This window comes from Triticum urartu, chromosome 2 (genome assembly GCF_003073215.2).
Source record: "Triticum urartu cultivar G1812 chromosome 2, Tu2.1, whole genome shotgun sequence".
In the NCBI taxonomy this organism is placed as follows: domain Eukaryota; kingdom Viridiplantae; phylum Streptophyta; class Magnoliopsida; order Poales; family Poaceae; genus Triticum; species Triticum urartu.
In genome coordinates, this window is record NC_053023.1 from 644,351,646 (window position 1) to 644,422,822 (window position 71,177).

Consider the following 71,177-nt stretch of genomic DNA (forward strand, 5'->3'; position numbering starts at 1 on the left):
GAGAAATGTGTCTTCATAGGATATCCAAAGGAAACTATTGGATACACCTTCTATCACAGATCCGAAGGCAAGACTTTTGTTGCTAAATTCGGAAACTTTCTTGAGAAGGAGTTTCTCTCGAAAGAAGTGAGTGGGAGGAAAGTAGAACTTGACGAGGTAACTGTACCTGCTCCCTTGTTGGAAAGTAGTACATCACAGAAAACTGTTTCTGTGACACCTACACCAATAAGTGAGGAAGTTAATGATAATGATCATGAAACTACAGAAAAAGATACTACTGAACCTCGTAGATCAACCAGAGTAAGATCCGCACCAGAGTGGTACGGTAATCCTGTTCTGGAAGTCATGCTACTAGATCATGATGAACCTACGAACTATGAAGAAGCGATGGTGAGCCCAGATTCCGCAAAATGGCTTGAAGCCATGAAATCTGAGATGGGATCCATGTATGAGAACAAAGTATGGACTTTGGTTGACTTGCCCGATGATCGGCAAGCAATTGAGAATAAATGGATTTTTAAGAAGAAGACTGACGCTGATGGTAATGTTACTGTCTACAAAGCTCGACTTGTCGCAAAAGGTTTTCGACAAGTTCAAGGGATTGACTACGATGAGACCTTCTCACCCGTAGCGACGCTTAAGTCCGTCCGAATCATATTAGCGATTGCCGCATTTTATGATTATGAAATTTGGCAGATAGATGTCAAAACTGCATTCCTGAATGGATTTCTGGAAGAAGAGTTGTATATGATGCAACCGGAAGGTTTTGTCGATCCAAAGGGAGCTAACAAAGTGTGCAAGCTCCAGCGATCCATTTATGGACTGGTGCAAGCCTCTCGGAGTTGGAATAAACGCTTTGATAGTGTGATCAAAGCATTTGGTTTTATACAGACTTTCGGAGAAGCCTGTATTTACAAGAAAGTGAGTGGGAGCTCTGTAGCATTTCTAATATTATATGTGGATGACATATTGCTGATTGGAAATGATATAGAATTTCTGGATAGCATAAAGGGATACTTGAATAAAAGTTTTTCAATGAAAGACCTCGGTGAAGCTGCTTACATATTAGGCATTAAGATCTATAGAGATAGATCAAGACGCTTAATTGGACTTTCACAAAGCACATACCTTGACAAGATTTTGAAGAAATTCAAAATGGATCAAGCAAAGAAAGGATTCTTGCCTGTGTTACAAGGTGTGAAGTTGAGTAAGACTCAATGCCCGACCACTGCAGAAGATAGAGAGAATATGAAAGATGTTCCCTATGCATCAGCCATAGGATCTATCATGTATGCAATGCTGTGTACCAGGCCTGATGTGTGCCTTGCTATAAGTTTAGCAGGGAGGTACCAAAGTAATCCAGGAGTGGATCACTGGACAACGGTCAAGAACATCCTGAAATACCTAAAAAGGACTAAGGATATGTTTCTCGTATATGGAGGTGACAAAGAGCTCACCGTAAAAGGTTACGTTGATGCAAGCTTTGACACTGATCCGGACGATTCTAAATCGCAAACCGGATACGTGTTTACATTAAACGGTGGAGCTGTCAGTTGGTGCAGTTCTAAACAAAGCGTCGTAGCGGGATCTACATGTGAAGCAGAGTACATAGCTGCTTCGGAAGCAGCGAACGAAGGAGTCTGGATGAAGGAGTTCATATCCGATCTAGGTGTCATACCTAGTGAATCGGGTCCAATGAAAATCTTTTGTGACAATACTGGTGCAATTGCCTTGGCAAAGGAATCCAGATTTCACAAAAGGACCAAACACATCAAGAGACGCTTCAATTCCATCCGGGATCTAGTCCAGGTGGGAGACATAGAGATTTGCAAGATACATACGGATCTGAATGTTGCAGACCCGTTGACTAAGCCTCTTCCACGAGCAAAACATGATCAGCACCAAGGCTCCATGGGTGTTAGAATCATTACAGTGTAATCTAGATTATTGACTCTAGTGCAAGTGGGAGACTGAAGGAAATATGCCCTAGAGGCAATAATAAAGTTATTACTTATTTCCTTATGATCATGATAAATGTTTATTATTCATGCTAGAATTGTAATAACCGGAAACATAATACATGTGTGAATACATAGACAAACAAAGTGTCACTAGTATGCCTCTACTTGACTAGCTCGTTAATCAAAGATGGTTATGTTTCCTAACCATGAACAATGAGTTGTTATTTGATTAACGAGGTCACATCATTAGTTGAATGATCTGATTGACATGACCCATTCCATTAGCTTAGCACCCGATCGTTTAGTATGTTGCTATTGCTTTTCTTCATAACTTATACATGTTCCTATGACTATGAGATTATGCAACTCCTGTTTGCCGGAGGAACACTTTGGGTGCTACCAAACGTCACAACGTAACTGGGTGATTATAAAGGAGCATTACAGGTGTCTCCAAAGGTAGATGTTGGGTTGGCGTATTTCGATATTAGGATTTGTCACTCCGATTGTCGGAGAGGTATCTCTGGGCCCTCTCGGTAATACACATCACATAAGCCTTGCAAGCATTACAACTAATATGTTAGTTGTGAGATGATGTATTACGGAATGAGTAAAGAAACTTGCCGGTAACGAGATTGAACTAGGTATTGGATACCGACGATCGAATCTCGGGCAAGTAACATACCGATGACAAAGGGAACAACGTATGTTGTTATGCGGTCTGACCGATAAAGATCTTCGTAGAATATGTAGGAGCCAATATGGGCATCCAGGTCCCGCTATTGGTTATTGACCGGAGACATGTCTCGGTCATGTCTACATTGTTCTCGAACCCGTAGGGTCCGCACGCTTAAGGTTACGATGACAGTTATATTATGAGTTTATGCATTTTGATGTACCGAAGGTTGTTCGGAGTCCCGGATGTGATCACGGACATGACAAGGAGTCTCGAAATGGTCGAGACGTAAAGATAGATATATTGGAAGCCTATGTTTGGACATCGGAAGTGTTCCGGGTGAAATCGGGATTTTACCGGAGTACCGGGAGGGTTACCGGAACCCCCCAGGAGCTATATGGGCCATAGTGGGCCTTAGTGGAAAAGAGAAGGGGCTGCCCTAGATGGGCTGCGCGCCTCCCCCCTTCCCCTAGTCCTATTAGGACTAGGAGAGGTGGCCGGCCCCCTCCTCCTCTTTTCCCCCTCCGCGAATCCTATTCCAACTAGGATTGGGGGGGAATCCTACTCCCAGAGGGAGTAGGACTCTCCTGGCGCGCCACACCTTGGCCGGCCAGCCTCCCCCCCTCTAGTCCTTTATACACTGAGGCAGAGGCACCCTAGAACAACACAAGTTGATCCACGTGATCTATTCCTTAGCCGTGTGCGGTGCCCCCAGCCACCATATTCCTCGATAATACTGTAGCGGAGTTTAGGCGAAGCCCTGCTGCTATAGTGCATCAAAATCGTCACCACGCCGTCGTGCTGACGGAACTCTTCCCCGACACTTTGCTGGATCGGAGTCCGGGGATCGTCATCGAGCTGAACGTGTGCTCGAACTCGGAGGTGCCGTAGTTTCGTGCTTGATCGGTTGGATCGTGAAGACGTACGACTACTTCCTCTACGTTGTGCGATCGCTTCCGCAGTCGGTCTGCGTTGGTACGTAGACAACACTCTCCCCTCTCGTTGCTATGCATCACATGATCTTGCGTGTGCGTAGGAAATTTTTTGAAATTACTACGTTCCCCAACAGATTCCTCGCAGGGAACGGATCCTAAGGGATACTAACTACACGCGCTCCTGCAAAAGATGCCATCATCAACAGTGGGCCGTCAAGCGCCGGCGCCAACCCCATCCAGATCAGAGGTGGCGACAGCCAGACGAGCCCGCCCTGCTCTAGGAGCGGCGCCGGTTCGGGGGCTCGTAGCTGTCGTCACTCGTCTCCGGAGTCACGAAGATCTCGCCGGAGTCGCTGGATCCTCCAGCGCCCCCGTCGCCTGCAGAGCCGCCAAGGGAGCGGTCGACGGGCCTAGCCCTCACCATGGCGAGGTCCTGGCCACCTCTCTCGGGGCAACACTCCAGCCGGCGCCCGTTCGCGTCGAAGACCTTGAAGAACATCACCGAAGCGCCATCATACTCCAAGTGGACCGCAAAGACGCCCCTTACCCTGCAAACCCGAGCGATCTCTCTCCAGCCACGAGTCATGTAGACCTCGCCCGGGGCAATGACCGCGACCTCTGCCTCGGACGCGAGGGTGCTGCAGCCGGCGTGCTACAGCCAGAGCTCCAGGGGCTCCCCCGGCGGGATGATGGAGGCGAAGAAGGGAGGCAGGCGGATCAAGACTGGAGAGGAATGGCGACGTGGAGCACGAACTCTTGGGAGGAGCCCTCGGCGTGGACCCCAGGAGGAACAACCCACACCTTCGTGACCCGTCGGCGCCGACGACGGCGCTGACCACGGGGATCAGCATCGGCCCCTTCGAGGCCCTTGACATGGGCATACAAGGGAAGCGGGAACCCCGGCGGAGGCCGCTCGCACCGAGGCCTCAACACCACCTCACGGTCCTCCTCGTCCCGGCCGCGAGGGGCGAGCCGTTTCTTTGGCGGGAGCGGGTCTGGTCCCTCTCGAGGGGCCTTCCCCTTCTCCGCTGCAGAGAACCGGCGAATCAGAGCCATCGCGGCAAGACGGAGCAAGGATCGGGAAGAAGGAGAAGCAAGGAGGGATGGACTGGAAGGGCACGCGCAGTTCCGTACTTATAGCCGGCGGAGGCCAGCCGCCGGCCTCCACGATCGCAGGTAATCATGACACGATTTGCACGCAGGGAGTTGTCCAACTTGCGCGATCACCAAGGTGTCGTGGGGAAGTGGAGACGCCCACGTCCAATCAACCGCCACGCGGCGCCCAAGGCCGCAGGCTGTTAGGGCCCGCAGCGCTTCGCCCTTGCCCTTTCGCCTCTCGGCACGGCCAAGTCCGGGCGCGCCTTGGGCCCGGGGGCTACTGTCGGCGTTTTGGGAACGGGGGTCCCTAGACTTGCCTGCCTGCGGCCTGCGGCGTGGCTCAAAAGGGGGCCCAGCATGGCCCATCTTCATCAACACAAGACTCAAGACCCTCGCGGGGCAGACGACACGGAGCTTCCTTAGGCGCGGCCTCGTTAGGCTGGCTCACGAGGAGGTGGAGAGATCAAGGCGGGGTACCTCGCGAGGTGTCCGTGATGCAAGCCATGACGATCAAAGGCGCCAGGCGGGTGCCAGCCCGCGCAACGTCCTCCTTTCCTCTTTGGTGCAAAGGGAGCAAGCGCAGCTGCAGAGTACCGAGGCATCAGGAAAAGGTTGCCATTTCGGTGCAACGAGACCAAGACCAGGAGGACTACGAGACGGAGGTCACCGTGGAGCCCAAGACGGCGTCATCACCAGAGCTTTGCGCAGGCGAAGACTACTTTTGTCAGGATAGCTGATACTTGATGTCCCCCTTCAAATTAGCCCGCCATTGTTGGCTCCCTTCCCGCTCGATATTTGGGAAGAGGACCAGGGCCTCTATAAATAGGACCAGCCGCTCACATAGCAGGGGAGATGAATAATCGGGGAAAAAGGGGGATCAACAATAGAGAAAGGAGGCAGTAGGCAGTGAGTGAGTGAGAGAGAGAGAAAGGTGGCTGAACTCCTCCCGGTAGTTCATTGCCCCAGCCAAGAACAGACCCTCGCGAGGCTGTTCCTCCCTGTACTATTCATCATCATCAGCCCCGAGAGGCAATCCACCCACCACACACTGGAGTAGGGTATTACACCACAACGGTGGCCTGAACCAGTATAAACCTTGTGTCTCTTGTGCAGTTCTTTCAGTAGTCTAGATCTTTGCGAGACGGAGTGGTAGGAGGCGTAATCTCCGTGCGCACCCCGGTGTTCGAACCTTAAGGGTCTGCCGGAACCCGAAATCCGACATATTCGAATAGGTATAATATCTTTGCAGAGGGTGTACTCTTTACCCACGAGTAACGGATTCCTTTAGTCCATCGAAACTAATTCCATCTACGGTCTTTTAGTCGAAAACACGCCTGACTTGCACACACCAGCTTAACTTTACTCGTGTCTGGAATCACCCACGACACCTATTAAGCAAAACTCTAAGTGGGGAGGCTACAACCTCGCGTAGCATGGGATCAAATTTCTATCGCGCGCTCTAAGGGGTGCCCCCCTCTCGGTCCCAACCGGAAACACCCATGCCCCCGGACCAGGTGGCATGCTTACCGGATGCAGCCGGTATCTTCCACCATGGCCTCTCTGTATGGTGTGTGCTAGACAGGGGTTGACAACTTACTGAACTGTACCCTACCTACGGCAGGGACAAGTGGCAGCACGAAACAAGTATGGGGGTTACTGGAACAAGACTCGATCTACGACCGACTTAGGAGGCTTAAGTATTTCCTGCATGATTAGTATAACAAATATGTTTCAATCCAATAGACAGTATCACTACTCATCATACCTCATCTTGCCATACCGGACACAACCGTCCCGACAGGGAACCAGAGATAAGCTCGTGTCTACCCAAGACAGAGACTTTCTCGGCTTCCTTCCGGTAGGCAAAAAAGGCATGTGAGTATGATTACTATCGCAAACATATCAAGCTCCAATAATATGAGATCACCAATATGCACCCATGAGTATGATCATATCCTCACAAAGAAAATAACGGATACTCCGCGTCACAGTGGTGTTGTAACTGTATCAAACACCACACGATAATATTATGCCAGGGTTCAAAATGCTTGCCTTCAACATGTGGAGAGGTGAGGTGCTCTCCAAAACTTTTGAAAGTTTTCTTCTCTCTCCAACAAATCCTATTTTAAATAAATTTGAATTAACACATACTATAAAAACAGTACAAAAAAGTTGTTTGAAATTTTTTGAAATAAATATGAAAATAAACTAGGCAATATTTGGGAAACAACAAAAAAAGAATCAAGTCATTTGGATTTATATTTAAAAATTTATAGCCAATCAAAGTTTAGTCAAATTCTGTTTTTAAAATAAAACAGAAAAAGGAAAATGCTTCGATGCAGAATACGTTTTCGGGGTAGGGGATACGTACTCGATACTTTACGCTTTCACTATCCAGCGTGGACGGGCGCGTGGGTTACTGACAGTGGGTCCACAGGGCCCACCGGTCAGGTTTGACGAGTCATCTCTCCCTCCTCTTCCTTTGCCCGAGCGGAGGTGGGACTCCAGCGATCGACGCCGGCGAACGACGGCTTCTCGAGGGCATCCGAGGGCAGGGATGGACCTGCCAGACCGGGGCGGTCCTCCCGGTGGTCGTTGGGTCGTCGGGGGTGGAAGGAGTCGCCGGCGGCGAGCTCCGTGGCGGAGGAGGCTTCGGGTGGTTTGGGGTTTTGCTCTACGGTGGTTCTGGGTCGCGTTTGAGGGGCTGGGCAGCTTCGCAAGACCAAGAGAGTCGGGTGGTGGCATTGGATGGGCGGGGAGGGCTCTCGTTGTGGTGAATGGGGTCGGACGGTGGCGGCGGCCGAATCGGCCGGAGACGAGGGAGAAGGCTTCCCGTCGTCGATGGCTGGCCATGGGGGGCCCTGGAGGAGTGGCTTGAGGTTGCCTGAGGGCTCGGTTGAGCTCGGGGGTCCTTTTATAGGCGGCCAGGGTCGGCTCCGCGGCTGCCGTGGATAAGCTTGGCGGCGAACCGCTGTTCTGTTGCTGCAGGGGACGTGGCGGCGACGAGCGCTTGCAGACGAGCTTGTGGATAAGCTCGAACTACTCCAGAGTGCAGCTGGCGCACGCGTGTGGCTCGGGCGGCGCCGTCCGGGGCAGGAGCCCACTGTGGCCAGTCGCTAGCCGCCGTGGCCGACCTGACGGCGGCGTTGTAGGGTGCCAGGGGCGGCTCTGCGGTGAGGGAGGGGGCGGGCGTGCTGGCTGCGAGTGGGGAGAGGCCAGAGCGGGCGCGGGGAGGCGGCCGTGCGACGCGGCGGCTCGGGCGCCCGCACGTGCAAAACGCGCGCTCTGGGCGCGCCTAGAGCATGCACAAGACGTGCTCGACAGAATGCCAGGGCTTGCTAGAGGATTAGGGCGAGGCTGGGGATTAGCAGGCCTGGGTTAGGGTTAGCTAGGAGCTTAGTGGACATGTTAGTTTGTCCAGAGGTGCAAGGTCACAGTGCAAAGACAAAAATCATGTCAAAGTTGTCCATGCACTCAAGGTGTTTGCCAGAATGCCAATGGCATCTAGGCAACTCTTGGGGTGGCCCAAATTTCCAGATTGGGGTCTCTTTAGATGATACAGAGGGTGGTGAGGTTAGTTTGCCAAAAGCTCAAACTTGTTAGTCTAAGTTTTGCAAAACTCCAGTTCTGGACAGAAGGAAAAGGGCATAATTTCATGAACCAAAAGTGCTCTAATGAGTCTGACCTCCTGGACTTAAGGGTTTGGTATGGTTTACTACAAGCAGGAGAAAGCTCATGGTCACTAGAGCAAAATTTAATAGGGATGCAGTACAAATCACCAAGCTGGACCAGAATGAAAAAGAGGTTGATTCACTCAAATCTTTCAAAGAACATCAATGGGTTTTTGCATAAAGTTGAATAATATACTCCTATGAACATCCAAAAAATTTGGTGGAAGTTTTAAAGAAATATTTAATTAGGTTGTAGTGCAAAATTGCCCACTGGACCAGATTTGAAAACTTGGTGTAGAGCTCAAAATCTCCAATGAACAGAAGATATTTTTGCATAAAAGTGATTTAAAAACATCACATGACACCTCCAAATTTTGGTTGGAATTTTAAATAAATTTATCAAATGGTTGTAGTTCAAATAGAGCTCCAAAATTAATGAAAATTCACCTTAGGGAATAAAGCTCAGAGAAAAAATAAGTATGCAAATAAATTCCACTGATAATAGAAATGTTTTTCTTGAAAGGGCAAACAAGTCCAATAATATATTTGGAAAGTTTTTCCACTTGAGGTAAAAACTCCATAATAATAAGGTAAAAAAAAGGACCTGAAACCAAAAGAACATCCAGAAAATAAAAGTTTAAATTTCCTGTCAAAATTTTAATTAATGAAATAAGGTTAAAATTTTGGGGTGTCACAACACTACCCCCCTTAAGAAATAATCTCGTCCTCGAGATTTGCTAAAAGTTGTTTTGAAAATACTACTCTTACCATTTAAAAAATAACCATTTTACTTATGCAATAAAAGTGCGGTTACCGAGAGAGGGCAATAAGTGGTGTAAAACCACAGTGGGGAACACTGGCGCTGCATGGAAAAATCCATGGTTAGGTGAAAACGAGGGATTTCTACGTTGGGATACAGTAAATTTGGAATAAATTCTAAATTTTAAAAATACGCTGGTCGTACCCGAGGGCACAGTGCTCTCACTGGCTGACAGGTGGACCCGGGGTCCACTGTCAGTCTCTTCTTCTTCCTCCGGTTCTCTCTTCTTCCTCTCTCCCGCGCGCTTTCCCGCGCTTTCTCCACCGGCGACGTTTAGCGCGTAGGGCATCTAGGCCATACCTGCGGTAGTGCGCGGTGTGCTAGCTGCCGGTGCAGCGTGCACTCACCTCGCGGGCCAGCGTGCTGTCGGCACTGCTTGCGGATTCGCCTCCGAACACCGGCGATCGGGCGACGAGCGGCGCTGGTGGACTTCGCCCACCGTACACCGATCTCGGGCTATAAAATGGCCGAGGTGCTTCTCTCTTCTTCCTCACACCTGGCTTTGCTTCTCCTTCTCCATTTCCGTTTACAGAAGCTCGAGACGAGGCTCTAATGGCGGGGGCGGTGCCGGACTGGTACGTGATCCTGGTGTGCGGAGGGATGGCGGCATTGCTGGGGCTCTCCGTGCTCCTGTGTGCGATGATCCTCGATGATCGTCGTGATGCTGCCGCTCGAGTGTTGGCTCTCCGCGGTGGCGGTGATCACGAGGAGTAGGTGTGGTGTCGGGTGCTAACTGTTGTCGGTATGCTGGGTAACTTGCACCCGGATGATCACCCACTAATCTCTCCTTCAGAGACTGTGGTGTTTTAGGGAGATGGTTAGCCAGATGCAACGCGGTTACGTGGTGTTGTGAGAAGTGTATGTGTTCGAGTGGTTGTGGTTGTGAGCCTGCTGCCGTGGTGCTGCGTGAATAAAAATCCATGTTGTGAGGAGATATATGTTGTAGCAACTTAGGGAAAAGAAATCTCACTCCAGGATTTTTCGCAAGAGAAAATTAGTTAATCAAAATTTACAGCAGCCAAAAACTACTCACCACAATTGCAACAAAATTTTATCTCATCGCACAAGATTTAGAATAACACGCATGAGTTACAACACTTAGCTAAATGCGAGAATAAAAGAACATAGCAGTGACGTCTAGAATGAAAACGGCAACTGGACGGGGTCCTGAGAAAACGTCTCTGGTACTGGGGCGCACTCTTCTTCTATCGGGGGAAGCGGATTGATCAGTCGATGAACGCGTCTCTCCTGGTCGGGCCTCAGTGGCCTGCCGATGGCGATCTGAGGATTTAAATTAGCGAGGCTTTGGAGATAACCCATCACTCGCTGGGTCAAACACTCTTGAGCGATGACATACTGGACAAGGTTGGCCAGCACTGGGTCTCTCTCAATTCGTCCACCGGGAAAAGATGTCACTTCCCCAGGTGCTGCACGGCTCGGAAAATAGTAATACCCTCGTTCGCTGGCATAGGGTACCGTGAATCGAAGGCGAACAAGCGCTTCGTGTGCAGCCGCTTCTATGGCCATCTGCGGAGTCGGCATAGATTTCCCCAGGAAGGAGACTTCCGTTGGGTCTTGGTATGAGTTTACGGGAGGGATGTGCACTACTGCCCAATATTTCGAGGTGGATGAGGTGATCCTTGACTTGAGCAGCTCGTACTGGGGTGGCTGGGTAGAACCCATGGTACTGCAGGTAAAGTCCCACAATATTTTAACAAAGCTACTCGGGGTTGCATCTGGGGTTCTCAGATAAATGCTAGGGCTCGGCATGGCAAGAAATGGTTGTGAGGGTTGCGCACAAGATGAGGGGTACTCGGCAAGGTCACAAGGTGGCCTTTTATATAGTGACTGGGCTGGGTTATTCACCGCGGTGAGGGGCACTAGCTTACTGGTTCTACTCTCATGGGGGTCGGGGTCAAAGCCACAGATACACACATCTCACAAAAGTGACGTGTTACTGTGGGTGCCGTTGGGGTTGGTTTTGGTAGCTACGCCCGGAATTAAAAATGTAACCATACATCAATATAGCTACTATTTAAATTAGGGGCGCACATGCAGATAACATTGCGGTAATACAAGATCACACAACTACAGGTTGTGGACATACTGAGACTCGGTACTACTCGAGTGACTCAGTCCACCTCGTTTATATCTAAGCGGCGTGCCTTGTGGCTGTCGAGGCTTCTCCATTGGCCTCACCGTCGGGGTTAGCTGGAGGGGGTTGAGGAACTGCAGGGTTAGGGTAGTGATGATCACCATCGTGGGGATTGTTGGCCACAATCCCATTGGAGTGTGTTCCCAAAAGGCGACGAAGCACTTCTGGGGTCATCAAAGCACCTTGGTTGATGGCTGGGGCTGACCTCAAGGTCTCGATCGGTTGTCCGAACAGCACGACTGGATTATCGGCGTCGGGTTCATCTTCTCTTCTTGCTGGGGGTCGGCGGATCAGTTCTCCATGAGTTGCGATCAGATCTAGGGTGATTTGATCGAACAGTCCCTCTAGTGCACTTACATAGCGCACCAGATGCAATAATGCAGGATCCGTCTCGTGATCTCCGTTGGCAACTTGGGGTGGTCTACCATACCCGTCACGGCTGGGGTAGTAGTAGAAGGAGCGACAGTTAACTCTGGGCGACAAGTGCCGGAGTTGAACTATAGCCTCTCGAGCAGCTAGTTGGATGGCTTGTGGCTCAAAGGAAGTTGTCCTTCCGGTGAACCTGTAGGGGCGTTCTGGCGATAGACCCCTACCATAGACGTGCACAGTGGCCCAAAATTGACGTCTCTCGCCGCTCATGGACCCTTGGTACATAACATATCTCCTCCTTTGTAACCGACCTTGTATAACCCTAACCCCCTCCGGTGTCTATATAAACCGGAGGGTTTTAGTCCGTAGGACAACATACAATCATACCATAGGCTAGCTTTTAGGGTTTAGCCTCTCCGATCTCGTGGTAGATCAACTCTTGTAATACTCATATCATCAAGAATAAATCAAGCAGGACGTAGGGTTTTACCTCCATCAAGAGGGCCCGAACCTGGGTAAAATATCGTGTCCCCTGCCTCTTGTTACCATCCGCCTTAGACGCACAGTTCGGGACCCCCTACCCAAGATCCGCCGGTTTTGACACCGACACCCTTCTTTACATAGAAGGGAGCCTCTAACGAGATTCTTCTTGATAGCGGGGACATGCTGCACGTTCTTCAGTTGCACGATCTTTCCCTAAGTAAACTTCAGATCTACCGTGCCAACACCATGAACAGAAGCATGCGAGCCGTTCCCCATCAGGACGGAACAATCTCGTGTGACCTGGTAAGAAGAAAACAAAGACACATCGGCACACACATGAATATTGGCCCAGTGTCAACCCACCAATCTGTGGACTGACAAACTGAAAGTACGGTAAACATATTACCATACCATGATGCCGCATCATTGTTGCTCAGAATCACATTGACAGACTTTGCGTCCTGTCCTGGCTTCTTATACTTGTTTGGGCACTTGTTTGCCCAATGTTCCTTTGAACCACAAGTGAAGCATCCATCTCTCTTCTTATCTTTCTTCTTACCTTTCTTTTTGAAGGTAGTATTCTACTGGACAGAGTTCTTTCCCTTGAACTTGTGGAAATTCTTCTGCACCACATTGGCGCTAGAAGAACCCTCTTCCCCTTTCACGTGTGAGTCCTTTGCTCTCGAGTTCTGCTCAACACTTAGATGACCGATGACATCCTCAACAGAGAATTCACGTCTCAAGTGCTTGAGAGAAGTACCAAAGTTCCTCCATCCAGGAGGGAGTTTTGCAATAATGCAACCCGCGACAAACTTTACCGATAACTCACACTTCAGGAGCTCCAACTCCTTAGCGATGCATTGTATCTCATGGGCCTGGTCCAATACAGAACGATTATCAACCATTTTGTAATCATGGAACTGCTCCATAGCATATAACTCGCTTCCAGCATCGGTTGCGCCGAACTTAGCTTCGAGCGCATCCCACAGATTCTTGGCAACACACATATGGAGATATGCGTCGACTAGTTTGTCTCCGATCACAGTAAGAACGGCTCCCACAAAGATGGTGGTTGCCTCCCTAAACGGCTAGCACATGAACAAGCAAATAAGGGATGAACGAGTCATACCATTCGATTGGCCAGGCCAACGCAGCGGCGGCAGCAGCAGCCTCGGCATCAGCCAAGGCCTTCTTATTGGCGACTTCCTCGTCAGCCATGGAGTCAATGTAACGCTCCCCAAAAACCTTATTGCCAGCGCCTTCTTATATCGTTAATTCACAATTAATTAACCATTCGTAAGCGGCAAAAAAAGATTCGGCTCGGCTCATTCCCGCAACCCGCGACACGCGCGCTGACGAGGCGAGACAAGGTGAGCCGGGCGGTGGGGGAGGAGGAGCGCGCGTGTACAGCTCCTATTTCCAAGCTCCCAATAACAAGTGGTAGAGCAATCTTTATAAAAAGGTCTCACTCTTTTTACTGTAGCACTACGGGACTAAACTTTCCACACTTTTCACCACTTGCCGTACACATGCATGGGCCTAAGAGATTAATTAGGGAATATTGTCTTATATGCACCTAAGTCCATGCATAATCCATCAATGTACCCCTCTTCTCACGGTCTGGATGGTGGAAGCCCGCAGTTGCGGTTTGATAGAAGGATTAGCATGCTTGGCGTTTGGCGAAAGCAACTAATTACTTTGTTTCACAATTTTTTCCCTTCATTTTCTCTTTCAAATGCTCATTTGGCGGAAGCAAGCAGGCTGGGTACTAGTAGTTCATTTGTGCTGGTGGAAGCTAGTTCAAATGCTTAAGCAAACTACTAGTTCGTGCTTCAGTTGACTAAAGCTAGTTCAAATGTTGAGCTAGTGCACATACCAAGAGCATCCGGATTAAACAACTGATCGCCAGCCGTCTGCTGTGCCCGGTTCCCCTTTGCGACTTGAATGCTCATCTGGACAACAGTTGACTGAGAATTAAAACGGGAGGTTCCCCAAGGTCGCAACCCTGCTCCTCTGTGCTCACGTAATTGCTCCGTATTTCTCAAACATCATTCAGTTCACCTACCCTTTACTTTTGTAAACCGGCATCATCTCGTGTCGCGACTTTGCCGATAATTTCCCGTTGGCACCATTCACACACGAGACTCCACCCACAGATGCGAATCATGTGGCCGCTCGCTTTCAGTGGCACAGTACGTATTTGGATGAGAGAAGACCGGCGACACGCTCCCAGTTTACTTAACACCGGAGTATGCGAAAACTGCTGGACTAAAAGGATAGCAGCCAACACGTTTCGTCGAGGGCCTAGTTAATTAAAGGAAAGGAAAAAAATTCAGGCGAAGAACAGTAGAATAAACTGGAAGGACCTGGCCAGAGTAGACCTGGAGCCCTGCGGATGGACGACGCGATCGACGCGGCAGACGAACGCACGACCGAAACAGCCACCGCCGGAACCGACCCACGGCGCGTAACTCACGTGCGATCCGCTCGCAGATCACAGTCGTGGGAGCGGGCGTCGGATGTGCTGTCGTACCTTTTCTTCGTGTACAAGTCACTGCTGGGCCCGTTCCAGCGGCTGCGCGCTGCTGCGCGCTCGTGCAATCGTGCTGGATCTGCTCTTGTACTCTCCTTGATGTGTTGTGTTGGTCCGATTTTTCGCATTTTTTAGAAAAGACTTCTAATCTATTCATCTTTAATCACGGCAGTACAACGAACACCAAAATAAAAATTACATCTAGATACGTAGACCACCTAGCGACGATTACAAGCACTGAAGCAAGCCGAAGATGCGCCGCCGTCATCACCCCTTCATCGCCGGAGTCGGGCACAATTTGTTGTAGTAGACAGTCGGGAAATCGTCGTGCTAAGGCCCCATAGGATCAGCACACCAGAACAACAACCGCCGCCGATGAAGAATAACATAGGTTGGAAGGATTCAACCCGAAGACACACGAACGTAGACGAACAACGACGAGATCCGAGCAAATCCACCAAAAATAGATCCGCCGGAGACACACCTCCACACGCCCACCAACGATGCTAGATGCACCGCCGGAACGGGGGCTAGGCGGGAAGACTTTTATTCCATCTTCAGGGAGCCGCCGCCGTCTCGCCTTCCTGAATAGGACACAAACCCTAACAAGACAGGAAAAAAAGATTGAAAACGAAGCCCTCCCGCCGGCCCTTGACAGGATCCACTGCGCCCCCATGACCCTAGGGCCACCGAAGACGAGGCGAACATGCGGCGATGCTGGAGAGAGGCAGAAACCCTAGCTTTCTTTCTTGAAGGAGGAGGAGCTTTTGATTTTTTGTATTTTTCGCACTTTTTGTCAAGGCGAAGCTAGAGTAACTTTCGGCGGCCTTGTACTTGGACCGAATACACATGCCAGTACCATGGTTTGTTTGGATTCATAGGTTAGAGTTAGTTTGGGTTAGATTGGACTCAACTAACCCAAAATATATCCAAACAGACTAACCCATCCAAAAAATCTAACCCACCCAAAAGGTGCTTATTTGAGTTAGTTCTTCTCGGGACCATTAAAAACATTTTTTTTCTCTTGCTCTCGCCGCAACAGATCCCTCCCCACTTCCTCTTCCTTCCTCCCTCTCGCACCGTCTGTGAAGGCACCTCGCCATATCCGTGCTCCATCTAACTCTGCAATCCAAACACCTCTTTGGTTAGAGTTAGTTCAGGGTTAGAATCTAACTCTAATCTCTAACTGAGTTAGAGTATCCAAAACAGGGCCTATGTAGTACCTTCAATTATTGTCTACATTTCCTTAATACTAGTATATATAATCCAGATGCATCGTCTGGATTATTTTTCTTTTGGCATGGCATCGATTGGTGTTTTTTAGCTTAACCGGTGTTTTCTTAATTGCGCATCAAATGGTGTTTATGATCAAGTGATTAGTCACTGGCTTGTTCCAACTGGCGCTCTCTTCAGTCGCCGCCAACATGGGCCCAGCTGGTAACCTCGCTTCCCTTCCTTGACGGGCCGAAGCCCAAACCCGGAGCTGAAAAGTAAGCTGGACGTCTAGCTGCTACTCTCCCCCAGCCGCAACCCGTGAAGCGGCCGCGTCTCCTTCTCCCATCCCCTTTCTCTTCGTCAGTTCATCCATCCCACCCCACCCCGGATCTCGTCACGCATCGCCGCTGATCCCACCTCCCTCCTCGCAGCCACTCCCCCGGCCGCCTCTCAGTTAGATCTACGCGCGTCCCCGCCCACATTGCGCGCCGCCGTTTACTCCGATCTCCTCCCCACCACCACCGCCACCAGTCTCCGCTTCGCTGTCCCACTATCGTTGACCGATTCCGCTCGCATTTTTATTCGGAAGGCTTTCCTCGGATGCGGTGTTGATGAAGTGAGCCCTCGCAATGGCCGAGGACGCCCACGAGATGCGCGATTCCTCGCAGCCGCCTCCGGAGCAGGGCCCGTCCGTTCCGCTCGCCGGCGAGGCGGGTGCCGAGGCGGCGCCGTCGAGCCCGGGGACGAGCGCGGCCACGCCAGCGTCGCCGCCGGCGCCTCGGGAGCAGGGCTCCGTGCAGCAGTTCGCCGCGGTTTCGCTCAGCGAGGAGGTGGGCGTCGAGGAGGTGGTGTCGAGTCAGGAGACGAGCACGGGCACGTCGGCGCCGCTCCCGACGCCCCGACAGCAGGGCTCTGAGGCGGAGCAGTTCGCGGCGGTTCCGCTCACGGAGGAGGTGGTTGCGGAGGAGGGGGTGTTGAGTCAGGAGACGACCACTGAAACGCCGGCGCCTCCCTCGGTGCCTCAGGAGCAAGGCTCAGTGCAGACGTTCGCCGCGGTTTCGCTCACCGATGAGGTGGGTGTTGAGAAGGGGACGTCAACTCCGAAGTTGAGCACGGGCACGCCGGAGCCTTTGCCGGTGCCTCAGGAGCAGGGCTCTGTGCAGCAGTTCGCCGCGGTTTCGCTCAGCGAGGAGGTGGGTGTTGAGAAGGGGACGTCAACTCCGAAGATGAGCACGGGCACGCCGGAGCCTTCGCCGGTGCCTCAGGAGCAGGGCTCCGTGCAGCAGTTCGCCGTGGTTTCGCTCAGCGAGGAGGTGGGTGTTGAGAAGGGGACGTCAACTCCGAAGATGAGCACGGGCACGCCCACGATGCCGCCGGATCCTTCGCCACCGCTGAGGAGTAGGCATCGGCCTCCGGGAGTGCCAGCTGACGCGCCGCAGGAGGTGGTGCGGGCTGTGGATGCGGCGGTCATGGGCAATCGTGGGGGCAGGGTGGACTGCCTCCTCGAGATGGTCTCTGAGGGGCAGGGCGAGTTACCGCACTCTGTCGTCGATGTTCTGCTCGGAACCATGGGCGGCGTGGATGGTCTCGATGAGGTTAGGGACACCACTGGCACTGGCACTTCCCCGAGCATCATGTCCAACTCGGGCGCCGCCATCACTGCAGCGGAGCTCCTGCCTCACCTCCCCTGCAGCGAGGAGCCTTCACCACGCACTCGTATGGCCGTGGGCCTGCACGCCGCGCTAAGGGCCTGCACCCGCAACCGTGCCATGTGCTCTTCGTCAGGCCTCCTAGCTGTACTCCTTGAGTCTGCAGAGAAGCTGTTCGTTGGAACAGGCGGGGGTAGTACTAGTAGCTGGGACGGGACACCACTGCTTCAGTGCATTCAGCTCTTGGGTGGCCACTCGCTTAGTGTTAAGGACCTCCATTCCTGGCTTGGCTTGGTTAAGAAGGTGCTCGGAACAAGCTGGGCCACGCGACTGATGCTGGCACTTGAGAAAGCTATGGGTAGCGAGGAAGCAAGAGGTCCTGCTGCAACGTTTGAGTTTGATGGGGAGAGCTCTGGTCTGCTTGGTCCTGGAGATAGCAGGTGGCCCTTCTCGAGTGGCTATGGATTTGCTACTTGGATTTATATAGAATCATTCTCGGACACACTTAGCACAGCAACAGCTGCTGCTGCCATTGCTGCTGCTGCAGCGGCAACATCTGGAAAATCATCAGCAATGTCAGCAGCTGCAGCGGCCAGTGCCCTTGCAGGAGAAGGTACAACACACATGCCACGGCTTTTCAGCTTTCTCTCTTCGGATAACCAGGGTGTGGAGGCTTACTTCCATGGCCAATTCTTGGTGGTGGAGAGTGGGGGCGGGAAGGGTAAGAAGGCTTCTCTGCACTTCACTTATGCGTTCAAGCCTCGGCGCTGGTACTTTGTTGGGCTAGAGCACACAAACAAGCATGGTTTGCTTGGGAAGGGAGACAGTGAATTGAGGTTGTATGTGGATGGTAGTCTGCATGAGAGCCGTGCTTTTGATTTCCCGCGCATATCGAAACCACTGGCATTTTGCTGCATTGGGACAAATCCACCACCAACTATTGCAGGCCTGCAGAGGCGTCGACGGCAATGCCCATTGTTTGCCGAAATGGGCCCCATCTACATCTTCCGGGAGCCAATAGGGCCAGACAGAATGAGTCGGCTGGCACTCCGGGGAGGAGATATACTTCCCACTTTTGGAAATGGTGCAGGTTTTCCATGGAAGGCAACGAACGACCATATTAAGAACATGGCAGAAGAGAGCTTTGCACTGAACCATGAGATTGGGGGCTGCTTGCACCTTCTTTATCACCCTAGTCTTCTCAGTGGCCGTTTTTGTCCAGATGCTTCCCCTTCTGGTTCAGCAGGTTCTTTCTATTTCTTCTTTTTACATTAATGTTACTACGATCGTTTTCTTTTATAAGCAGTACATTCTATGTTTATGGAGAATTAAATTTTGATTTAATTTACCCAAGTTGAATAGCTATGCAGTCTTGCAGGTAGAGAAACACTTTGTAACTTAGAAACTGATGCCTAAATTTTTGCTAAATCTCAGTTACATTTTTAGGCCTTCGGATCAAGATCCAACTATTGTCATTTCGCTTCACCCCATTTACAACGTAAAGACTGAAATTGCAGTTAAGTTTGATTAAAATTGCACATTTTCAACACTGCATTTTTTGGTTAAATGATGTGCAATTTTAGATGACTGAGATTTACAGAAGTTAGTCAACTGAGAATCAGCTAAACCATTTTTTTTCTTGGGCAAAACATAGTACTATTACGTTTTTAAGCCATATAAAGAGGTGGCGTCAATCATCCGCACAAGGGATAGTTACTATTTTAACCCTTCAATTTTGGATGGGTCTTTCTCTGGACCTTTTAAAAGGAAAAAACTACAGGGGAGGCCCTTTTGAATGTCCTATCGTGGTCCAGCAACTTTCTCATTCTGGCCCTATAATAAAATTCTTTTGAAAGTTTTGTACGATCACAAATTGTAGCCTAGAAATTGTAGGATCCAAAATAGGCCTTTCCAAGAAGACAACAGAAGATGCATCATACTGGAAAAAACAAGGGAAAAGATTAGAGAATTGCCATCAGCAAGGCATTCACTCTTACACAGAAATCAATATTTTAGTCATGAGTCAGTTCTTTAATCTATTTTTTTATATGATCCATAAAAACAGATTGGGTTCCACTATCAACTGATAATGGAACAAAAACAAGAGAAAACATCCATGTGCAAACTTCAAAGCTATTCAAATAGGTTCAAAGAGGCCTAAACAACCGTGGCCACTGCCACATGCAGTAAAAGGGACGCAAAAGTATAAAGTGACAAGCTACAAAAGGACACATCAACATCACATTATCTTGAGTCATCTAAATATTTGCTACCAGTAATTGACAAATCACTGAGTCAGGATCACATTGTCTTGAGTCATCTATACCATTTTCAGTGTGCAGAGCTATTTGATAATCCTTCTCCACTATATTGTATTTGTCATTGAAATTTGAATGTTGAATTTTTCAGTTACTTCTGAATTTGATAATCCTTCTCCACTATGTGTGTGTGTGTGTGTGTGTGTGTGTGTGTGTGTGTGTGATTTTATTGATACTTTCTTCTGTTAAATTGCAGGAACTCATCGAAGGCCTGCAGAGGTTCTTGGGTTGGTTCATGTTTCACCTTGTGTGCGGCCTGCGGAATCTTTGTGGGCCTTAGCTTATGGTGGTCCAATGGCTTTACTTCCATTAACTGTGAGCAGTGTGCAGATGGATACTCTTGAGCCTGCACTTGGTGAATTGTCGTTGTCACTTGCCACTGCGTCCCTTTCTGCTCCAATCTTCAGGATTATTTCCCTGGCCATTCAACATCCTGGCAATAATGAAGAATTATGCCGTACATGTGCACCTGAGCTTTTGTCACGCGTTTTACATTATCTGTTGCAAGCATCTTCAAAGCTGGGAAGTGGAGAAGAAGAGGGAGTGACTAATGAGGAGCTAGTCGCTGCAATTGTATCTTTGTGCCAATCTCAAAGAAACAATCATGAGCTTAAAGTGCAGCTTTTCAGGACTTTGCTGTTGGACTTGAAGATGTGGAGTTCATGCAACTACGGTTTACAGAAGAAGCTTCTGTCCTCACTTGCAGACATGGTATTTACTGAGTCTATTTGCATGCGAGATGCAAATGCGTTGCAAATGCTTCTTGATGGCTGCAGAAGGTGTTACTGGGCGATTCGGGAACCAGATTCAATCGATAACTTACCACTTACTGGAACAAAGAGATCCTTGGGTGAAGTGAATGCTCTGATTGATGAGCTTTTGGTTGTTATTGAACTTCTGCTAGGAGCAGTATCTTCCGCGTCTGCTTCGGATGATGTTTGCTCTTTGATTGGATTTATTGTTGACTGCCCACAACCTAATCAGGTGAATGGCACCTACCATTGCAAGTACATTGACTGTATGCTCTTAAAGATTGTATGTGGTTGCACAATATTGTTCTTTTGTGATATGTTATATACTACCTCCTTCCTAATATGTAGGTCCTTTCAGCATTTTTTCCATCCAAATATTTTTAAGTTTGATCATCTATAAGAGAAAAAGTACTAGCATCCAAAACGTCAAGTTGATATTACTGAATCTATAATGAATTATAATTCCATGATGTATATTGATTTATTTTGGATAGGAGGACGTATTCTCTTATGAAAGTGTAAAAAAGTATGTGTACGATCGCCTAATGTGGCTCGCTTAATCGACAATCTAGTATGAAGCTGTTTCTTATGATCTTATGAAATGTACTCGTTGGCAGGTAGCAAGGTTGCTTCACCTCATCTATAGGCTAATTGTGCAGCCTAACATTTCTAGAGCCAACATGTTTGCTCAGTCATTTATATCTAGTGGTGGTGTGGAAGCACTTCTCGTTCTTCTACAGCGAGAAGCTAAAGCTGGCAATAACCATATTTTGGACAATAGTGCAAATTTAAGTGAATGTTATGTAGTGAGTAATGAGGGTTCTGACGCAAAAGCTACGACCGGTGAAGGATATTACCAGGATGATGAAAGTCAGTTAGCTGAACAGCATGAATCCATTGTTCATGAAGACACTGAACAGGAAGCTGCAAAAACAAATGGTGCTTCTTTTAAGATGTTGGGAGCAAAAATAGGAAGAAAGATTTCTAACTCTGAGAATCAGCTTGTAAAGAATTTGGGTGGCATTAACTTCTCAATTACTGCTGATAATGTCCGGAATAATGTATACAATGTTGACAAAGGTGATGGAATCGTTGTTGGAATCATTCGCATTCTGGGTGCTCTAGTTGCATCAGGACACCTAAAATTTGCCTCGAGTCCTTCAAATCCAAATTTACCCGATGGTCTTCTGACGACAGTTCATGACGAAGGAAATACTATGTCAGAAGACAGAGTATCACTGTTACTTTTTGCGTTACAGAAAGCATTCCAAGCAGCCCCAAGGAGGCTTATGACTGCAAATGTCTATATGGCTTTAATTTCTGCTGCGGTACGTTGATTACAATTTCAGTTGCCCTTATTTACGCAAATGCCCCCCCCCCCCCCCCCCCCCCCCCCCCCCCCCCCCCCCCCCCCCCCCCCCTCCCCCGGGACACACACCTACAGTCGAAAGTTTCTGCCCTTTGATGTTGTTGTCTTGAATGCAGATTAATGTTTCTTCAGCTGATGAAAATCTGAACCTATATGATTGTGGCCACCGTTTCGAACACATTCAACTTTTGCTAGTGCTGCTCCGCGCGCTTCCGTATGCACCAAGGTCGTTCCAAGCTCGTGCTATACAGGTGCGTTTTATTATTGTGCATGGTTCCATTTGTCGTGTCAAACCTACTTTGTCTGCTTTGTGCTAGTTTTGAACTGCCATTGATTTCCCTCATCTTAACAGAACCCAGCTGCCCATACAGGCAAGGGAAAACTTGCCCACTGAGGAGAGTCGATTGATTCTATCATGTGGGCAAGGCCGTTGCTAAGGCTAAAATTATATCATGTTGTGTCCACAAAATAGTTTGAAATAAATGCTGCATACTCTTACAACAATTTTACCTTTGTGTTAAATAGACCCTCATAATTCTGAATTCATCTTATGCTTTCAACTTTTCAAGACAAAATAACCAAACACCTAGCTTTGCTAACCTTTCTTTCCTGAGCTATTGCTTATGTGAGCTAGTTTTTCCTCGCCTTGGAAAGCAAGGTGGCATGGGATCCAATCATGCCCTCAGGTTTTGGAGTTGTAACTTTGGTATTTTTCAGCTTCATTTATGCAAACCATTCTCAGTCAAACCACATGCATACTTAGCAGTGGTCAAGGTCATCAGTAAAAGTCAGCGGAGAACTCAAAAGAGCAATCTACAGATATCTGTGTTATTTGTGTAGTGTAGGTGCGCATTGATGATGTCATGTCGCCAAATACTTGCACGTCTGCAACTCCGCCTGCTTATATTTCATGATCTCTGTTAATTTTGTTTGCTCTATTCCATTGTTGATTTTTTTTTGTAACCTTGTTTGCCAGCTTACCTGCTTATTTTCTTAGGGTCTCAAAATTTCCTTCTGTATCATTTCAGGATATTCTGTTTTTGGCTTGCAGTCATCCTGAGAATAGAACCACAATGACCACAATTGCAGAATGGCCAGAATGGATTTTAGAGGTTTTGATTTATATTCATGAGGTAAGTATCACAAGCTTTTGACATTATTTCATGTTCTAATTAAAATCATATAGAATGCACTAGTTTCATCGACTACATTTTGTACTGTTTTCTACCCATAGCTCTAATTCAGATGTTTACAATTATAGAAGGGTAGTAAAAAATATGTCGATGGTGTAAGCATTGGTGAGATTGAAGACCTTGTACATAATTTCCTGATTATCATGCTGGAGCATTCAATGCGACAAAAAGATGGGTGGAGGGTAAGATAACTTCTTTTCCAGATCAATTTACTCAGAAACGCTTTTGCTTTTGGGTCGTGCAACCTTCTTTCTGGGTTTCGTTGGGTTGATTGTATCACTACCGGCTCCGCCTTGTAACTTGAAAGATTTTGCTATTGCTGTGACAACATAGGATGTGGAGGCTACAATTCATTGCGCAGAGTGGCTTTCAATGGTTGGAGGATCTAGCACTGGAGACCAACGGTTGAGGTACTCTCTCTCTCTCTCTCTGCATGTATATGTGTACGTCCGTAAAGCTGAACTACAATCTCGGTACCTGTTCTTCTTAGGCGCGAACAGTCATTACCAATTTTCAGAAGGAGATTATTAGGTGACCTGCTTGATTTCTCTGCCAGGGAGCTTCAAGTTCAGGTAAATGCTCTTTTCTCGACAAGATTTTCTTGCATTCTTATGCATGTCCAAGCTGTTGTTTCTTACATTCTTTGCTGTTACTACTTGCTTTAGTTGATTTCTCTTTGTCATGTGATGTAGCTTGTTTGGTCCTGGCCCATTTTAAGCCCTCTTTGTATCACCCAAAAGAATAGAAAAAACACAGTAAAGGCAGGAACAGAAAAAGTGCATTGATACCACATAAATAGAAATTTCGTACTTCCTCTGATCCATATTAATTGACGCTGCTTTAGTACAACTTCAGCGTCAATTACTATGGATCGGAGGGAGTAGCATTTTCTTCTGGTTTAAAGGGTTTTTATAGGAAACGATTCTGGGTAGAACACCACAATTGATACCTTGGCATTTCCACAACCCCATTTGAACACGCAAGCGACACTTTGCACCTAGATGTAGCACTACTAGGCCTGGGCGTTCGGTAGAAACCGAAAATTCGGTTAGTAAAACAGGAAACCGAAAATAGCAAGCAAAAACAGCTAACCGACATCTCGGTTAACCGAAAATTCGGTACGGTATTCGGTTTTATACCGAAATCCATGCTTTTAGTATTCGTGCTGTGCGTGCAGCCGCGGCACCCTCTTATAGGCGAAAATACCTGCCACATCTCCTCAAGCGGGCGAGGTGGGACTAAAGGAGCCAAATACCTGTTGTTCTCCTGCCGCACGCGCAACACCCGCACGTGAGCTGGGGTTGGGCCTTGCATCCTTGTAGCCTTGTAGGCCATCCATCCTTGCATGCACTTTGTCAGGGAGGCCCACGTTTTTCCTTTGTTTATTCATGCACGATGCGGTTGCTCGCTTAAAGCTTAAGCGATCGTGGGCGCAGCCTAATAAAAAAAGAAACGATCGTGGCGCGTGACTCTCTGTGTCGTTGGCTGCGCCTGCTTTTACATTTGTTCGGTCTTTCTTCGGTTAACCAGATTGAAAACCAAACCCACCGAAGTCTATTCGGTTAGTAGACAAGAAAACCGAATATTTCTGTGACAGTAGAAAAAACTGTAAATCCGGTTTATTCGGTTTCGGCTTCGGTTCGGTCTTTGGTTCATCGGTTTTTATGCCCACCCCTAAGCACTACAACGCCAAGAACATTGCACTGTTATTTATGATGTTACTGGGACTGCATATATCCAACTCTATTTGTTTTTTCTTTTGAACTTGAACAATAACTACCATGCTACTAATGTTACCTTGGACTTGAGCAATATCCAACTCCACTTTTTACTTTATACTTTTATCTCTATTCGTAATGTGCCTTCCTTTTGCGTGCCCTACAACAGACTGAAGTAATTGCAGCAGCTGCTGCTGGTGTTGCTGCCGAGGGCTTGTCTCCTGAAGAAGCAAAAGTGCAAGCAGAAAATGCTGCTCACCTCTCAGTAGCACTAGCAGAAAATGCAATAGTTATCCTCATGCTTGTAGAAGATCATCTGAGGACACAAGGCCAGCATTTTTGTGTGTCCCGTGTACTCAATAGTGTTTTTTCTTCTGCCTCCATTGCTTCGTCTGCTCCCAATCGGACAAATTCATTGAGCAGAGCTGGTAGTGAGCATATGGATACTGGACTCTCAAGGCGGTCATCTTTGTCCAGTGATGCTGGTGGCCTTCCACTAGATGTAAGAAGTGCAGACTGCAGACATTTATATTCAAGTCAGTTATTGGCATTATTCTGATCAAATGGATATTTATTTCTAAAGGGATTAAAATTTGAGTACTTTTACATTTACCTTTATACGCAATATGAATAGATATGTTTCCTTCAAGATGATGTGTCATGTTGTTGGAAAATCATGATATTAACCTGGATTTAGACTTTTAGATTGATTTCATACTTTACCCATGTTCCTGGAACCCTAGCATATCATTTACTAGACTTATATAGTACTCCCTCTGTAACTTAATATAAGACGTTTTCTGATACTGTCATAGACTCCAAAACATCTTATAAAAAGTTAGTGGTAGTAGCTATTGAACTCCTCATGGCTAGGATATGTAGCAAAAGTTTTTTTTTCAACCTAGTCAGCTTGCCCACCTTGTCCTGCATTGGCATTTAATTGCATGGGGAATGCTAGGATATTTCTCATTACAGGTACCGATCATGTTTGATCTACTGCAAATTGCATGTAGAATAGAGTGTAAGTTTTTTGTTAACAGATTATAGATAGGAAGGCACATTCCACTTTAATAGAGGTGTTCTACAAGAAAGTTTCTTGTAGTCTGTCTATTATTGTGCACAAGCACTCACACGTGGCAGCATGGAATACCTGTGAAGTTGATAAGCACTACTGGAAATTAGGTTCCCTTTTTAAGATTTACCATCAATTTTGGTATTTTTTCTGGTTACCTAATGAACCTGCATGTAATTCAGTGTTCCTTTATGGCTTATGTATAATTTTAGATATTGCAGACAGATTGGCAGATAGTTTTTAAAATTTATTCATATGAATGCTGCATTTATTCTTGATTCTGTGTGACCAAAGCAGGTGCTTACTTCTATGGCTGATGCAAACGGACAAATTTCTGCTGCCGTGATGGAACGCCTTACAGCAGCAGCAGCAGCTGAGCCATATGAATCTGTCAAGCATGCCTTTGTGTCTTATGGGAGCTGCATTGCAGATCTTGCAGAAAGCTGGAAATACAGAAGCCGCTTATGGTATGGTGTAGGCGTTCCATCCAAATCTGATTTATTTGGTGGTGGTGGAAGTGATTTAGAATCTTGGAGATCTGTTTTAGAGAAGGACTCAAATGGGAATTGGGTTGAGCTTCCACTTGTGAAGAAATCACTCGAAGTGCTGCAGGCACTCTTGTTAGATGATTCTGGACTTGGCGGCGGTCTTGGTATTGGAGGGGGGTCTGGCCCTGGTATGGGGGTTATGGCTGCACTTTATCAATTGCTAGATAGTGATCAGCCATTTCTTTGCATGCTCAGAATGACTCTTGTTTCGATGAGGGAGGATGACAATGGTGAAGGTGATGCTCTTTTGAAGAACACTAGTATAAAGGACGTCATATCAGAAGGAAGCCTGGTGCCATTTGATGGCAACAGTCACTCATCTACAAGGAAACCCCGGCCTGCACTTCTTTGGAGGTACATACTATGCACCATCAAGTATCAATTATCAAAATGGAATATGTACTTTTTCAACTGCAGGAAAAAAAGATATACAAACTATACTTTCCCATTGAACTACCAGAATCCATTTCGAGAGGAAAAACGTTAACAAAACTCAAAGTTCACTTGATACCTTTTAACTGAAAACTTTAGGAGAAAATCCATTTAGCATAGCAGAGTCCTGTGCTAAGAATCTCTGATAGGAGCTGAACATTTGTATATAAAATGCGTTGGAATAGTCTTTCATGTTGAAAGAAATCTTCTTCATACTGTTTTGCCATTATGTAATAATATCCAGAACTTTGATGGAAGGACAGTTGCCTTAATATATATTACATAGGTGGTCAGCCTGTCTATTCTGGGCTACTGTTATGTCAATTTTGATTTTACTAACTCTTATAACTGTACAGTGTGCTTGGCCCAATCTTGAATATGCCTATTACTGAGTCGAAGAGGCAGAGGGTGTTGGTTGCTTCTTCTATTCTCTATTCAGAGGTGAGTTTGTTACTTTGCCTTGCATACAAGCATGCCACGCCCTAATAGTCAATTTCATTCCACGCTCTATTCTTTGCCTACGATTCTAATGCCAAAGAATAATCTGTCTGTGCGAATTTGTAAAGCTACTGTGATTTATTAATCATTGTGCGATAACTTAGTACATAAATGTTCATCACGTTACACTTTCTGTAACTTCTTATTTATTAGAGATAGTAATCTGGACAGTAAAAATATCATATATGTTCATGCTATCTTGCTCGTGATGCAGGTATGGCATGCTATTGGCAGGGACAGAAGCCCCCTAAGGAAACAGTACATTGAGCTGATTTTACCACCATTTATAGCCATCCTGAGAAGGTGGCGGCCACTTTTGGCTGGTGTTCATGAGCTAACTTCTTATGATGGTCGGAATCCACTCATTGCTGATGATCGTGCTCTGGCAGCAGATGCACTACCCATCGAGGTACTAACTGGTTATTTGTATCCCGTCAATGAAGTTACATAGTGTTAATGCTGAATTCTGCATCAGTGGTATATTGCACTAGCAAAATATGGTGATATGTGTTATGCTTGTTTTACTCGTACCCTCTCTCTTTAAACTGGGAAACAGCAAGTCCACGGAATATCTTGTTATTTTGCTTACCTTAGTCCATAAATGGAAGGTTGGATGGGTCCAATCACCCATAGACTCACCATAAGCTGATAATCTTAAAATAGTCTAACATGATTTATCTAGCTTCTCCTAATCTGGTAATATGATTCACACCTGTTGACACTCGCCCTACTTTCTGATCCATCTTATATTAGTCTCTCAGTGTAGCTATTATCTGCTTGACTTTTTCCCCTTACGTATTTGGCAATTGGTTAGCATTTTTGTTGTGGACACTTTGATATCTAACTAACCTGAGCTCATGCGACTAAATATTCAAATGTGCTTCGTGCCATTTATCATATGCTCATAATTTGTCACAAACTTTGATGAAAAAATGCTGTTGTGTCTTGGCTAGTTTAAAGCTAACTATCAGATGTCGCCAGGCTGCTCTTTCAATGATATCGCCTGGCTGGGCTGCTGCTTTTGCCTCACCCCCAGTTGCAATGGCATTAGCCATGATGGCTGCTGGTGCCTCCGGAACCGAAACAGTAACACCTCGAAGGAATACCTTGAGTAGGCATGACACTTCTTTGCCAGAGCGTAAAGCAGCAGCAAGATTACAGACCTTCTCAAGTTTCCAGAAGCCTGTTGAAACAATGCACAACAAGCCTGGGTCCATCCCAAAGGACAAAGCAGGAGCTAAAGCTGCGGCATTAGCTGCTACACGTGACCTCGAGCGGACTGCTAAGATTGGTTCAGGAAGGGGTCTTAGTGCTGTAGCAATGGCAACATCAGGACAGAGGAGAAGTGCAAGTGATATCGACCGTGCAAAGAGGTGGAATACATCTGAAGCTATGAGTGCTGCTTGGATGGAGTGCCTGCAATCAGCTGATTCTAAACCTGTTTCAGGAAGAGAATTTTCAACCCTTTCATACAAATATGTTGCAATTCTTGTTTCTGGTTTTGCCTTTGCACGGAACTTACAGCGAGTTGAGGTAAATCCACTTGGAATATTTTCATTTCCGATGCTTAGAATTTACTCCCTCCGTTCCTAAATATAAGTCTTTGGAGAGATTCCACTATGGACCACATATGGAGCAAAATGAGTGAATCTATACTCTAAAATGCATCTAGATACATCCGTATGTGGTCCATAGTGAAATCTCTACAAAGACTTATATTTAGGAACGGAGGGAGTATCATACATCCTATAAATTTTTGTTCATGATGCAGATGGAGAGGCAAACACAAGTTGATGTGCTGAATCGGCATCATGCATCAACTGGAGTTCGAGCATGGCGGCATCTTCTTCACTGCCTGACAGAGATGGGAAGACTATATGGACCTTTTGAAGAACCCCTGTGTACTCCTGATCGGGTATGTACAATATAGCTAGTTTATTTATTTTATCTCTGTTTTCGTGCCCAGCTTCTTTATCAAGACACACACTTTGTTGACCGGTACATCTGGGAGTAGTTGAGTTCTTCTCATGTAAGATTCTTCACATCTGCATGAAAAGAAGCACCGTGTCAAAAGAGAGAAAAAAGCTCTAGGACAAATCCTGATATATCTTTTCACTCCTGCATTTTGCAGATTTTCTGGAAATTAGATTTTACTGAAGGTTCTTCAAGAATGAGAAGATTTATGAAAAGGAACTATAAGGGATCTGATCATTTGGGTGCAGCTGCTGATTATGATGATCGGAAGCTTCTTAGTGCTGATGTGCAATCAAATGAATGCAACCCCAAGGGTGCAGATTCTTCATTAACAGACACCATTCCATCAACTGCGTCGGTGGTAATTGCTGAGGCCATGTCAGTGGATGACAGAAATGAGGACATTGAGCAGTTAGAATCCGACACTACTCACAACAGTGCTGATCAACTTCAGTCCTCGTCAGCAGATCAACAATCGATGAAAAAATCAGTAGATTCAAGAAGTTCTGGTATTTCTGCCGATCGCAATTTGGTTCGATCCACAGTTGTTGCACCTGGATATGTGCCAACTGAAGCTGATGAGAGAATTATAATTGAACTTCCATCATTGATGGTGCGACCATTGAAAGTTGTGCGTGGAATCTTCCAAGTAAGCACTGAGAAAAGTTAATGCTTGCCCGTTACGAAGTTCTAGTGCCATGAACAGTCCTGAAAATGTGAAGCTGAGCTTTGATGGTGTTAGAGTTTAACTTATCTTGTAGGCATCTTTAATCTAATGTGTTCTTATCTAGAATTCCGAATTTCAAAATTTAGGGTCCGTTCTCTTAAGATTGGCTAATTAACAATTTAGCTACAGTATATCACATACGTTGCAGTTATTACCAATAAAGGTCGCACTAATTTAACACAATATTTTGCCATAGAGTTTTATTCTGTAGTTCAACGGTTTCTCAAAATTACTGTACCATTTCATTTGAAGTAGTGCAATAATATGGCGAGTTTCTTCTTTCCTTGATGTAGCATGGAGTTCCGTAGCAGGCTACAAACTGTTGGCACTTCTGTATGGATGGATGAGAAAGCTTCATGCTACCTCATTATTAATAATGACTAAAATTGCTTCCTACTTCTGATTTATGTATTCTCTAGTGTAATCATCTATAATCTATCCCTTGTAATGATATATGTTGTGTTAATATTCCATTGTCATGCACTCCTTGTGTGTTCTAGTAAATGTGTACATGAAAACAAATCTGTATTTTTTTTATGGTATCCAAACATATGCACAAAAATATGATGTCAATATGCGTATGGGTGCACCCAATCTGCTTTGTGCTTAACCACATAACCTTTTCATATGAAACTATGACTACGGAATCACAAGGATCTATATGATGGAATTATTCTCCTTTTTCTTCAGTTCCCACTTAAGCTGTTAGCTGGTATCATTCACTCCTGTAATTTTGTTCCCAGGTAACATCAAAGAGGATTAACTTTATAATTGACGAGCATGCAAGTGACAGTAATGTGGATGATCATGCATCCACTAGTGGCCAATGTTATCAGCAAGATAAAGATCGGAGCTGGTTGATCTCTTCTCTACATCAGATATATAGCAGGCGGTAAATTTTATATTCTGATCTGGTTCTAATGTTAGAAGTTGATTCTTCCATACTCCTATGATGCATATATCCTGTTCTGTTGGAACAGAAGGTGTCTATGCTTTTGGACTGAATAACTGTGCAGCATCATCTGTGAATCACCACACCATGTAGTTTAGAGTTTATTTTCCATTTACTCATTTGGTGATTTTGTTGACTTGTTGCAGGTACTTGTTACGACGAAGTGCTTTGGAATTATTTATGGTAGATAGGTCAAATTTCTTTTTTGATTTCGGGGTACGATCTTTATGATACTCTACTATAGTGGTTTAGGTCCATGCCTGACACCGATTAATAACTTCCTTACACTTTTGTGTCTGAATTTCTTATACTTTATCTAGGATATGGAAGCACGCAAAAATGCTTATCGGGCGATTATTCACACCAAACCACCTAATTTGAATGACATTTTTCTAGCTACCCAGGTTAGTGCAATGTTTTTTTCTCCTAATCTCCAGTGTTGTCACTATGCAATGATGATCAGCAGTAATCTATAATATTTTGTTCAGAGAGCTGAGCAAATCCTTAAAAGAACTCAGTTGATGGAGCGCTGGGCTAACTGGGAGGTACGCAAACATTAAATATGTTTCATTTTTTTTTCATTTTTGTTGTTGTTTCAAGATCTAAATATGTCCAATTTCTTCAGATTAGCAATTTTGAGTACTTGATGGAACTGAACACTCTTTCTGGGCGCAGTTATAACGACATAACTCAGGTCAGTTTGATGCACATAAAGTTTGTCTAGCCTAAATGTCTAATAAAGTAACCTATCATTCAACTAATCTTATATGCTTGTGCAGTATCCTGTTTTCCCCTGGATAATTGCTGATTACCAGTCCAAAGTTTTGAATCTGGATGATCCTTCTGCATACCGTGATCTTTCAAAGGTTGATCTCCTGCTATTATTGCTTCTATCTTTTCCCTAATTGTTTAAACTGCTAACCGTAGTGGATATTTGATGCAGCCAGTTGGAGCACTAAACCCAGAACGACTAAAGAAGTTCCAAGAACGGTACTCGACGTTTGAGGATCCAATCATCCCTAAGTTTCATTATGGTTCACATTACTCCAGTGCTGGCACGGTATAATCTTCTTTGTATAGCTGAACCAAATGTTTATCTATAATGTCAGCTAGGTACTATCTCCCGCTGAAGGATTTCCAATCGTATTCTACTCTCTGGGTCTCTGTAGTTCTCAATAACTTTTAGCTCAATCAATTTGTAATGTGCAGACTAAAAGATGATATTGTAATTACTGTAGAAGAGCCTACATGTTATGCTTGCACATGGCTTTTCCTACATCAGTGAAAACTCTGCATGTGCATCGTATTAATATTAAGATACGACTGTTGATAGGTTCACCCTTCTGAATAATTTTGGTTGGCTACCGGTCTGCTTTTGCTGATGCTGTTCATTTGGTTAGGAGACATGACATCCAATATTTAATTACCGTTGGCCTAAAATTCTATTCTGTACCCCAAGTGCTTTTTTTGATGCAAAACCATTTGAATTTTTTGTACTGATAACTTATATTCATTGCAGGTCTTGTATTACCTTTTCAGGATGGAGCCCTTTACCACATTATCTATACAATTGCAAGGTGGCAAATTTGACCATGCTGATCGCATGTTTTCTGACCTTTCTGGTACATGGGATAGTGTTCTGGAAGACATGAGTGACGTAAAAGAGCTAGTAAGTTGTTGGTGTCTCTCCAGTATGTTTTCCTGGATGTTGATTGGGTGGTACAGACATCCATTCAAGGTTTGCTCCAATTTTATTATATGGTGATATTTATGTAGGTCCCAGAGATGTTTTACCTCCCGGAGGTATTTACCAACATAAATTCTATTGACTTCGGGACAACTCAACTTGGAGGAAAGCTAGGTAAATGCATTTTCCCCTGTGTAGAAGTACGTATCATAATACATGATTGCAGAGTAATGTAATACTGAACAGCATTGCAGATTCTGTAGAGTTGCCTCCTTGGGCCGAGAACCCTGTTGATTTTGTCCACAAACACCGGAAGGCTCTTGAGAGTGAGCATGTTTCGACTCATTTGCATCACTGGATTGATCTAATATTCGGGTACACTATTCTATTCTATTTTACTACTTTTGCAACCTATTTCTTCATGGAATGTTGTGTGCTTGAGCGCACGCTCGAATATACCCACCATAATTTGGTGGAGACTGTTAACTAGTATAATATATTTTATGTAGGATGACCATGCTTATATGGCCAATCTAGTAGGTTTAATCCATGTGACCCATAACTCTTCTGTATCTTTCTTTCTAATGTATTCCCTCCGTTCAGAATTACTTGTCGCAGAAATGGATGTATCTAGACATATTTTAGTTCTAGATACACCCATTTCCGAGACAAGTAATTGCGAACGGAGGGAGTACTAAGATGCAAAGCTTCCATATGATGATTGTACCTATGATGGTTTGAACTTTCTTTCAAGCATTACCTTTTTGTCACCATTAGGATGTTATCTCTTTTCCCATCAGTATAACCTAACCTCATAAACTCAACCCCCTTTTTGGATCGAAATCGAGCACTTTTGATGCTTAAAAAAGCATAAAATCCTTTGGATGGAGCATCCTATTTTTAGTTTGGAAAAAGATTGATGTAATGTAGCAAGATGAAGGATCTGGATTTTCAGTATTGGCAAATTCAACCTTTGTGTTTTTGTGCTTATATTTTGTGTATGACATCCATGAATAAGGTAGGACACCTGGTTACTTGCTTTATGAATATCCTACTTATGTTTTGCCTGCACAATGTCTATGCACTGCCGTTTAATCATGGATACTTCCTTTTGCAGATATAAACAGAGGGGTAAAGATGCGGTAATGGCCAACAATGTGTTCTTCTACATCACATATGAGGGAACTGTTGATATTGACAAAATTGCAGATCCAGTAAGTATTATTTATTTGATTTGGTGTTACATGGTTTTGAACCAGTTCCATTTGGCTGCTGATATTTTACTGAAAATGCTTAAGGTGCAACGGCGAGCCATGCAAGATCAAATAGCCTACTTTGGACAAACACCGTCTCAATTGCTGACTGTCCCTCACATGAAGAGAAAGTCATTGAGAGATGTCTTACAACTGCAGGTACTTTATATTGGCCGATGTATGAGTTCAAGTATTTTTTTAATTAACCACAATTAGTTATATTGGGTTTGTGTAGCTAATTGAGTTTTGCCTTTTCCCATGCTAGAAATGGGAATGCATTGCCATGCGAAGAAGTGATATAAAAAAAAACTCTGATCCATAATAAGTGTCGTGGAACTAAAACCACGACACTCATTATGGATCCGAGGGAGTAATAATCTAGCTATAGTTCTTCATTACAGAATTTTAGGGTATGGTTGTTCTTTGAATTTAGTGTATCTCCATTTTGTTTATCATGCTTCTTGATAGACGAGCACTACATCCCTGCAAAATAAATACTACCTCCGTCTGGAAAAACTTGTCCCAAGCTTATTCCTCAAATGAATGTATCTAGCACTAACTTGATGCTAGATACATTCATTTGAGAGACAAGCTTTTTCGGACGGAGGGAGTACGTAATAAAATCGACAACCACTCTTAACAGCTCTTACTGCCTTTTTTGTTTTTGCATGACCTGACCCTCATGATTTACTATGCAGACCATATTCCGGAATCCAAGTGAACTTAAATCTTATGTACTGCCTAATCCAGAACGCTGCAATGTCCCTGCAAGTACTATGCTTGTATCGAATGATTCTATTGTAGTTGTAGATATAAATGTGCCCGCGGCGCATGTGGCACTTCACCAGTGGCAACCAAATACTCCAGATGGCCAAGGGACACCTTTCCTTTTTCATCATGGTAGAAATGCTGCAAGTTCAACAGGTGGTGCATTCATGCGTATGTTCAAAGGATCCACTAGTTCTGGAGAAGATTATGAGTTCCCAAGAGCTATAGCGTTTGCTGCTTCTGCAATCCGTAGTTCAGCTATTGTTGCTGTCACTTGTGACAAAGACATCATCACTGGTGATTATTTTTCTCACTGTTTGTCCTTTGGATTTATTATCTGCATACTAACACTACCTTTGAAGAAACCTCAAATTTAGAATCACCCGCAGAAGATACAAAAGAAAAGGCCTTCAGGATTGACACTGGCTTTATTTGTTTTCACACCTTATTATTGACTTTGTATCTTCTGTAGAGTTGGTTTGAAGCTGAATCTTTAGTGTAAATGTAGAATACCGCTTCCTCTATCTAAATAATTTTTAAGATTTTTTGGTAGATTTTTAGACCAAAGTGCACACCCCTAATAATGCCATTCTAGAATTTTGTTTCTTATTATCAATTCTGCTATGATACTTTTAAGCCGCTTCTATTATTTGGTCTTTCGATGCTGCTGCTAATGCCATCTCTAATACCATTTTTTCTTAACAATAGGTGGGCATGCGGACTGTTCGGTGAAGTTGATCTCCCCAGATGGAGCAAGGACAATTGAAAGTGCTTCTGGGCATCTTGCTCCAGTAACCTGCCTTGCACTTTCCCCTGATAGCAACTACCTTGTGACAGGGTCTCGAGATACTACAGTTATACTCTGGAGGATTCATCAGGCAGGCTTTATACATAAGAAAAATCCTCCTGAACCTCCACCTGCAACACCAAGGACACCACACAGCCCTCTTCCTACTAGTCCTAGTAGCATGAGCATCCTTTTAGAAACCAGGAAGTGTCGAATCGAAGGTCCTATGCATGTGTTAAGAGGACACCTTGGAGAAGTAATTAGCTGTGCAGTTGGTCCAGACTTGGGACTTGTTGTATCCTCGTCAAACATGTCTGGTGTGGTGCTACATTCTTTGCGAACAGGTCGGCTGATAAGGAAGATTCATGTAGCGGAGGCGCATGCTGTATCCTTATCTTCTCAGGGAATCATATTGGTTTGGAGTGAATCAAAGAAAAGATTATCTAGCTTCACAGTCAATGGAGTCCCTATTGCTACCTCAGTTCTATCACCTTTTTCTGGGGGAGTTAGTTGCATTGAGATTTCTATGGATGGTCATTTTGCCCTGATTGGAACTTGTTCGTCCAGCAATTACAAGTGTGAGGACAATACTGAGGTAGCAGATCGTGAGCCCAACAAATCAAGTCGCAAGGTTGATATATCTGAGCAAACTGAAATCAGGCAATCTGTTAACGTGCCTTCGATCTGCTTTGTTGATCTGCATAAACTTAAGGTTAATAAACAAACAAATCTAAAACAAGTTTCTGATTTACGTTGTTTGTCATTTGATGGAAGTCTTACCAGAAACGTTTTCCTGCTAGGTGTTTCATACACTGGAGCTTGGAAAGGGCCAGGACATCACAGCAATTGCATTAAACGAAGAGAACACTAATCTTCTAGTTTCTACTGCCGATAAGGGCCTAATGGTTTTCACTGATCCTGCTGTGAGTATACTACATATGTCATTATAAATTTTGCATCAGCAATCCAATTTTACCACCTTATATGCGAGCACTTGACCTAATTAGAATGTTGCTAGTTGCATGGAAGTTTGACTTGTGCAACTTTGAACCTTCTTTCTGATTGAATTGGTAATGTTGCAGTTGAGCCTGAAGGTAGTGGATCAGATGCTCCGCCTTGGCTGGGAAGGTGACGGACTTCTTCAGTCATGAGAAAGCCATCGATGTTATAAGTCATTACTTGCTTATAGATTGGTGACGCCCATTCGTTAGCATAGGTAGGAGCAGGGTACTGAAGCAAATGGGTGGAATATGTCATATGTACAAAACGAAAAAAGCAATAGGCGTTGCGAGTTAGGCTAGGTCGTATACTGTATCCAACTGGTCGTATAGTCAGAGATAAAGAGGGAACGCGTAGACTTGCTGAGCAACAGTATGATCCTTCTGTTGCGTCAGTTTTGCCTTGTAAATTCTCGGCCGTTCTGTAGAGTGCGTGAATAGATACTTAGCATCTTTGCCAATGTAATTTTGGCTGGTCGCTGCATACCATTTTGATGTGAGTTTTGACTGTTGGCAGCAATAATTAAAGAGTGTTGAAAGGTGTTGGACTAAGTTTTTTTATCAGTTGTGATCTGCATGGGCGGCTGCAGCCCCTATTCATCATGGTTACCTTGCCTTATTTCCCTATTGAAGTCTTGTATTGTTACATTCTTTTGACTGCGTTCTGTCATTACTTTGTTAGGGCTATCTTGTCGCACATTGACCTTTGAAATCTCTGCATTATTTTCCAACCGTTTTTTTTTGCAAAAGGGCCAAAAGAATGGTAGTAATATATTTTACTCAAATCAGTGCACAAAATTGTCCCATTAACTTACCATGTGCCAACCTCCCCACTCACTATCATTATGAGCAGTGGAGCATGGCACTGGCCACGGTTCCATTTTCTAGAATCCTCCATCTTTTCCATTCTAGCTTGTGAGTTGTTGAAAGTTTGCCACATTTGTTTTCATATATATTTTTAGCAAAATAAAAACAAATATAAAAATCCCAGAAACGAATATGAAAGCAAATTCTGCTGGAAACGAGTACAATGCAAACATAGTACCCCCATCAATGCCACACCCTGACCATCGAAGAGTGAAGTCTGATTTGAACCCTGAGGTTGTAGAAACAAACCCTCACGTCTAAATTCCTGAAATTGGTACCCTGTACTCTTTCATCCTGGTGGAAATAAATCTTCAGCCATTTTAGGGGTGGATTTGATGATGTGGCATTGAGAGGCTGGGATTGTTGACTTTGACCGGTATAGAGAAAAAGGAAATTTAATGGCGTGCCGTAATATTCGAACACGAAACCCGCATGGCACATAGACGCGGAGTGTATTTATCTTTATAAAGTACTCCCTTCGTTCTATAATATAGAACGTTTTTTGATAATACACTAATGTCAAAAAACATCTTACATTATGATGAAACGGAGGGTGTATTTTACTATTAACCATAGTGTGGGCAACAGGTAACAACCCAAGGGCCACGGCGATGCCCGTACTCGTCCTAGGCTTTCGCCATTCTCACCTGCGCCTGTACGAGCTCCACTGCCTCATATTTGTGCTCGGGTGCCTCGTTCACCTTTGATGCCTCAATTGTCTAGAGCCGCGCCGCCCCCTCCGTGAACGATCTACACCACTTGCTGTGCAAGCTCCGCTGCCGCTTATATATATATTATTAAAATAGTTATTCTGATAACATTTCCGCACTGCATGCTCAACGCGAGGACACTGCACTTTCTTTACTAAGAGCACTGCATTACAGAGATCAAGGAAAAAGATAGCGCGCTATTTGAAATAGCGTAGCCTTCAAAAAAACGCTATAAACGAAATAGCGTGCTAATAGCCGAAAATGCATAGGAGCTCTCGCGTGCTACGCCCCCCTATATTCAAAAATAATTTAGTAATTCCAAAAAGTCAAAAAATCCCGAAACTTTTTGTGGAATCAAACATGACCAAGTATTGCACTTGTACAAAAAGATCAAACAAGGAATGACTTTTATTGTATCCGGGGTTAAATATTTTCCCAAAAATGCTAGATACAAGTACTATTCATGCTATATTGCCGTCATAAATTTGTCTTTTTTGCCCTGAAGTTAACGAGAATCATTCCTTGGCCAAACTTTTTATATGAATACAATACCTAGTCATATTTGGTTCAAAAATATATCCAGGATTTTTTGATGTTTTTTTGAATTATTAAATTATTTTTGAATATAGGGGGTGGAGCACCTGAGTGCTCCTAATCCGCTTCCGCTAATAGCGCGCTATTTTGCAAAATAGCGTTTCACAAAACATTATTCAGATTTCAGCATATAGCATACAAATGACAGATATATCAACACAAATGACAAATTTCAGCAGCTAAAACCAAGGCTAAAACATTGTTCAGATAACAAAGCATGGTCCAGATATAGGCATATAGCACTGTTCAGAGTTCATACATTCAGATTTTAGACAAACAAAGTAGACAGATAAATTAAACAGCCAACAAGCAAGGTCCAGAATAGCAGAAATAAGGACTTAGGACTTTAGGAGCCAGCCAACAATGATGCAGAAGCTCAATCAGAATCAGATGAACTTGCTGCCATGGCATCATCATCCGAATCAGAAGAAGAACCCACAGATTGCAGCTCATCATCACGAAAAACTGGGAGCAACTTCTTCCTAGGTTGACGAGCTTTATTTCTTTTTGATGCAGCAGCTCTTGCTCTCGGTTGTGGTATTGGTTCTTCTTCAGGTTCATCTACAGTATCCACAACTCGAACCGGCACAATTCCTGTGATCCACTCGTTATCTTCATCTTCTACAACATCTGCATGTGTTCTGTCCACAAGTGGATCCCTGTCTTTGTCCATTCTCTTTTGTTCAAGTTGGGAGTTGGCCTTGATGAAGACAAGATCTCTCATTTTGTCATGACGTAGCCTGTTGCGCCTTTTGCTGCCTTGAACCTGATTGTACATTGCAAGTAAATAAACATCAGTAAGAAAAAGGAACATATGTGCATATAAAGGATATGTTGACAATTTGTACTTTGTACTACATTCTTACCTGCTGAAAAACACTGAAGTTTCTCTCACAAGCTGATGAGCTGCATGTCAAGCTCAAAATCCGCATAGCCAGTACCCTGAGATTTGGTGCACTTGATCCATGATTGGACCACCATTCAGCTGCATCAACAAGTAACAAATAACAGTTAACAAAGCTGCAACATCTAATTCGCATTGCAACCTACACATCTTATTTCAACAATGTAAATATTTAGTTCTTTACCTGGATCAAAGTTCTTGTTTCTCCGCTGCCTTTTAGCACTGTCCCTTCCAAACGACCCCTCTTCATTTTGATATGCCTGACACTCAGCTGTCATTATATCTTCCTTCTTACCATCTCTAACCATCTTCTCCATGCAAGCAACAAGGCCATCTTTAAATGTTCCATCCAACTCAATCTCCAGCGTGTTTTCATAGTATTAGTATGGGTTTAAGAAGTATCCAGCCCTATGTAGGGGCCCCTTTGATTTGTTGTCCCATCTCTTATCAATAATGTGTAGCACTTCCTGGATACTAGCCTCCTCATTGTCAAATCTAGCTGCAATCTCCTTCTTTGCATCCAAAAAAGCGCCATATATGAAACCCATAGCTGGTACATCACTGTCCATTCGCCGCAGCAAATTAGCCAAAGGCTCAAAGAAGTTGACAACACGTTCTACTCCCGTCCAAAAATTTTCAGAGCCGCACACTTCGGTTTGAATCACGTCCTTTCACCTTTTTTAAGTAACCCATTTCATCCATCTGATCTGATCTGAATAGCTTTTGCTGTTCTTTCTTGTTGTCCAACATGCTTTTCAAGTTCAAGTAAGCTGTAGCAAACATTGTAATGCCAGACCTCACCAGATCTTTCCCAAGGAAATCCCTCATTAGAGACAAAACTCTAGTGTGTGCATAAAGGAAAACAGTGACAACTCTAGCTTGTGTAATAGTAGAGTCCACTATTTTAAGCTTGCCAATATCCTCTAACATCAGATCAATAGAATGGGCAGCACAACCATTCCAAAATATGTTGGGGCGCTTTGCTTTCAACAAGGTTGATGCCGCTTGATTAACACTTGCATTATCAGTCACAACTTGAACTACATGCTTCTCACCAACCTCTTCTATGCATCTATCAACAAGCTCAAAGATGTACTTCCCATCTTTCTTCACGGCTGAACAGTCCACAGAATTAAGAAACACCACACCATGAGCACTATGAACTACAAGATTCATTACCCCTCTTCCTCTTATGTCAGTCCATGCATCTGTTATGATTGTACATCCAGTAAGCTCCCAAGGTCCATGTGTGCATTGAAGCCGTTTTCCTTTCCTCTTATCAATATTGGGCCACCCATTTCATAAGGAGTAGGACCGTCCAAGTCCTCACCATACTGTCCAATTGACTGAAGCATGAGGTCAAAGCTGGGAAGTGTGACTGCGTTAAATGGAATGCAAGCTTCATAGAACCATTGGCAGATGTACTCACAAGCACGAGCCCTTTTTTGTTCTCTCTTCTCAGTTGTCAGCTTCCCCTGGATCATGTCAGCACCACGTTTCCTCTTCCTTGCGGCAACTGAAGGAAATATGCCCTAGAGGCAATAATAAAGTTATTATTTATTTCCTTATTTCATGATAAATGTTTATTATTCATGCTAGAATTGTATCAACCGGAAACAAATACATGTGTGAATACATAGACAAACAGAGTGTCACTAGTATGCTCTACTTGAACTAGCTCGTTGAATCAAAGATGGTTAAGTTTCCTAGCCATAGACATGAGTTGTCATTGATTAACGGGTCACAATCATTAGAGAATGATGTGATTGACTTGACCCATTTCCGTTAGCATAGCACTTGATCGGTTTAGTTTGTTTGCTATTGCTTTCTTCATGACTTATACATGTTCCTATGACTATGAGATTATGCAACTCCCGTTTGCCGGAGGAACACTTTGTGTGCTACCAAACGTCACAACGTAACTGGGTGATTATAAAGGTGCTCTACAGGTGTCTCCAAAGGTACATGTTGGGTTGGCGTATTTCAAGATTAGGATTTGTCACTCCGATCATCGGAGAGGTATCTCTGGGCCCTCTCGGTAATGCACATCACTTAAGCCTTGCAAGCATTGCAACTAATGAGTTAGTTGCGGGATGATGTATTACGGAACGAGTAAAGAGACTTGCCGGTAACGAGATTGAACTAGGTATTGGATACCGATGATCGAATCTCAGGAAAGTAACATACCGATGACAAAGGGAACAACGTATGTTGTTATGCGGTCTGACCGATAAAGATCTTCGTAGAATATGTAGGAGCCAATATGGGCATCCAGGTCCCGCTATTGGTTATTGACCGGAGACGTGTCTCGGTCATGTCTACATTGTTCTCGAACCCGTAGGGTCCGCACGCTTAAGGTTTCGATGACAGTTATATTATGAGTTTATGCGTTTTGATGTACCGAAGGTTGTTCGGAGTCCCGGATGTGATCACGGACATGACGAGGAGTCTCGAATGGTCTAGACATAAAGATTGATATATTGGAAGCCTATGTTTGGATATCGGAAGTGTTTCGGGTGAAATCGGGATTTTACTGGAGTACCGGGAGGTTACCGGAACCCCCCGGGAGGTATATGGGCCTTAGTGGAAGAGAGAAGAGGTGGCCAGAGATGGGCCGCGCGCCTCTCCCCCCTTGGTCCGAATAGGACAAGGAGAGGGGGCCGGCCCCCCTTCCTCTTCTCTCTCTCTCCTCTTTCCCCCCCTCCATGAATCCTATTCCAACTAGGAAAGCGGGGGAGTCCTACTCCCGGAGGGGGTAGGACTCCTCCTGGCGCGCCTCCTCTTGGCCGGCCAGCCCCCCCTTTGAGCCTTTATATATGGAGGCAGGGGCACCCCCTAGAGACACAAGTTGATCCACGTGATCATATTCTTAGCCGTGTGCGGTGCCCCCTTCCACCATAGTCCTCGATAATATTGTAGCAGTGCTTAGGCGAAGCCCTGCGACATTAGTACATCAAGATCGTCACCACGCCGTCGTGCTGACGGAACTCTTCCCCGACACTTTGCTGGATCGGAGTCCGGGGATCGTCATCGAGCTGAACGTGTGCTAGAACTCGGAGGTGCCGTGCGTTCGGTACTACATCAACCGCGTTGTGCTAACGCTTCCGCTTTCGGTCTATGAGGGTACGTGGACAAAAACTCTCCCCTCTCGTTGCTATGCATTGTTGGGGAACGTAGTAATTTCAAAAAATTTCCTACGCACACTGCAAGATCATGGTGATGCATAGCAACGAGAGGGAGAGTGTGATCTACGTACCCTTGTAGATCGACAACGGAAGCGTTAGGTTGATGTAGTCGTACGTCTTCACGGCCCGACCGATCAAGCACCGAAACTACGGCACCTCCGAGTTCTAGCACACGTTCAGCTCGATGACGATCCCCGGACTCCGATCCAGCAAAGTGTCGGGGAAGAGTTCCGTCAGCACGACGGCGTGGTGACGATCTTGATGTACTAATGTCGCAGGGCTTCACCTAAGCACTACTACAATATTATCGAGGACTATGGTGGAAGGGGGCACCGCACACGGCTAAGAATATGATCACGTGGATCAACTTGTGTCTCTAGGGGTGCCCTTGCCTCCGTATATAAAGGCTCAAAGGGGGGGTGCGGTCGGCCAGGAGAGGCGCGCCAGGAGGAGTCCTACTCCCAGGGAGTAGGACTCCCCCTTTCCTAGTTGGAATAGGATTCACGGAGGGGGGAAAAGAGGAGAGAGAGGAGGAAGGGGGGCCGGCCCCCTCTCCTTGTCCTATTCGGACCAGGGGGGAGGGGCGCGCGGCCCATCTCTGGCCACCTCTCCTCTCTTCCACTAAGGCCCACTAAGGCCCATATACCTCCCGGGGGGTTCCGGTAACCTCCCGGTACTCCGGTAAAATCCCGATTTCACCCGGAACACTTCCGATATCCAAACATAGGCTTCCAATATATCAATCTTTATGTCTCGACCATTTCGAGACTCCTCGTCATGTCCGTGATCACATCCGGGACTCCGAACAACCTTCGGTACATCAAAATGCATAAACTCATAATATAACTGTCATCGTAACCTTAAGCGTGCGGACCCTACGGGTTCGAGAACAATGTAGACATGACCGAGACACGTCTCCGGTCAATAACCAATAGCGGGACCTGGATGCCCATATTGGCTCCTACATATTCTACGAAGATCTTTATCGGTCAGACCGCATAACAACATACGTTGTTCCCTTTGTCATCGGTATGTTACTTGCCTGAGATTCGATCGTCGGTATCCAATACCTAGTTCAATCTCGTTACCGGCAAGTCTCTTTACTCGTTCCGTAATACATCATCGCAACTAACTCATTAGTTGCAATGCTTGCAAGGCTTAGTGATGTGCATTACCGAGAGGGCGCAGAGATACCTCTCCGACAATCGGAGTGACAAATCCTAATCTCGAAATACGCCAACCCAACATCTACCTTTGGAGACACCTGTAATGCTCCTTTATAATCACCCAGTTACGTTGTGACGTTTGGTAGTACCCCAAAGTGTTCCTCCGGCAAACGGGAGTTGCATAATCTCATAGTCATAGGAACATGTATAAGTCATGAAGAAAGCAATAGCAACATACTAAACGATCGGATGCTAAGCTAATGGAATGGGTCATGTCAATCAGATCATTCAACTAATGATGTGATCCCGTTAATCAAATAACAACTCTTTGTCCATGGTTAGGAAACATAACCATCTTTGATTAACGAGCTAGTCAAGTAGAGGCATACTAGTGACACTCTGTTTGTCTATGTATTCAAACATGTATTATGTTTCCGGTTAATACAATTCTAGCATGAATAATAAACATTTATCATGATATAAGGAAATAAATAATAACTTTATTATTGCCTCTAGGGCATATTTCCTTCAGTCTCCCACTTGCACTAGAGTCAATAATCTAGATTACACAGTAACGATTCTAACACCCATGGAGCCTTGGTGCTGATCATGTTTTGCTCGTGGAAGAGGCTTAGTCAACGGGTCTGCTACATTCAGATCCGTATGTATTTTGCAAATTTCTATGTCAACAGTGCTCTGCATGGAGCTACTCTAGCTAATTGCTCCCACTTTCAATATGTATCCAGATTGAGACTTAGAGTCATCTGGATCGGTGTTAAAACTTGCATCGACGTAACCCTTTACGACGAACCTTTTGTCACCTCCGTAATCGAGAAACATATCCTTATTCCAGTAAGGATAATTTTGACCGCTGTCCATTGATCTACTCCTAGATCACTATTGTACTCCCTCTCTTAACACAGTCTATGGTATACAATAGATCCGGTACACAGCATGGCATACTTTATAGAACCTATGACTGAGGCATAGGAAATGACTTTCATTCTCTTTCTATCTTCTACCATGGTCGGGCTTTGAGTCTTACTCAACTTCACACCTTGTAACACAGGCAAGAAACTTTTTTCTTTGACTGTTCCATTTTGAACTACATCAAAATCTTGTCAAGGTATGTACTCATTGAAAAAACTTATCAAGCGTCTTGATCTATCTCTATAGATCTTGATACTCAATATGTAAGCAGCTTCACCGAGGTCTTTCTTTGAAAAACTCCTTTCAAACACTCCTTTATGCTTTGCAGAATAATTCTACATTATTTCCGATCAACAATATGTCATTCACATATACTTATCAGAAATGTTGTAGTGCTCCCACTCACTTTCTTGTAAATACAGGCTTCACCGCAAGTCTGTATAAAACTATATGCTTTGATCAACTTATCAAAGCGTATATTCCAACTCCGAGATGCTTGCACCAGTCCATAAATGGATCGCTGGAGCTTGCATATTTTGTTAGCACCTTTAGGATTGACAAAACCATCTTGTTGCATCACATACAACTCTTCTTTAATAAATCCATTAAGGAATGCAGTTTTGTTTATCCATTTGCCAGATTTCATAAAATGCGGCAATTGCTAACATGATTCGGACAGACTTAAGCATAGATACGAGTGAGAAACTCTCATCGTAGTCAACACCTTGAACTTGTCGAAAACCTTTTGCGGCAATTCTAGCTTTGTAGATAGTAACACTACTATCCGTGTCCGTCTTCCTCTTGAAGATCCATTTATTATCAATGGCTTGCCGATCCTCGGGCAAGTCCACCAAAGTCCACACTTTGTTCTCATACATGGATACTATCTCAGATTTCATGGCCTCAAGCCATTTATCGGAATCTGGGCTCATCATCGCTTCCTCATAGTTCGTAGGTTCGTCATGGTCAAGTAACATGACCTCCAGAATAGGATTACCGTACCACACTGGTGCGGATCTCACTCTAGTTTACCTACGAGATTCGGTAGTAACTTGATCTGAAGTTACATGATCATCATCATTAGCTTCCTCACTAATTGGTGTAGTAGTCACAGGAACAGATTTCTGTGATGAACTATTTTCCAATAAGGGAGAAGGTACAATTACCTTATCAAGTTTTCTACTTTCCTCCCACTCACTTCTTTCGAGAGAAACTCCTCTCTAGAAAGGATCCATTCTTAGCAACGAATGTCTTGCCTTCGGATCTGTGATAGAAGGTGTACCCAACTGTCTCCTTTGGGTATCCTATGAAGACATATTTCTCCGATTTGAGTTTGAGCTTATCAAGATGAAACTTTTTCACAGAAGCATCGCAACTCCAAACTTTAAGAAACGACAGCTTAGGTTTCTTGCCAAACCATAGTTCACACGGTGTCGTCTCAACGGATTTAGATGGTGCCCTATTTAACGTGAATGCAGCTGTCTCTAATGCATAACCCCAAAACGATAGTGGTAGATCGGTAAGAGACATCATAGATCGCACTATATCTAATAAAGTACGGTTATGACGTTCGGACACACCATTACACTATGGTGTTCCAGGTGGCGTGAGTAGTGAAACTATTTCACATTGTTTTAATTGAAGGCCAAACTCGTAACTCAAATATTTTACCTCTGCGATCATATCGTAGAAACTTTTATTTTCTTGTCACGATGATTTTCCACTTCACTCTGAAATTCTTTGAACTGTTCAAATGTTTCAGACTTATGTTTCATCAAGTAGATATCCCCATATCTGCTCAAATCATCTGTGAAGGTCAGAAAATAATGATACCTGCTGCAAGCCTTAATATTCATCGGACCACATACATCAGTATGTATGATTTCCAACAAATCTGTTGCTTGCTTCATTGTTCCGGAGAACGGCGTTTTAGTCATCTTGCCCATAAGGCATGGTTCGCAAGCATCAAGTGATTCCAAAAGCCCATCAGCATGGAGTTTCTTCATGCGCTTTACACCAATATGACTTAAACGGCAGTGCCACAAATAAGTTGCACTATCATTATTAACTTTGCATCTTTTGGTTTCAATATTATGAATATGTGTATCACTACGATCGAGATCCAACGAACTTGTTTCATTTGGTGTATGACCATCGAAGGTTTTATTCATGTAAATAGAACAACAATTATTCTCTGACTTTAATGAATAACCGTATTGCAATAAACATGATCAAATCATATTCATGCTCAACGCAAAAACCAAATAACACTTATTTAGGTTCAACACTAATCCCGAAAGTATAGGGGAGTGTGCGATGATGATCATATCAATCTTGGAACTACTTCCAACACACATCGTCACTTCACCCTTAACTAGTCTCTGTTTATTCTGCAACTCCTGTTTCGAGTTACTACTCTTAGCAACCGATCCAGTATCAAATACTGAGGGGTTGCTATAAACACTAGTAAAGTACACATCTATAACATGTATATCAAATATACTTTTGTTCACTTTGCCATCCTTCTTATCCGCCAAATACTTGGGGCAGTTCTGCTTCCAGTGACCAGTCCCTTTGCAGTAGAAGCACTTAGTCTCAGGCTTAGGACCAGACTTGGGCTTCCTCACTTGAGCAGAAACTTGCTTGATGTTCTTCTTGAAGTTCCCCTTCTTTCCTTTGCCCTTTTCTTGAAACTAGTGGTCTTGTTAACCATCAACACTTTATGTTTTTCTTGATTTCTACCTTCGTCGATTTCAGCATCACGAAGAGCTTGGGAATTGTTTCCGTTCTCCCTTGCATATTATAGTTCATCACGAAGTTCTTCTAACTTGGTGATGGTGACTAGAGAATTCTGTCAATCACTATTTTATCTTGAAGATTAACTCCCACTTGATTCAAGTGATTTGTAGTACTCAGACAATCTGAGCACATGCTCACTGCTTGAGCTATTCTCCTCCATCTTTTAGCTATAGAACTTGTTCGAGACTTCATATTTCTCAACTCGGGTATTTGCTTGAAATATTAACTTCAACCCCTGGAACATCTCATATGGTCCATGACGTTCAAAACGTCTTTGAAGTCCCGATTCTAAGCCGTTAAGCATGGTGCACTAAACTATCAAGTAGTCATCATATTGAGCTAGCCAAACGTTCATAACATCTGCATCTGCTCCTGCAATAGGTCTGTCACCTAGCGGTGCATCAAGGACATAATTCTTCTATGCAGCAATGAGGATAAACCTCAGATCACGGATCCAATCCACATCATTGCTACTAAAATCTTTCAACACAATTTTCTCTAGGAACATATCAAAATAAACACAGGGAAACAGCAACGCGAGCTATCGATCTACAACATAATTTGCAAAATACTACCAAGACTAAGTTCATGATAAATTTAAGTTCAATTAATCATATTACTTAAGAACTCCCACTTAGATAGATATCCCTCTAATCCTCTAAGTGATTACGTGATCCAAATTAACTAAACCATGTCCGATCATCACGTGAGATGGAGTAGTTTCATTGGTGAACATCACTATGTTGATCATATCTACTATATGATTCACGCTCGACCTTTCGGTCTCCGTGTTCCGAGGCCATATCTGTATATGCTTGGCTCGTCAAGTATAACCTGAGTATTCCGCGTGTGCAACTGTTTTGCACCCGTTGTATTTGAACGTAGAGCCTATGACACCCGATCATCACGTGGTGTCTCAGCACGAAGAACTTTCACAACGGTGCATACTCAGGGAGAACACTTCTTGATAATTTAGTGAGAGATCATCTTATAATGCTACCGCCAATCAAAGCAAGATAAGATGCATAAAAGATAAACATCACATGCAATCAATATAAGTGATATGATATGGCCATCATCATCTTGTGCTTGTGATCTCCATCTCCGAAGCACCGTCGTGATCACCATCGTCACTGGCGCGACACCTTGATCTCCATCGTAGCATCGTTGTCGTCTCGCCAATCTTATGCTTCCACGACTATCGCTACCGCTTAGTGATAAAGTAAAGCATTACAGCGCGATTGCATTGCATACAATAAAGCGACAACCATATGGCTCCTGCCAGTTGCCGATAACTCGGTTACAAAACATGATCATCTCATACAATAAAATTTAGCATCATGTCTTGACCATATCACATCACAACATGCCCTGCAAAAACAAGTTAGACGTCCTCTACTTTGTTGTTGCAATTTTTACGTGGCTGCTACGGGCTTAAGCAAGAACCAATCTTACCTACGCATCAAAACCACAACGATAGTTTGTCAAGTTGGTGCTGTTTTAACCTTCGCAAGGACCGGGCGTAGCCACACTCAGTTCAACTAAAGTTGGAGAAACTGACACCCGCCAGCCACCTGTGTGCCAAGCACGGCGGTAGAACCAGTCTCGCGTAAGCGTACGCGTAATGTCGGTCCGGGCCGCTTCATCCAACAATACCGCCGAACCAAAGTATGACATGCTGGTAAGCAGTATGACTTATATCGCCCACAACTCACTTGTGTTCTACTCGTGCATATAACATCACATATAAAACCTAGCACTGATACCACTGTTGGGGAACGTAGTAATTTCAAAAAAATTCCTACGCACACGCAAGATCATGGTGATGTATAGCAACGAGAGGGGAGAGTGTGATCTACGTACCCTTGTAGATCGACAACGGAAGCGTTAGGTTGATGTAGTCGTACGTCTTCACGGCCCGACCGATCAAGCACCGAAATTACGGCACCTCCGAGTTCTAGCACACGTTCAGCTCGATGACGATCCCCGGACTCCGATCCAGCAAAGTGTCGGGGAAGAGTTCCGTCAGCACGACGGCGTGGTGACGATCTTGATGTACTAATGTCGCAGGGCTTCGCCTAAGCACTGCTACAATATTATCGAGGACTATGGTGGAAGGGGGCACCGCACACGGCTAAGAATATGATCACGTGGATCAACTTGTGTCTCTAGGGGGTGCCCCTGCCTCCATATATAAAGGCTCAAAGGGGGGGCTGGCCGGCCAAGAGGAGGCGCGCCAGGAGGAGTCCTACCCCCTCCGGGAGTAGGACTCCCCCGCTTTCCTAGTTGGAATAGGATTCATGGAGGGGGGGAAAGAGGAGAGAGAGAGAAGAGGAAGGGGGGCCGGCCCCCTCTCCTTGTCCTATTCGGACCAGGGGGGGGAGAGGCGCGCGGCCCATCTCTGCCGCTCTCTTTCTCCTCTTCCACTAAGGCCCATATACCTCCCGCCAGGGGGTTCCGGTAACCTCCCGGTACTCCGGTAAAATCCCGATTTCACCCGGAACACTTCCGATATTCCAAACATAGGCTTCCAATATATCAATCTTTATGTCTCGACCATTTCGAGACTCTCGTCATGTCCGTGATCACATCCGGGACTCCGAACAACCTTCGGTACATCAAAACGCATAAACTCATAATATAACTGTCATCGAAACCTTAAGCGTGCGGACCCTACGGGTTCGAGAACAATGTAGACATGACCGAGACACGTCTCCGGTCAATAACCAATAGCGGGACCTGGATGCCCATATTGGCTCCTACATATTCTACGAAGATCTTTATCGGTCAGACCGCATAACAACATACGTTGTTCCCTTTGTCATCGGTATGTTACTTGCCCGAGATTCGATCGTCGGTATCCAATACCTAGTTCAATCTCGTTACCGGCAAGTCTCTTTACTCGTTCCGTAATACATCATCCCGCAACTAACTCATTAGTTGCAATGCTTGCAAGGCTTAGGTGATGTGCATTACCGAGAGGGCCCAGAGATACCTCTCCGACAATCGGAGTGACAAATCCTAATCTCGAAATACGCCAACCCAACATGTACCTTTGGAGACACCTGTAGAGCACCTTTATAATCACCTAGTTACGTTGTGACGTTTGGTAGCACACAAAGTGTTCCTCCGGCAAACGGGAGTTGCATAATCTCATAGTCATAGGAACATGTATAAGTCATGAAGAAAGCAATAGCAACATACTAAACGATCGGGTGCTAAGCTAATGGAATGGGTCATGTCAATCAGATCATTCACCTAATGATGTGATCCCGTTAATTCAAATAACAACTCTTTGTCCATGGTTAGGAAACATAACCATCTTTGATTAACGAGCTAGTCAAGTAGAGGCATACTAGTGACACTCTGTTTGTTCTATGTATTCACACATGTATTATGTTTCCGGTTTATACAATTCTAGCATGAATAATAAACATTTATCATGATATAAGGAAATAAATAATAACTTTATTATTGCCTCTAGGGCATATTTCTTCATGCATCACCATGATCTTGCGTGTGCGTAGGAAAATTTTGAAATTACTACGTTCCCCAACAGCAACAAGCTCTTTGGGGAGTTAATTCACAATATTTTTCCATAGGGCCACTTGAAGATTTGGATTTATTTCTTGTTGATCTCGATGGCTGAAGCACAAGTGCATAATGGTTTAGGCCATCTTCATCACTTGTAGCTTGTTCTTCCTGAAGGAAATATGCCCTAGAGGCAAGCTCTTTGGGGAGTTAATTCACAATATTTTTCCATAGGGCCACTTGAAGATTTGGATTTATTTCTTGTTGATCTCGATGGCTGAAGCACAAGTGCATAATGGTTTAGGCCATCTTCATCACTTGTAGCTTGTTCTTCCTGAAGGAAATATGCCCTAGAGGCAATAATAAAGTTATTATTTATTTCCTTATATCATGATAAATGTTTATTATTCATGCTAGAATTGTATTAACCGAAACATAATACATGTGTGAATACATAGACAAACAGAGTGTCACTAGTATGCCTCTACTTGACTAGCTCGTTGATCAAAGATGGTTATGTTTCCTTAGCCATACATGAGTTGTCATTTGATTAACGGGATCACATCATTAGGAGAATGATGTGATTGACTTGACCATTCCGTTAGCTTAGCACTCGATCGTTTAGTTATGTTGCTATTGCTTTCTTCATGACTTATACATGTTCCTATGACTATGAGATTATGCAACCTCCCGTTTACCGGAGGAACACTTTGTGTGCTACCAAACGTCACAATGTATCCTGGGTGATTATAAAGGTGCTCTACAGGTGTCTCCGAAGGTACTTGTTGGTTGGCATATTTCGAGATTAGGATTTGTCACTCCTAATTGTCGAGAGGTATCTCTGGCCCTCTCGGTAATGCACATCACTTAAGCCTTGCAAGCATTGCAACTAATGAGTTAGTTGGGATGATGTATTACAGAACGAGTAAAGAGACTTGCGTAACGAGATTGAACTAGGTATTGAGATACCGACGATTCGAATCTCGGCAAGTAACATACCGATGACAAAGGGAACAACGTATATTGTTATGCGGTCTGACCGATAAAGATCTTCGTAGAATATGTTGGAGAGCAATATGAAGCATCCAGGTTCCTCTATTGTTATTGACCGGAGACGTGTCTCGGTCATGTCTACATTGTTCTCGAACCCATAGGGTCCGCACGCTTAAGGTTTGATGACAGTTATATTATGAGTTTATGAGTTTTGATGTACCGAAGGAGTTCGGAGTCCCGGATGAGATCGGGGACATGACGAGGAGTCTCTAAATGGTCGAGACGTAAAGATCGATATATTGGACGACTATATTCGGACATCGGAAAGGTTCCGAGTGATTCGGGTATTTTTCGGAGTACCGGAGAGTTACGGGAATTCGCTGGGAGTATATGGGCCTTATTGGGCCATACGGGAATAGAGGAGAGAGGCCAAAAGGAAGGACGCGTGCCCCCCTGGTCCGAATTGGACAAGGGCTGTAGCCCACTTTTCCTTGTTCCTCTCCCCCTCTTTCCTTCTCTCCTACTCCAACAAGGGAAGGAGGAGTGCTGACGGAACTCTTCCCCGACACTTTGCTGGATCGGAGTCCGGGGATTGTCATCGAGCTGAACGTGTGCTAGAACTCGGAGGTGCCATAGTTTCGGTGCTTGATCGGTCGGGCCGTGAAGACGTACGACTACATCAACCGCGTTGTGCTAACGCTTCCGCTTTCGGTCTACGAGGGTACGTAGACTACACTCTCCCCTCTCGTTGCTATGCATCACCATGATCTTGCGTGTGTGTAGGAATTTTTTTGAAATTACTACGTTCCCCAACACTTCCCTCTCCGAGTGGCTCAAGTCAACTCCATTTCCGCGTCTCTTCTGCTCCATAAGCTCGGCTGCCTTTTTGTCACCCTTCTTTGTCAAGTACTGAAGGATCTCCTCTTTGACATCAGTTGGCACTTTCTCACAGTGATCCACACCAGACTTAGGAATGCATGCAAGGTGCAATTTGATTCGACTAGTGCCATTGCTGGACAAATGACCGCAGAATATGCATTTTAGACAGTTCTTCTTGCTGATGTCCGGACATGTGCAATATTTCCATGCTGGATCTTTTGATCTAGGAACAACCTGTGCTCCTTCTCCCTGTGTACCTGTTGATGATGTGCTTGACACAACACTGCCTACATTCATGAATACAACAAATTATTTCAGAAATTTTAACTGGCTTGCAAATAAGGAACATATGATTGCAGCAAAGTATTTATTTACATTTACTAGTACCAAATCTGGAAAGTACTAACTACAAGCACTGAGACTGAGAGCAATCAGCAAGTACTTACTAGCTTACTACTAACAAACTTAACATGGAGATGATTTAATTAGAAAGTAGAGTACTAGATAGTAGACACAACTACACAAGTCATGGACAATTTAAGATTGACTAATTGTGAATTTAGGATTGACTATTTTCAGATCGGTGTTCATCAAGAATCAAGATTGACTAATTAAGAATTTAAGATTTATGAATTGAAGCAACTCTTACCTGGCTGCTGGTTCGCCGCCGCTGAAGCTGACACCGACATCGAGTTGGAGCAAGAGGGCGCGACAGCGACCCGAGCAAGAGGATTAGAGGAGGCGATGAAGACCCGAGGAGGCGACAGTGACCCGAGGAGGCGATGCGGTGAACCGAGGAGGCGGCAAGAGGCGGCCGGCCGTGGCTGGAGGAGATGGGCGAAGCACCGGCGGCCGCCGCTGCCACCGTCGCCTCGTTCGATTTGGGAAGGGCTCGCTCGGTAGGTTGGTTAGGGTTCGCTCGGCTGGAGGACAAGATATGCTTGGTTACTGGGCCAGAAAGGCCAAAAGTATAGTGGGCTGATGAAAAATTCGTCTGAAAAAAAAACGCCGTCGAGAAAATAGCGCTGATACGCGCAATAGCGCGCAATCGCCGTATTTAGCGCGAATAGCGCCGTAGCGAGTTAAATCTGCATAGCATAGCGTTTAGTTTCCAGAAACACTATAGCGCGCTATTAGCGCCGCTATAGCGCGCTATGTTTTTCCTTGACATAGACTAGTGAACTCCGCGTCGGAAAAACTGCCGCGTAGTATTTTTTTGGTACTGTTTTCGCTCTAATTTTTAAACCGTTTATCGGAACGAGATGTGTAATATACCGTTGGAGAAAGCTACAGATTAGGCGCAAACTTCGCCATGTTGAACACTTTTCGAGATTTCCCCGCGGTTTTAAGAGCAGTTTTCAAAACGGTGCGGCCACAAAGAGTGTCAGCGAGCGTTTGTTCGCGTTTTTTCTAAACCGCTTGTCGGAATTGAGGCAAATGATACACCGTTGGGATAGATATCGTCGAGGCGCATCTTTTTCAATAACTATTATTTTCTCTAATTCGTTAGCGGTTAAGAGCAGTTTCAAATTTACTAAATCGCGGAATTCTGTTTTTTTTGAAATTTTGCAATTTTTGGTACTGTTCCCTCTAGTTTTTTTGAACTGTTTGTCGAAACGAGGCATTGTAATACGTCGTTGGAAAGCTTATGGACAAGGTGCAACTTTCATATGTTAGAAATGGTTTTGAGATTCCTTACAGTTTTAAGTTTAATTTTTGAAATCGTTGCGGTCGGACGACGAGAGGCAGCGTCGTTTTTCGCGAAATTTTTACAAACCGATTGTTGAATGAATTCAAATGATATTGCCGTTGGATAGATATCGAACAGACACAACTTTTTCATATAGACACGCTCTTAATTCCTACAGCTTTAGAGCAATTTTAAATTTACCGAAAAGCGGGCACTCTGTTTTTGCGAGACCAAAATCATCGTGTGTATTTCATCAGACAGAAAGAACACACTGCTTCAAATGGAAAACCACACTGCAAGCAGGCAGTCAAAAACTTCAGTGAACTTCATGATTTCTTTTTGTCAGACATAAACTTTCGCAAAAGTTTTTGTTGTCTTTTTCAACTTTTTTTAACAAGAGTGGGACCCAACACTCCCGAAAATGAACCGCAACACCTAATCAAAAGGTGACCTCATGAGTTTTTGCTGTATTTTTTCATACTTATTAATTTTTTTGCGTGCGTTGACAAGCGAGTGGACCTTTCATCGGACAGAAAAACGCACTGCTTCAACGGAAAAAACCGCACTGCAGCAGGCAGTCAAGTAAAACTTCATGATTTCTTTTTTCGGACATAAACTTTCTTCATCCGAGTTTTTTTGTGAGTTTTTTTTTGTCTTTTTCAACAATTTTTATGAACGAGAGTGGACCGCAGAGACGAGCAAATGGACCGCGACATATGTCAAAGTGAACCTTCATTGCTATTCTTTGTTGTTTCGCTAACTTTTTTTTGCATTTTCATGTTGAGGGCAAGTGAACATCATTACTCTCAAAAGTGAACCACATCGGAGGACCAAACACATTGCATGCGTTTTGATGTAATCGACCGGTTTTGAAACACAAAAATTGCACTTCATACCAAGGTGTATGAGCTGCTACACAATGGGGTGAACTACTTTTGTCGTTTACTTAACTTTTTTATCACAAACGTGTCTGTACTGAATAGTCGAAGCTAATGGTACTGCATTAATTTTTAGGAAAAAAGAGGTTTCACTAGAAGAACATCCCCAAGAAAGGATATTTTTTTTCTCTTACCATTTTTTACAAAATGAACGCTTCAGGATTTTTATAACGAACTGCATTAGGGTTATTTTTTACAAACAAGCTACAGTTTACATTAACAACCATCAAACAAAATTTTATACTTGTCTTTTTGCAGCTGCCATGCGGATGGAGTGGAACTACCTTGCAAATTGTTTTTTACAGTGAAGTATAAAGCATATAGCAAAACAGAGCAAAGTGAGCTTCATCACACTATCTGTAAACTACATCATGTACTCAAGATTTCTAAGAAAAGAGCCCCCCAAAAATGCATGAGCAGTGCTACACAAAACGACGCAGGTAGCCAAAATATGCACGACACTACATCACAGACCATCCACTGCAGTCAGAGCAGCCGTAGGCGCTTGGATCAGCTATCCTGCATGCGTCATTCAACACAAGATCGTCCGTTAAGTAGTTCTGAAATGCATTTGTGAACTGGGCGAACTGCATCACTTTTCCAAGAACAAAGAGAACTTCAAAAAAGAAACCTTTTTCTTCTGCACATTGAGCGAACTGTAAAAGGGCAAACAAAATTTTGAAGCTCTGGGCCTTCATGAAAATCAAAGAGCAAAGATTGCACCATCGTATTACCGCAGACTCGACATGTCACAGCGACGAGCTAGCATCAATATGGGGCTGACAACTACTTTTGCGAGATCGTTACTTCACACTTTTTCTTACTCACAACGTGTCTGTACCTGCAATAGTCGAAGCTAATGTACTGCATTAATTTTTAGGAAAAAAAGAGGTTACACTAGAAGAACATCCTCAAGAAGGATATTTTTTTCTCTTTACCATTTTACAAATGAAATCGCTTCAGGATTTATAACAACGACTGCATTAGGGTTATTTTTTTACAAACAAGCTAGTTTACATATAACAACCATCAACAAATTCTATACTTGTCTTTTTGGCAGCTCCATGCGGATGGAGTGAACTACCTTTGCAAATTGTTTACCAAGTGAAAGTATAAAGCATATAGCAAAACAGAGCAAAAGTGAGCTTCATCACACTATCTGTAAACTACATCATGTACTCAAGATTTCTTAAGGAAAAGAGCCCCCCAAAAATGCATTGAGCAGTGCTACACAAACGACGCTTGGTAGCCAAAATATGCACGACACTACATCACAGACCATCCACTGGCAAGTCAGAGCAGCCGTAGGCGCTTGGATCAGCTATCGTGCATGCGTCATTCAACACAAGATCGTCCGTCAAGTAGTTCCGAAATGCATTTGTGAACCGGGCGAACTGCATCACTTTTTTATCCTGCCACAACCAAGAACAAAGAGAACTTCAAAAAAGAAACCTTTTTCTTCTGCACATTGAGCGAACTGTAAAAGGGCAAACAAAATTTTGAAGCTCTGGGCCTTCACGAAAATCAAAGAGCAAAGATTGCGTCCGCCGTGACGGTAGGCAAGGGAGGCCCTGGTAGTCGCTCCTTCCCGGGTCAGGGCAGTGGCCGCCGCCGTGCGGGTCATCGAGGAGGCACCCAAGAGAGGGAGGGAGAACAGGGGAGGTGCCCGAGGTGTAGATGGCCCTCTGACGGCTCCAATCCCGCTCGCCATGGCAGGGCCGCTCCAGGAACACCTGGACCACCGCGCCGCCAAGCCGGAGAGCAGCAGCAGCGACCTCATCGGGGCGGGGAGAGGGGCCGCATCGCGGGAGCCTCCGGATCTGGGATGCAGGGCAGGGAATCTCGCAGCCCCCGCCGAAGTCCATGAACAGCGGGTGGCGCGGATCCGGTAGCCATCAAGAAGGTGGGGGCGAGGCCGTGGATGTGGTGATTTCAGTGCCCGGCGCGAGATCGGGGGAGGTGTGGTCGAAATTGGATCGAGGGTCGGCCACGTCGGGGAGGAAGTAGTGCAGGCTTGGGCGGGACAGGGCGCTGGACGGCGGCGTGGGCGCACATGGCCGGCCACATCGTCAGGGAGGGGCAGACGCGGGGGGAGGTAGGAGTCTCGGGATGGACGCGCGGCGGCACGGGGAAGAGGTGGGCGGAAGGGGGGGGGGGAAGGGGGGAAGGAGGGGGGTAGAGGGGGGGGGGGGAGGGGGGCGCGCGGGGGGCGGGGGGGGATGTGGTGAGGATAAGGCGGGGTGGGTTCTGTTTTTTTTCTTTGCGTCCGCAGTTTGCTTGAGGTTAGTTTGTAGCTACAGGTATCAATTATATATAGGAAAATGGTTGTGTACTCCTGAGAGTACGTACTCCCGCTCCTCGTATACCACGTAGATAAATCTTTTATATCTTATTATTAGTTTTAATATATTTCATTAGTAATTATTAGATATCTTAAAATGAGTTTTATGAAAAAATTCATGTGAGTCTATGTATTTTTAAATATTTACGTATATATTGATGTGTTTGTACGTGAAAAGGTATATTATAAAAAGTACGTCGCAGATGATATTTTTTGAACTAAACTCATATTGGGGTATCTTAGAATATTTAATGAAGTATATTGAGAATAATAAAGAGGTATAATTAATGCGTATATGAGGTATATTGAGGATGGGAGTACATACTCCCAAGAGTACAGAAGAGGAGTTATTCTCCACCCCCTCTATTTTACCATCAATGGACCGTAATTTTACATTCTGTAAATTTTGCTTTATTTCCGAAGTAAAAAGAGACCGTAAGAAAATATATAATCGTCGAAAAAAATATTTTATGTTATGTAAAATTACAAATGTAAAAACATAGTGTAAAATACACATAAACTATAATTTTCCTTGTCTTATGACCTATATTTTTATTTTCTTATGTCAAATTTTATATCGTGAATCGATAGGAATGTAACTATTTGAATTCCAAATGTAATTTAATTATGAAATGATCATAGTATTACCTCGGGTGAAGAATAACTATATAATGCATTCTGGGTGATGAATAGTAACACTATATATATATAATGTTACTATTCATCACCCAGGGTGCAGAATAAGTTATTCTTCACCCAAGGTAATTTTACGATCGTATCATAAATAAATTATGTTTGAAATACAAAAAGTTACATTCATATTGATTTACTACATAAAATTTGGCATAAGAATACAAAAATATAGACGATAAGATCAGAAAAAAATGCATTTTATGTATATTTTACACTGTTTTATGTTTGTAATTTTACGTAACATAAAATATTTTTTACAGCGACTATATATTTTCTTATGATATATTTTTACGTATAAAATAAGACAAAATTTATGGAATGTAAAATTACGGTGCATTGCTATTAAAATAGAGGAGGGTGAAGAATAACTATTCCTCACCCAGGATGACGAATAGTCAGTCCCTATATATATATATATATATATGAAACGAAAGGGGTTTCCCCCGCCCCAACTTTTATTAAAGCCAAGGCAAAACCACACACACAACGTTCAGACTGTTAACAGCGCGAGCGGCAACCAGAGTAGCTGCCACAGAGAAAACAGAAACAAGGTTCCGGTACCCTACATCAACATTACAGCAGGAAAGTTTTATAAAGTAGGGTAAAGGAACCGGGCCAGGAATAGGATAACACAAGGATCAAAGCTAAAGATTAGGCATCCTATCACCAGAACCCGCTCCAGGTACTCATTGATTTCAGGTGATCCTAAGCAACTCCCCTCTTCGGTGGTCCAAGAGCCTTGAGCACCAGAGAAGAAGAGCACCCTTAGGCCTCAGAACAGAGGATTTTCCATTGCCTGATCAGTGCCCCCAACAGATCCAAAGCACAACGTATACTTCGCCATCTTTGCCTCTGGAAAACAAAGTCATTGTGCAAACGCCATAAACTCCGTAAGGCAGCAGAGGTAGTGGTATTTAGAGCTTCAAAATGTTTTCTCCTCTTCCAAAAGGAAGACAGTGATGTAAAAAAATGGGCACATGAATGTTAAAACACTCAGCAATAAACCCCCAGATCTGCTTAGCTACGATACAATCAAAGAAAAGGTGTTGTGTTGTCTCCACTTCATTACAGAAGACACAAGTCTTATCTTCTACATGTCTGCGTTTGGCTAGATTGTCTTTTGTTGTAGTAAATCAACCACAGAAAAATATGGATGTTAGGAGGAACTTTAATTTTCTAGATATCATCTTTAACATCAGAAGAGACCCCCTCCCCCCAAAGTTGATCATTTTGTAAAATGATTTGACTGAATGCTGGTTGGATGATTGCAGCATCCAAATAGGTTGGTCTGGGGCGTCAGACAGTGTGACTTGACTAATTGTACTGATGAGGGTAAACCATCTGGACATAGCCCCGTCATCCACACATCTCCTAAAGGTAAGTTGGAGCTCCCTCCCATTTCACACCTATGCAAGAGTAGCACCTTGTTGTTGACAAATATGAAACAGATCCCAGAATGCAGTTTTTAGAGAACAATCCTCAATCCAAATGTCATGCCATAAGGCAATGTTTTCTCCATTTTCAGGAATCCATTTGTAAAAAGTTTTAGCTGCTGCAAGAGCCCATGACAGACTTTTCCAGAATGGAGAGCCCAAAGCAGGCCTAGCATTGAAGATGTTAGGATTGTTGGTATTATATTTAAATGCAATGATCTTCCAATCACTATCTCTCCCATCATGAAACCTTCTCCCCCATGATGCCAACAAGGCCATGTTAAAATCCCTGAGATTGGGTACCCCCAAACCACCAAATTCCTTCCTTCTAGATACCAGCCCCCAATTGGCAAGATGATACTTATGGACATCCCCCATATTGCCCCAAAAGAAGTGAGACATCTAGGAGGAGATCATCTCAATGGTGAAAGGATCGATATGGTTGACTAGAAGGGGGGTGTTGAATAGGCAACTTACAATTTTTGGCTTTTCTTTACCAAATTAAAGTTTGCATCAAAGTAGGTTGTCTAGATGTGCAACTAGGTGAGCAACCTATATGATGCAACAACAACAAGCACACAAACAAGCACGGGAAGTAACACTGATAAGTTTGCACAAGTAAAGGTGTGAGATAACCAAGAGTGGAGCTGGTGAAGACGAGGATGTGTTACCGAAGTTCCTTCCTTTTGAGGGGAAGTACGTCTCCGTTGGAGCGGTGTGGAGGCACATTGCTCCCCAAGAAGCCACTAGGGCCACCGTATTCTCCTCACGCCCTCACACAATGCGAGATGCCGTGATTCCACTATTGGTGCCCTTGGAGGCGGCGACCGGACCTTTACAAACAAGGTTGGGGCAATCTCCACAACTTAATCGGAGGCTCCCAACAACACCATGAAGCTTCACCACAATGGACTATGGCTCTGTGGTGACCTCAACTGTCTAGGGTGCTCAAACATCCAAGAGTAACAAGATCCGCTAGGGATTGATGGGGGAATCAAATTTCTCTTGGTGGAAGTGTAGATCGGGGCCTTCTCAACCAATCCCGAGAAAATCAACAAGTTTGATTGGCCAGGGAGAGAGATCGGGCGAAAATGGAGCTTGGAGCATTAATGGAGCTTTTGGGGGAAGAGGTAGGTAAACGAAGAAGAAGAGGACCCCCTTTTATAGAAGGGGATCCCATCCAACCGTTACCCCCAAAACAGCCCCGCAGAGGGAGGTACTACCACAGGGGGCAGCGGTACTACCGCTGGACCCAGCGGTACTACCGTGTGGTACAGGAGCTGATCCTAGTGCGGTACTGCCGCGGTGGTAGGGCGGTACTACCGCTCTCGGGCGGTACTACCGCTTCTACTACCGCTGTAAGTACCGCATAACCCGACACGAGAGGCGACCCCCTCGAGTCGACGCGGAAGGAGCCTGGTACCGCAGTGGTACTGCGGCTGAGACCCATAAGCGGTGCTACCGCTGGGTACCGCGGTAATGCCGCTTGGACCCAAAACTGCACACTGAGAGGGGAAGGAGCACTCCATTGAAGCAGAACGGCTCAGAGGGTGAGGAAAGGATGTGTACGTGTTGATTCCACCCAAGCCTTACCAAAGCGGACCCCCTCTTGATAGTACAGTGACTCCTACGAAACTAGTCCACCAAACAAGAAACGAAAGAGCTACACCTTCTTGAATAACACTCCGAGGGGAAAGAAATCATCTCGTGCCAAAGGATGAATCTATGAAATGCTCAAAGCACACGATTAGTCCGCAAACATGTTGTCATCAATCACCAAAACTACATCGAGAGAGATATGCCTTAACAATCTCCTCCTTTTTGGTGGATTGATGACAACCAGGGATTTGCACATGGATAAGACATGAAAGTAAAGATACTTAGAACTACAAAATATAGAGTGCCTTTGAAATGCAAGACACACACATTAGGATCAACACTCCCCCTATATTTTATAGTCCAACAATCTAAGCATAGGATACATGAGAGCAGGGTATATAACAGGATAAGCATGCAACTCATAAGGTACCAAAGTACTAGATAGACATAGATAATGAAGATAAAGATAAGGTAGCATATGTCTCACACCACATGTCTGAAACTTAGGTCTCACTGGAACAAAACCAAACAAAGCAAACGGCGAGAAAACACAACGACACCACAAACCACAAAGACAAACTCGCAACACGGCAACAGCAACAACACCACAAACCACAAACTCTCCCCCCTTTGGCATCGAGACACCAAAAGGGCAAAGAGCGTTGCTATGGCTCCAGGTGATAGCAAGCCGAGGATCTTGAACATCACATCCCAGCGGGATCGTCTGCACCGCCGTCATTGGTCGGAAACTGCTCTGTGTCTGAATCGGTCCAGTGGCAATGCTGCTGAACCCACTCCTCCTCATCAGTGATCCTCTCCTCAAATCCGCTGTTAACAGTGGCACCCAATGGCGCATGAGCTCCTTGTGACGTCGGCGGGCCTTCTTCTCAGAGACATGAGACATGTACTGGCCATGAGACTCCATGCAGAAAAGTTTCTTCATCTTGCGCTTAATCCTCTTAGCCCATGAGGGCTCCACACAAGAGGGATCATATTCCTCATCCTTGTCGGCCTCAGCCTCGTCCTCGGTCTCCATGTTAGCCTCAGAAGGTGGATCACCAGATCGAGGGGCCTGGGTGCCCCAGTTGTCCTTCTTCCTCAGACGCTTGATATCATGAGAAATCAACTGTCCAGTTTCCAGCGCAGTCCTGGGATAGTGATGTGCCCAGGCCTTCTCAATGAGTAGCATGATGAAAGGACCATAGATCAGGCACTTGTGCTTAGAAATGGCAGAAGTTTGGACCACATAACATGAGAAATGTCCAGGGACTCTCCAGTGTTTGCTTCCTTCTCATGCTGGCAGAAGAGAAGCATGTCCACGAGATAGGAGTGGACCATATCCAGATTCCCAATGCGAGGGAAAAGAGTCTCTCGGAAGACACGATGAAGGATGTCCAGATAGGTAGACAGCTCATAGGTTACCTTCTTTGTCTTGGGGTTAACCTTCTTAGAACAGTAGGGCCAGAGGGCTTGCTTGTGAGTGGAGGTGACATTGCGGTGAGGACGGAAGCCGACTGGATTCTCAAGCCCGAGATCTTCCACCCCAAGTAACTCCATGAAGGCCTTCCACTTGACAGAGAGCAACTTGCCATTCGTCATCCAAGTCAGAGTCCTTTCTGCATCAGTTCCAAGATGGACAGTGGCAAAGAATTGACATATCAAATCGGCATCAAAGTCATTGTTGAACTGCATGATTCTGAGAATGTTCAACTGAGTGCACATCTAAAGGGCTTCGCCAAAGTACTCAGGGTCATTTTCCATAAGATCGGTGTCGATGGAATGAACATCAACAAAGTGATTCTTCTTAGCTAGCCTTGATCACATCAAAGAAGATGGCGAACTGAAGCGGTTCCAGAACGGGCGGTTGACCAAAGTGGGATCTTGGTCTTCCTCATAGGGGTTGCGGCGACGCTTTGCCCAAAATTCCTTGGCAGTCATCTCAGACACAGTCTTTCCCTTTGGCTTGCTTGCCGATCTCTTCATGAGCTGAGGCGGTGGTGGAGCACTTGAGGTAGCACCTGCTGGCGGCGGTGGAGCACTAGAGGAACCACCTGCTGACTCAGATGTGCGGTAGCGCTTTGACGTTGCACGACCGGGGTTGACATGGCTGACCTGCTGCTCAGGATGATCATCACCTGGAACCAAACACACGAGCAGAAGAAACAACACGAAAGAAAGAGCATAAGCCACCGAACAAAACAACAAGGATCAAAACGTGGTAGGAAATGATGGAACTGGGCATGTAGCGGTAGTACCGCGACCCAACCGCGGCAGTACCGCTTGCGCGGTAGTACCGCTCAAGGAGGGCGGTAGTACCGCTCAAGACGGGGAACGGTGGTTCCCTTACTGCCGTGGACAGATCCGGCACTACCGGAGATGCCAAATTCAAAAATAAGCCTACCAAACTTCAATCCAAAGGGCCTAGAAGCCATCTCCATCCTACTCAAGCCTCGACTTAGCCAAAAGACGAGTAAAACAATGCCTATTGCCCCTAAAAGCTAGATGCAAGATCTAGGCAAAGAGAGAATGGGATCGAGGGCAATACCGACATCCATGGCTAGAGGACGTGGTGGGGATCGACTCCACCGAAGGAAATGGAGAGGGACGGCACAAAAACAGCGGCCGACCGAGGCCTTCCTGCGGCGAGGCGTCGCTGGAGCGACGAAGAAGACGAGCGAGTGGGGGCGAATGGGTAAGGGGGAGAAAAGAACTCCCCCTGCCCCGACATAACCCCCACTGCTCGGCCCGCAACGGGAGTACTGCTGGGGTGGGCAGCAGTACCGCTTGACGCTTGTCAGCGGTAGTACCGTGCACGTCGCGGTAGTACCGCTCTGCCGCAAAGAGGACTGGCCAAAAGGCTTAGCTCAAGAAAAAGAAACCGAAACAAAAGCGAGAACAAACACACACACAAAACCGACAAAAAACAAACCTCTCCAAGAGAGGGCGGTGGCCGAGGCCACCTATGTTTGAGTTCAGAGGTATGGCGCCACGAAGATTTTAACCTTGGGCCCATGACCAACACTCATCTTTGAAGCACAAGTACCATAAAAATGGCTAATGTGAAAGAGTTTGATTAGTTTATGCATTATGGGGGGAGGGAAAGTTTATTGAGAGAACAACACTCCCCCTATGTCCATGCCTACACCTAAACTAGACAACAAGTTGAGTGTGGTGGGGTGTGCAAGGGTTCAAGTCACATTGCTCAAATCAATGATATTTAGCTCATGCCTTAACTCGCGAAATCTTGCTTCATCCAAAGGCTTCATGAAAATATCTGCAAGGTTATCATGAGTGTTGACATAATTGAGCTCGATCTCCCCTCGCCTAATATGCTCCCGGATGAAGTGATACCGAATCTCAATATGCTTCGTCTTGAAGTGTTGCACCGGGTTGAGAGAGATATTGATGGCACTTTCATTGTCACACCAAAGAGGCACTTTGTCACAAATGACACCGTAATCCTTTAAAGTTTGCCTCATCCATAGAAGTTGTGCACAACAACTACCGGCAGCCACATACTCTGCTTCCGTGGATGAGAGAGACACGCAACTTTGGTTCTTGGAAGACCAACTCACCAAAGAGCAACCAAGAAATTGGCACCCTCCGAAAGTGGACTTCCTATCCACTTTGTCTCCCGCCCAATCCGAGTCCAAGTAACCTACAAGCATGAAGTTTGCTCCTCTTGGGTACCATAAGCCAAAGTTTGGGGTATGAGCCAAATATCGAAAGATTCACTTGACCGCCACAAAGTGACTTTCCTTAGGTGCGGCTTGAAACCGTGCACAAATACCCACACTCAACATGATATCCGGTCTAGATGCACAAAGGTAAAGCAAGGAACCAATCATGGAGCGATATACCTTTTGATCCACCGCTTTACCATTGGATCAATGTCAAGTTGGCACTTGGTGGGCATGGGAGTGGAAGTCGGCTTGACATCACTTAGCTTGAATCTCTTGAGTGTATTTGGCTTGGTTGATGAAGGTTCCTTCTCTCCTTTGCTTCACTTCGAACCCGAGAAAGAACTTCAACTCTCCCATGGAAGACATCTTGAACTTTGAGGTCATGAGAGCGGCAAATTCCTCATTGAAAGCTTTGTTAGGGGAACCAAAGATAATATCATCAATATATAATTGGCATACAAAAAACTCCCCTTTGACCTTCTTAGTAAAAAGAGTGGGGTCAATTAGCCCAACTTCAAAACCACGGTCTTGTAACAACTCTGCAAGGTGGTCATACCACGCACGTGGGGCTTGTTTAAGGCCATAGAGTGCCTTATCGAGTTGATACACATGATCGGGAAAGTAGGGATCCTCGAACCCGGGGGGGGGGGGGGTTGCTTGACATATACCAATTCATCAATAGGACCATTAAGAAAAGCACTCTTCACATCCATTTGTTGTAACTTAAAGTTATGATGAGAAGCATATGCAATCAACATGCGAATGGATTCAAGAGGAGCAACGGGAGCAAAGGTTTCACCGTAGTCGATACCCTCGACTTGGGAGTAGCCTTGTGCTACCAAACGAGCCTTGTTGCGAATGATAATCCCATGAGTAGCTTGCTTGTTCTTGAATATCCACTTGGTTCCAATGACATTATGGTTCCCCGTTGGCCTTGGCACCAATCTCCACACTTTGTTGCGCTCAAAGCCGTTGAGTTCTCCATGCATGGAGTTGAGCCAATCCGGATCTTCGAGCACCTCATAGACCTTTTGGGGTTCAACACACGAGACAAACGCGTGATGTTCACAATAGTTTGCTAATTTTCTACGAGTTCTTACCCCCTTTCTTAAGCTTCCAAGCACATTTGTCATGAGATGATCCTTGGTGGAGAGCTTGGAAGCAATCTTGGCGGCACGATGCTCCAATTCCTCCTTGGGGGCGAGAGGAGGAGTGGTCACTTGATCATCTTGAGCGTCGTCTTGAGCTTGTTCTTGATCTCGAGGAATCTCTTGATCTTGAACTTGCTCGGAGGAGAGAACTTGACCTTGGGCATCACTTGATGTTACAGCACCATCTTGAGATTGACCTTACCCTTGGTCTTGTTCTTGAGGTTGAGGGCCTTCACTTTGTTCTTCGGAAGCATGTGGGTGTTGGGTTGGTGAAGGTTCCACTTGAGTGGAACATTGTCCTTCTCCTTCGGCCACAAGGGGTTCCTCAATGGGTAGGATATGACCAACACCCATTCTTCTTATGGCTTGGGGAGGAATTTCATCACCTACATCACAAGTACCACTTTGCTCCACTTGGGAGCCGTTATTCTCATCAAACTCCACGTTACACAATTCCTGAATAAGTCCCATGGACTTATTAAGAACACGGTAAGCATGAGAGTTTGTAGCATAACCAACAAATATGCCCTCATAAGCTCTAGCCTCAAATTTAGACAAACAGACACCTTTCTTGAGAATGAAACACTTACACCCGAACACCCGAAAGTACTTGAGGTTGGGCTTGTTACCAGTGAGTATCTCATATGGAGTCTTGTTCAAGACTTTGCGGAGGTAGAGCCAATTAGATGCATGACACGCGGTGTTGATGGCTTCGGCCCAAAAGTTGTAGGGAGACTTGAACTCCGTCATCATGGTCCTTGCCGCATCCATCAACGTCCGGTTCTTCCTCTCCGCTACACCATTTTGTTGAGGGGTATAAGGTGCGGAATATTGATGCTTGATTCCCTCATCACTCAAAAACTCATCCAAGGTGTAGTTCTTGAACTCGGAGCCATTGTCACTTCTTATAGTCAAGATCTTTGTATTGTGTTGTCGTTGAGCTTCATTTGCAAAGTCGATGATGGTTTGTTGGATCTCGCTCTTCCTCTTGAAGAAATATACCCAAGTGTATCTTGAATAGTCATCCACAATCACCAAGCAATACTTTCTACCGCCAAGACTATCAAAGGATGGAGGCCCGAAGAGATCCAAATGAAGGAGCTCCAAAGGCCTCTTCGAGTAGATGATAGTCGTGGGAGGGTGAGCCTTCTCATGTAGCTTTCCTTCGATGCAAGCATGATCTTTGGCAAAACTAACATTTGTTAGTCCACGGACATGGTCCCCCTTGAGAAGACTTTGCAAATATCTCACATTGACGTGGGCTAAATGGCGATGCCAAAGCCATCCCACGTCAACTTTAGTCATTAGGCATGTCGCGGTCTTAGTGGGTCGCTCCGAAAAGTTAATCACATAGAGACCATTCTCGACATGCCCAACAAAGGCTACTTTAAAAGTCTTGCTCCACAAGAGGGCCACGGTATCAATATCAAAGAAAGTGGCAAAGCCCATAAGTGCTAGTTGACGAACGGAAAGTAAATTGTATGCAAGGGACTCAACAAGCATGGCCTTCTCGATCGTAAGATCATGAGAAATGACAACTTGCCGAGTCCCAATACCTTAGAGGACGAGGCGTCACCCCACTCGACGTTGGTGGGCATGTATGGAATCTTTTTCACGTCCACCACCAAGTCCTTGCTTCTGGTCATATGATTAGTAGCTCCACTATCGAGCAACCATGATCCCCCACCAGAAGCAAACTCCTACAAGAGATCAATGCTTGGTTTTAGGTACCCATTTTGCAATGGGTCCTTTGATGTTAGTAACAAGGGTCTTAGGAACCCAAATAGACCATTCAATGTACTCATAAGAGAGCCAACAAATTTGGCATAAACATGCCCATCTCTAGCACTGCACAACACATAAGAAGGGTTAAAATCGCTGGCTTTGTTGGGAATGGAAGCGTTGCCCTTCTTGGCATCACTACCCCTCACGGAGTTCTTCTCCTTCTCCTTAGTAGCACCCTCTCCCTCCTTCACAAAGGTTTTCTTGAGAGGAGGAGGTCGTTTGGCCTTGTCATTCTTCTTCTTGTTCTTGGACTTGGGCACGTACCCAATCCCTTCCTTGGCCACAACTCCCTTTTGGTTGGTCCAAAGGTCATTGAGGTTCTTCTCGCCTTGTATGCAAGACGCAAGAACTTTCTCAAGTTGCACCTTTAGCTTAGCGTTCTCCTCAACAAGATGCACATGCTCACAACATGGGTTAGTAGCATTTGCATTATCAATTAACATCATACAAGGAAAAGTGGCTTTCTCCTTGGTTATCTTTACTTGAAGTTGATCATGAGACTCTTTGAGGCTAGCATGAGCACCCTTCAAGACCTTGTGAGCCTTGTCAAGTAGATCAAACTCCTCTTTGAGTCTAGCAAGATCAACCCCAAGCTTGGCCTTCTCAGAGTTTAGCACACGAGAGACAACAAGAGCATGATCAAAATCTTTCTTTAACTTAGCGTGATCAACGTTGTGTGACTCCTCAAGAGCCAAACGAAGACCACACTCTTCCTCAAGAGCATTGGAAAGATCTGAAATCTCATCGGCATAATCACGACTATGCCCCTCCATCTTGGAGATAGTATCTTCGTGAGCCTCGATCATGTCATTGGCTTCACCAAGTTGTTCCAAGAGAGCAACAAAATGCTTCTTGGATTTACCCTTGAGTTTACCCATAAAGGACTCAAACTCATTTTCCTCCACATTAGATCCCTCATATTCATCAATGCAATCTGTCAAGGAAGGATTATTAATGATGGTAGTTTTGATGTTGGGGGTTACCTTGTTGGTGGCTTTAGCCATGAGGCACTTGGCGGTGATGTTCTCATTGGGTGAGTCGAAGAGAGACACTCGTGGAGTTTTTGCAATGGCAACGGAGGCCATGGCAACCGACTCACCATCTTCTTCATCATCATCATCCTCATGGTACTCTTCTTGAACTACCAACGCCTTGTGAGGGGTCTTCTTGGTGAAGTTGCTCTTGTTGGGGAAAGACTTGGCTTTGTCCTTTCGGATGAGCTTGACTCCATTGTCTTCCCTCTTCTCATACGGACACTCCGCAACAAAATGGCTCACATTGCCACAATTGTAGCAAGTCCTCACACGTTGCTTGCTCTTCGTGCCAGTTGAGTTGTTCTTGTTGAAGTTTGGCCTTGAGTTCTTCTTGCTCCAAAATTTCCTTGAAGCAAGTGCCATGTGTTCATGATAGGCATACTTTGTATCTTCGGGGTTGCTTTCCCCTTCTTCCTCTTCTTCTTCTTCTTCAACACAAACCTTGGCCTTCAATGCAAGGTTGGGCTTCTTTGCCCTTTAAGAGCGAAGCACCGCATTGTCGGCGGTCTTTTCCAAGATGTTCATAGCCACAAACTCATCCAACACTTCACTTGAGGTCAAAGTGTGGAAGTCCGGCCTTTGACGAATGACGGAGGACATGGCCTTGTGGTAAGGCATCATTGCCTTGAGGAATTTACGCTTGATCCAATTGTCATCCGTGTCCTTGCTCCCATGATCTCGGAGTGAGACCGCGAGTTTGGTTACTCTCCGATAAAGCTCACGAGGTTCTTCATCTTCTTTCATAGAAAACTCACCGGCTTCATCTTGCACTACTTCATAGTTGGAGCATTGAATGCTTGCGCTTCCCCGGTAGAGAGAGACAACACAAAGCCATGCATCTTTGGACAAGGCGAAGGGCCGAAGATGAGGTAGATCTTCGGGTGGAATTGCATATTGGATGATGAAGAGAGCATTCTCATTGAATTTATTATCCGCGGCTTCTCGAGGAGTGAAGTTGCTTGGGTCATGCGGATAGAAACCTTCTTCAATGATTCTCCAAAGATTAGTATTCACATGATTTAAATGACACTTAAAGCAATAAACCCAAGAATCAAAGTCCTCATTATTCACAATCTTAGGGGGAGGACCGGCATGATTCATATGAGTGGAAGGAATCGGTCCACCATAAACAAGTGGTGGTTCCACATGGGCAAAGATGTCGGTGCCATTTTTACCACTAGAAGAAGGAGCGTTTTCACTACTAGCTTCCCCCTTGTCAGAGTTAGCATCCGTCACCTTGTCAGTGGGATCACCCACTTTCAACGGTGCGGTGGATAGTTTAAGCCCTTCAATGAATTTAGTAAACATGCTTTCAACCTCGGTCGTCATGGAGGTTTTCAATGTCTCCAAGGCTACATTGAATTCCTCACAAGAGATCGAGGTTCCCCCATCGCCCGTAGACGAGATCGGATTCACACTGGAGTGCTCCTCCACACCGTCTATGGTGTCAACCATACTCTTCGGACGGCAAAGTCCTTAGTGAAGAGACGAGGCTCTGATACCAATTGAAAGGATCGATATGGTTGACTAGAGGGGGGTGAATAGGCAACTAACAATTTTTGTATTTTCTTTACCAAATTAAAGTTTGCATCAAAGTAGGTTGTCTAGATGTGCAACTAGGTGAGCAACCTATATGATGCAACAACAACAAGCACACAAACAAG

At 45.0% G+C, this 71,177-nt stretch overlaps 1 protein-coding gene across 3 annotated transcripts; it reads left to right on the top strand.

The window, feature by feature from the left end:
• The first annotated feature begins 16,219 nt into the window (after positions 1-16,219).
• On the top strand, positions 16,220-37,160 carry LOC125539390 (BEACH domain-containing protein C2). Of its 3 annotated transcripts, none has more exons than XM_048702832.1 (31): positions 16,223-18,808; positions 20,077-20,864; positions 21,250-21,960; positions 22,118-22,252; positions 23,030-23,134; positions 23,263-23,376; positions 23,528-23,604; positions 23,685-23,766; positions 25,082-25,414; positions 26,279-26,886; positions 27,321-27,405; positions 27,677-27,871; positions 28,444-28,995; positions 29,234-29,377; positions 29,594-30,085; positions 30,907-31,055; positions 31,262-31,331; positions 31,436-31,519; positions 31,604-31,660; positions 31,741-31,809; positions 31,895-31,981; positions 32,059-32,175; positions 32,635-32,784; positions 32,892-32,976; positions 33,057-33,177; positions 33,920-34,016; positions 34,101-34,214; positions 34,754-35,120; positions 35,532-36,322; positions 36,411-36,533; positions 36,693-37,160. In XM_048702832.1, exons 1-31 carry the CDS (start codon positions 16,543-16,545, stop codon positions 36,759-36,761), a joined length of 9,237 nt encoding a protein of 3,078 aa, XP_048558789.1. In that variant the 5' UTR covers positions 16,223-16,542; the 3' UTR covers positions 36,762-37,160. The 3 variants fall into 3 exon arrangements, 2 of the variants coding, with proteins under 2 accessions (XP_048558789.1, XP_048558790.1); XM_048702833.1 differs by having other exon boundaries at positions 26,282-26,886; XR_007296843.1 differs by lacking the exons at positions 34,101-34,214; positions 34,754-35,120; positions 35,532-36,322; positions 36,411-36,533; positions 36,693-37,160 and having other exon boundaries at positions 16,220-18,808; positions 33,049-33,177; positions 33,920-33,947.
• Positions 37,161-71,177: the final 34,017 nt, after the last annotated feature.

What these genes read in the sequence shown, in the direction of transcription:
- LOC125539390 (XM_048702832.1), top strand. Translation starts at nt 16,543, where the DNA reads ATGGCCGAGGACGCCCACGAGATGCGCGATTCCTCGCAGCCGCCTCCG. An exon ending in GACAAAAAGATGGGTGGAGG is followed by an intron (nt 23,377 to 23,527) that starts GTAAGATAACTT and finishes GTGACAACATAG; the next exon opens with GATGTGGAGGCTACAATTCA. An exon ending in CTGGTGGCCTTCCACTAGAT is followed by an intron (nt 25,415 to 26,278) that starts GTAAGAAGTGCA and finishes GTGTGACCAAAG; the next exon opens with CAGGTGCTTACTTCTATGGC.